This window comes from Seriola dumerili, unplaced genomic scaffold (genome assembly GCF_002260705.1).
Source record: "Seriola dumerili isolate Sdu_G_001 unplaced genomic scaffold, Sdu_1.0 BDQW01000331.1, whole genome shotgun sequence".
NCBI lineage: Eukaryota > Metazoa > Chordata > Actinopteri > Carangiformes > Carangidae > Seriola > Seriola dumerili.
Genome location: NW_019174586.1, coordinates 3,259,615 through 3,329,632, shown reverse-complemented (window position 1 = coordinate 3,329,632; position 70,018 = coordinate 3,259,615). Strand labels below are relative to the sequence as shown.

The 70,018-nt window shown below is 38.8% G+C and overlaps 6 protein-coding genes across 13 annotated transcripts in view; 4 read left to right on the top strand and 2 right to left on the bottom strand.

Annotated features, from left to right (window-relative positions):
- LOC111232670 (phosphatidylinositol 3,4,5-trisphosphate 5-phosphatase 2B-like) overlaps positions 1-8,094 on the bottom strand; it is a 16,177-nt gene extending 8,083 nt beyond the window's left edge. The window contains exons 1-13 of one of the 2 annotated variants that reach the window (XM_022760290.1): positions 7,309-8,094; positions 5,971-6,034; positions 5,174-5,185; positions 3,971-4,109; positions 3,714-3,834; positions 3,063-3,203; positions 2,817-2,904; positions 2,583-2,660; positions 2,204-2,341; positions 1,997-2,111; positions 1,819-1,919; positions 1,628-1,730; positions 1,324-1,520 (exon numbers count right to left, since the gene is read on the bottom strand). In XM_022760290.1, coding sequence (XP_022616011.1) covers positions 1,324-1,520; positions 1,628-1,730; positions 1,819-1,919; positions 1,997-2,111; positions 2,204-2,341; positions 2,583-2,660; positions 2,817-2,904; positions 3,063-3,203; positions 3,714-3,834; positions 3,971-4,109; positions 5,174-5,185; positions 5,971-6,034; positions 7,309-7,445 — 1,434 coding nt within the window. In that variant the 5' untranslated portion in view covers positions 7,446-8,094. The remainder of the gene's footprint in view (positions 1-1,323; positions 1,521-1,627; positions 1,731-1,818; positions 1,920-1,996; positions 2,112-2,203; positions 2,342-2,582; positions 2,661-2,816; positions 2,905-3,062; positions 3,204-3,713; positions 3,835-3,970; positions 4,110-5,173; positions 5,186-5,970; positions 6,035-7,308) is intronic. The other variant, XM_022760291.1, reaches the window with a different exon arrangement.
- A 6,031-nt stretch (positions 8,095-14,125) lies between these two features.
- Positions 14,126-19,782, top strand: arr3 (arrestin 3). Of its 2 annotated transcripts, XM_022759968.1 has the most exons (18): positions 14,126-14,194; positions 14,437-14,470; positions 15,722-15,752; positions 15,916-15,976; positions 16,072-16,116; positions 16,214-16,407; positions 16,565-16,624; positions 16,711-16,787; positions 16,927-17,062; positions 17,155-17,239; positions 17,419-17,491; positions 17,730-17,867; positions 18,035-18,112; positions 18,212-18,235; positions 18,347-18,396; positions 18,565-18,568; positions 18,680-18,709; positions 19,273-19,782. In XM_022759968.1, the coding sequence occupies exons 2-17, from the start codon at positions 14,463-14,465 to the stop codon at positions 18,690-18,692; spliced, it is 1,077 nt and encodes a 358-aa protein (XP_022615689.1). In that variant the 5' UTR covers positions 14,126-14,194; positions 14,437-14,462; the 3' UTR covers positions 18,693-18,709; positions 19,273-19,782. The 2 variants fall into 2 exon arrangements, with proteins under 2 accessions (XP_022615689.1, XP_022615688.1); XM_022759967.1 differs by lacking the exon at positions 18,680-18,709.
- A 772-nt stretch (positions 19,783-20,554) lies between these two features.
- On the top strand, positions 20,555-29,127 carry rab41 (RAB41, member RAS oncogene family). Of its 4 annotated transcripts, none has more exons than XM_022760078.1 (8): positions 20,555-20,724; positions 21,871-21,929; positions 23,490-23,543; positions 24,437-24,542; positions 24,846-24,957; positions 25,893-25,986; positions 26,853-26,919; positions 27,119-29,127. In XM_022760078.1, exons 1-8 carry the CDS (start codon positions 20,646-20,648, stop codon positions 27,181-27,183), a joined length of 636 nt encoding a protein of 211 aa, XP_022615799.1. In that variant the 5' UTR covers positions 20,555-20,645; the 3' UTR covers positions 27,184-29,127. The 4 variants fall into 4 exon arrangements, with proteins under 4 accessions (XP_022615799.1, XP_022615797.1, XP_022615798.1 ...); XM_022760076.1 differs by lacking the exon at positions 25,893-25,986 and adding an exon at positions 25,386-25,479; XM_022760077.1 differs by lacking the exon at positions 24,437-24,542 and adding an exon at positions 23,829-23,934.
- A 1,287-nt stretch (positions 29,128-30,414) lies between these two features.
- On the top strand, positions 30,415-35,070 carry LOC111232620 (START domain-containing protein 10-like). Its single transcript, XM_022760220.1, has 6 exons — positions 30,415-30,762; positions 30,883-31,030; positions 31,675-31,778; positions 31,940-32,057; positions 32,155-32,207; positions 33,707-35,070. The coding sequence occupies exons 1-6, from the start codon at positions 30,592-30,594 to the stop codon at positions 33,911-33,913; spliced, it is 801 nt and encodes a 266-aa protein (XP_022615941.1). The 5' UTR covers positions 30,415-30,591; the 3' UTR covers positions 33,914-35,070.
- A 326-nt stretch (positions 35,071-35,396) lies between these two features.
- pdzd11 (PDZ domain containing 11) lies at positions 35,397-40,514 on the bottom strand. Of its 2 annotated transcripts, none has more exons than XM_022760223.1 (6): positions 40,477-40,514; positions 39,814-39,921; positions 38,988-39,128; positions 38,752-38,850; positions 37,954-38,014; positions 35,397-36,824 (listed from the first exon to the last, which is right to left on the bottom strand). In XM_022760223.1, the coding sequence occupies exons 2-6, from the start codon at positions 39,904-39,906 to the stop codon at positions 36,790-36,792; spliced, it is 429 nt and encodes a 142-aa protein (XP_022615944.1). In that variant the 5' UTR covers positions 39,907-39,921; positions 40,477-40,514; the 3' UTR covers positions 35,397-36,789. The 2 variants fall into 2 exon arrangements, with proteins under 2 accessions (XP_022615944.1, XP_022615943.1); XM_022760222.1 differs by lacking the exon at positions 40,477-40,514 and adding an exon at positions 40,385-40,446.
- Positions 40,515-45,936: 5,422 nt separating this feature from the next.
- gdpd2 (glycerophosphodiester phosphodiesterase domain containing 2) lies at positions 45,937-57,482 on the top strand. 2 transcript variants are annotated; one of them, XM_022760434.1, is made up of 16 exons: positions 45,937-46,212; positions 48,530-48,762; positions 49,645-49,748; positions 49,911-50,004; positions 50,256-50,315; positions 50,416-50,514; positions 50,655-50,745; positions 51,560-51,705; positions 52,595-52,677; positions 53,075-53,234; positions 53,342-53,548; positions 53,637-53,785; positions 54,578-54,725; positions 54,922-55,004; positions 55,108-55,124; positions 56,339-57,482. In XM_022760434.1, exons 2-16 carry the CDS (start codon positions 48,676-48,678, stop codon positions 56,410-56,412), a joined length of 1,602 nt encoding a protein of 533 aa, XP_022616155.1. In that variant the 5' UTR covers positions 45,937-46,212; positions 48,530-48,675; the 3' UTR covers positions 56,413-57,482. The 2 variants fall into 2 exon arrangements, with proteins under 2 accessions (XP_022616155.1, XP_022616156.1); XM_022760435.1 differs by lacking the exon at positions 55,108-55,124 and having other exon boundaries at positions 45,938-46,212.
- The last annotated feature ends 12,536 nt before the right edge of the window (positions 57,483-70,018 follow it).

The following is a 70,018-nucleotide window of genomic DNA, read 5'->3' as shown; positions in this document are numbered from 1 at the left end:
GCACAGCCACTAAAAACACATGCTTAATGACATCAAAAACATAATGTACCACTGAGATTATATTTTCAGATACATTCCCGCAAGAACATGGATGACAAAATATGAGAAACTCTCACAATCCTTTCCTACAATCTACTGAGAGGCTGCTGAGACATTGCCCTTCCAAGTGAAACATGTGGGTTCTCTCACACTTATTACATACTGCCAAACATAATATATTAGTAATAGTTTAGTAATAGTTTTACATGAGGGTGGGTGCCTTTTGAAATTCTGAAGAAAGTGTTTTCATCATTTCACACGAACAATACTATAAAAAGAATGAAGCACTGCTTTACATGATGTTAAAATACCACCTTTGTAAGACTAAAATACCAGGAGTGACATCACCATTACACAGAAGACATTTGTACACTTTACGTTATACATTGTTCAAAAATGCCAGTGTGATGTCACTTTTTGTTTGAGGTGAAATCACAAAGAAATTACCTTGTGACTACATTTTTCATCAATCTTTTTATTTCTGTCAGACCTAGTAGTGTTTGTAGTTTTTTATTTTGTGTTAAATAATGATAATTAGATATTATTTTTAACAGTAAAATAATATTAGATAATGCAAAGGTTTTCTTTGTTTGCGAAAATTGCAAATCTGGGTGAATGTTTTGAGAGCATGAGCTTTCTGTGAGTTACATGTGGGAAAGCAAGGTGAGCTTTGAAATAATGTTATATTTAAACAAAAAATCATACAGAGTTAGACGCTGCATTAATAGTTTTTTCATGTGCATCTTAGTTTGGAGAAATGCGTCAAATCACTTCTCACTTCACTTTGAGATGTTATGTAGAAATATTTTAGTTCTTATATTCATTACACACTCACACACAAAAATATTAATAAAAATGTTAGCAAAGTGATTAATTAGCAAGCATTGTCCAAAACAAGTGTCGTTTAGTTCACTATTTCTGTTTTTGAAATGAAATTCCTTACATTGTGTAATGAATCCTTTCAGTAAACTCTATTTGCTCTGCTCCACTGATTTAGTATAACACTTCTATAACATTGTAGGATTCAGGATGGACAGTTAAAACCTGAAACAATTTATAAGATCACACAGCTCCATCTGCAGCTGTACGAGGCTTAGTACAACCTTTTTTCACATGTGCTGCAGCACTCCCCAAGTAGTTCCCCTTTAACTATTCTGGCCATGTAAATTTGTGAATCTTTCTTCAGTGACATATTATAGCTTTATGGATAAATAAGAATAAGAATCACATAAGACATAAGAATCAACAGTTGAAGCTGGAAAAAGTTAGAAAAAGGAGAATTACTTGTTTGAAGTCAATGTGAGTATAGCTGCGAAGAGTTCCTTTGATATGTTCCATCCACTCTCTCTCCCCCTGAGGGTTTTCCTGAGTCCCCAAGGCGTAGATGTCATGAGGGAGCAAGGCAGTCGACTCATCAGGGGTGTGTCCTAAACCGCAGCAGGTCACCCACGTCTGCAGGCTTCGGGGAGGAGGGGAACCACCTGTGCACGAAACACGAGACAATAAATCATCAAAATAATCCTCTGCTTCTACTTCAGCATACAAATGAGTCTTCTGTAAAAGATGCTGTCATCACATTTATGCTTACCCATATTCCAGGTGCCAACAAACACAGAGACCATGTCAGGTTCACTCAGCTGAGAGTGCCTGGCTTTCATCATTTGGAGTAGTTGGCAGAAGGAGTCACGTTTCTGACAGGAGATGACAGTCACTCAGTGAATCATGAGGGTTGGAAACAGTGGATTCCAGTGAATATTAAAACCGATTATCTTGTTTTACCCGTGCACTCTCAAACGTCATTTCCCGTGGTGTGTTGTGGTGACTGTCTACCACCATGCGTACTTTGGCTAGACTGCTCTGGAACTTGACAATCTGAAGGACTAATAGACAATTTATTAAGTATATTTGCAAGCAAGAGAAATGTTATAGGAACTAAAAAAGTAAAATATTTTCTTACTTCTGTCATGTGAGACCCTCTCTATACCAAATGAACCAGCCTTCCTGTCAAAAAGCAGCACTCCTGTGTCCACATCAACAGAGACCGTCTGTCTGCCATACCTCACCATCTTCACCTGGCCACACAGAGAAAAACAATTATATTATATCAAATACAATGTAAATTCTGTTGGTTGTAAGATGAAGTGCCTTTTTCACCCTGGTTTACCTGAAAGGAGTGGACTGGAATTTGTCTGTCATGGTTCTTTACAGGTGGTATGTTGCTGGGTGTTGGTTCAGGTGGAGGTGGATTGGGCTGCACTGCCAGATTGTGATTGGTCACTGCATCTTGTAGTGCTTTTAACACCTTTATAGGCAAAGAATTTTAAATGTTAGAATTGAATTATTTTTGTCTGTCACAATTATTTTTTTTTTATTGAAGTGGGACACATGATTTTAGCAGTTTTTCTGAAAATAATGTGGATGCATAAAAGCTGGAGAAAGTAAAACATGTCTGATGATAACAGTCTGTTCAGGAATAACAGCATATCCAGTTTGAAAAAAAACAAAAAAACACTGATCCTGAGTTTAACCCAACGAAAACATACCTTTTTCTCCAGCGAAGACAGGAGGCTGACCAACGCTGAAATCTTACACAACAAGGTGTCTATCTCCATCTCTGGACCCTTGTTCCAAAGAGACAAAGACAGGTCTAACTAGTTGATGTATATGAATGTTGTTTCAGATTATCACCTTTTATCTCCCACAGTTCTGGGTCACTATTTTAGTTTAGTTAGATTGGTTAGATCTGACAAAAGCATATTGGCTGGTTTGTGTTGTACCTGTGCCTTGGTGTGTGTTAAAGAGCAGCTAGGATGATCAAAGACCTTGGCCAGAGTTTCCAGACTTGAGAGAGTCAGGTCAATCTCACTGTAGAGCAGATCAATGCACAACTTTTGTTCCATAATCATATATGAATATATGTACATTTTCTAAAATTGTATAGTATGCAATATTAATTCCCAACATAACAGTCCATAAATGGCAGTCTTCACATTGGGTTCATCCTAAACATTAATGATGCTAACCTGTTTAGGCCTTGGCAGGCAGTGCCCAGAGTACGCTTGAGGTGGCATAGAGTTGTTGCTCCTTTATGCACATTCTCAATGTCGAGAGGAAGCTCGCTGAAGAGGTAGTCATTGAGCAGACCAATCACGTCACCCGCAGTACTGTAAACAGGATCAAACAGGCAGATGGTAAAGTGTGTAAGCCGTTTCTGCTCTCTGGACTTTGCTTTTGCTGTCATTTGATCTGGTAAGAAACCCCTACTTCAAACAGTCGAGAAATACAGTAGAGAAGACAAAGACCAATAGTTCAGTACACAGCAGATACTGTACTATATCTGCTCTGTACTCTACCATTAATAGGCCAAACAAAAAGTCAAAAGGATCAAACAGTATTTCACAAGTTGCTGCCGCAGTTTTCTTTTTGCTTGACTGCCATCATGTGCATATTTAAATATGAAGATGTTGACGTGCACATTACAGATGACGTTAATGTGACACTGCAAGTCCATAATCAGTCTTATAATGTTATTGTCACTAAAAATAAGCAGATATCAAGTAAAACACAGGTATGTTAAGAAAGGCTACACATGCAGCATAGATAGGCACTACACATCTTTGAAATAACGTTTTGGTAATTGATCACTGTTTTACATTTAAGCTGGATAATCATACCTGGATGTGTTCAGCTCTTGTAATTTATCCAGGAATGGGGCAGGAGGGCCTGGTTTAGCTGGTGGTCCTAATAAAAGCGCTGTGTTGACAGAGGCTGGAACTGGAGGCGGTCTCTCATCATCTATGCATACATGAAACATAAAATCAGACATTAATAGTCAGCAATGAATATTTTAGGATGTATGCATCATATAGTGTACTATATTTTTACATGTATTTAACATTTTTGGGGATTTTTCTGTAACTGGTGGACCCACCTGAGCTCTCGTCCCCTGTGTCTGTATCACGGGGAACAGGGTAGAGCAGCGGCGTGACGAGGCCTTTGTGAGGATGCTGGTACCCCAACACCAAGTCCTCCAGTGTCCGGAAACAGTTTACCTGCACCCCCTGTGTTGTCTGTGAGACATACATACAACAGATGTCACTGAGTATATGTACATGATGTATGTGTGTTAAGAGACTATTATCTCCTGCCTATCTCCTATCTACAATCTGCTTTTATTATATAATATTCTTCTTTCTAAAACTTTTTCTTTTTTTTCTCTTTCAAATACCCACTTTTTATAGACTTAATTTACTGTCTTTATATTATCCTATGTTTATTAAATTGGACATTAAATTAAATAACTAAAATAACCCAGTTTTGACATGAAAATGTCATGTGGTTGTTTCTGCACAGGAAGATCACCCATCCCCCCCAAAGATTACTCGGCAGAACAAAGCAGAACAAAGCAGAAGCATTTATTTGCATGACAGAAAAAGGCACATACAGATGATTTGCTGTGATAAAGGGAGTCCCAGGGGGATTTAGAAATCCGTGCCCTGCACCACACAGGACGGGTGACATCACTGACAGCTACTTCCTGACTACAACAGCGGTTGGCTGTCATGTTTCACTGTGGTCTAACTTTTTCAGTCAGACTAAAAAGCCCCCCATAAAAACATGGCATGGAAGTTTTTACATGCATACGTTCACACATTCAAGCCACACGCACAAACAAGACTACCCTCAAACTTTCCACAAAAACCTGCACCGCTATACATCAGTGGCACTCAAAGCATCGCAGGCAAAAATTACAACTAAGTAAACACACATGCTGTGCACAGGTGCTGGGAATATATATTAGCAGTCACATGCACAAAATCAACATGGTATGCATTAGACCACAATGCAGAGCAAACTATTTTCCTGTGTCCTTTTTTAAGTTTCTTTTTTTCTTTTTCATTTTGCTGTGAAGGACTCGTGCTACCTATCTGTTTGTTGCCAGGACCTCTTCAAATAGTACTTTTTATACCACAGTTATCTCTTGAAAAGCAATTAAAAAGAAATGAAAAGCAATAAGAGACAGTGAGAGACAAAATGGGGCCCAAAATATCTCCGTGGCCCTCTTGGAAAAACAAGAAGGCAAGCATGCGACTTGTGAGTTAGTGGAGCAAATCCAGTGAGGGAAAATACGTACTGGAGGTTTATACTGATGGCAGTGGAAAAACAACAGAAATAGCAACTGAGTTTAAGGTCTTCTTTTGAAAGCAGAGGATTTTTCCAAGTCGAAGGCTTGAAAACAGCTGCCAGACAATTGTTATTAAACTCATTATTAGACTTAAATGCACAGACATGTTTAAAAAAAAAAAGCCAAAGATGATATGTGCTTTAGATCTAGAAAATGTCTATTTCTGTCACTCTATTTCTTTCTCTCACACACTGTGTGCATGTGTTTGGTTGTGTGGTTGCAAACTTTGTGCTTGTGCGTTTCTACGGTCTAATAATTAGGTCATTTGCTGACTAAATGGCCCCTTTCTCAGAGTATCAAAAACAGACACATACCATCACTGGCTTAAACTCTTCCGCATCCAACAGACTCATTATGTCTAATACAAACACCCCCATACATACACATAACAAATAAGCACATCCATTGGTCAGTGACCTAGTGTGTGGGTTGAGTAGGAATCTCTGAGACATAAAAACAATTTCTCCTCTGTGCTGCTGAGCTCATGCTGCAAGCATGCAGCCACATGGCAGAGATGCCATTCAAACAACAAGGCTGCTGCAGTCGTAACAGAGCCTGTACAGAGATGAAACACAAACAGGTTCCTGTTCTCCTCCTAACAGGCAATAACAAACCATTGTTTGATCTCTCTAACTCCATCTGACCAGCTGTGTTTCTCACTGTGTGTACAGTTTGTGCCAAGGTTTCAGACATCTATTGTGTTTCTCATGGTCTTCCTTGTCAGGAAGAGGGTGCTGAGCACTCACCTGAACTGCTAGAAGGCCGTCTGCATCGGGAAGAATACGATAGGTGTGAACATGACGTTGGAACCTTTGGAAACCAAAAAAAAAAAACTCTGTTATTAATGGCGTTGCAACTTACTAAAACACGATTATCATCAAACATTCAAAAGGGAAAATATATTTAGATTTATTGTTTATATGAGGACGTCTAATTGTAGTTAAAAACACTAACTTCCTTAACAAGGTGTCAGTTGTTTTACAGATCGCTAATGACGTGGCTTATTTTACTTATACAAGGCGAGACTTAGATCATCTCCATCAGTCACTTCAGAGGAATTTGTTTCAGAAGCACGTAAAGATGAATGGCAGTTTTTAATCAGTCAGCTACTGCATATTGTATCAACAAAAGGGAACCATGACGGCATAATGACTGAATACAAATCAAAAGTGTGGAGAAATTTAACACACTAAAAGAGGGAATGAGATATTGAGAAAAGAACGAAGGGAAAGAGGGAGCACTGCGAGCGGCCAGGCTCAGCTTTCAGGAATGTATCTGGCTGGGGCTGATGAGCAGTCAGCGTAGTGCGGTCGCTGGAGCTCCCGCCCTCTTTCAGGGGCCCCAGGGAAGAAAGTGGGGTAAGAGGGGAAACAGGGAGTCCTGAGCCAGGGTTTGCCTGGCTGAGATGGACTGTGTTCGGACAGGACAGTCTGACTAGTCTGGAGAGGGTGTGTGTGTGAGGTTGGCCCAGTCTGTATGCAGTACTTTAGGCCGTAAGAGCTCCTTTGCTGCCTGCTGGCAGACGATGGTGAAAGTGATGGATATGACAGGGTGAGTGAAGCTGCTGAATCAATTTACGGATGGGGACATTCGGCAAAAATGTTGAGTTTGTAAATACTTTCCAATCCTATATGCCAAAACCTAAAGTTTCACAAGATAAGATAATAAAGTGTGGTTTCACATAAAGTAGGGCTGCTTTCTGTTTCTTCCCAAATAGAACAGCATTTACTAATCCAAGACATCGTGAATTAATCATTCAGTTAATACTTTCAAGTAGGTGGAACTCATAAAATTAGGCATACAAAGTAACATTGAATCACTTCTGTATAAGTCATTTCTGAGTGCAGAGTCACATTCCCTTGCATTTTCATTTTCTTCGTTTCTAAGTTAGTATTACGAACAAAAGACGTACGACGTACACTTACAAAAACATTCAAGTACCAGCTCAGGTGGGCTCATCTAAGACACCATAAAAGCTTAAAGTACCTTGTGAAGTCAGTTATGTTTGATTGTGATGGGTAAGAAAAATCAGCTGTAAGTGTATGTGTGTGTGTGTATGTGTGTGTGTGAGAGAGTGTACTCACAGCAGGCACAATGCATAGGCTCCTGGCACAGACTCACTGTCTCTCACTAGGTAGCTGCCATCCCTCCCTGCCCGTGCCAGCAAGTCCTCTGCATGCACACGGCTGATGTCACGATGATACCATGCTGCCGTAGCCATGGCAATCAATGTTGAGAGATATGTTCAGAAAAATCATCCACATGAGGTGATGAACTTGACATAACACAAGTCTAACACAAGTTTACTGTGTCAGAATTGCTCAGATGGCATGACGCTGACAGACTGTCACTCAAGTTGTTAGTGCCAGTGTGCTGAATGGTCTATTTAAGTTGTTTAGAACTTTTCCATGATCCTTTTCTTCATGACCAAAGTGTCAAATAGACAACCCAACACCTTGTTTTCATCAGCTAGCACTTCCTGGGTCCCTATTGGTTCCTTGGTCACCCTGGGTCACACATCCTGTTCCATTGTAGTAAGAAAGAAGAGGCATCCAGTTGATCGTGAAGTTAGTCCACTCTAACAACAGCCTGCTCCTCACCAGAAGCTCCAGTCCACCTTTCTGATAATACCCTCCTGTACCAAGACCCTGTTTCAGTTTTTGGTTGCAATTTGCTGCACCCAGGTGGGTGTGTTGCTCCAACAAACACAGATCATCACAGCGGTACGCGGGGGGGAGAGAGGAGGTAGAGGAAAAACAGCGAGAGGTGCTGCAGAGTCTCAATGAAGCTGCCAGCCCTGAGGCGATGACGGTGCCTCTAGCTTAACCACAAACACAAGCCCTCCTCTTGTCCCAAAACAAAAACCCCACATGCAAACAACAGGAAAAGAAGAACCAAGAAGGCAAAACAAACAAATCAAGCCGCACACACGGCACCCACACACGCACACAGCAGAGACAGAAACATACCAGATGGAACTCAGTCAGCACTAAAACCAGACAGGCATGCAACAGAAACCAGACTAATTCAAATGATTTCTCAGCTCTGTTGCCATATAAGGGAATAGGAACACCCTCCAAAAAGTTCAGCTGATGACTGCAGTTGTCTTTGCTTCTTCCAGGCCCGGATTCCATTTAGAGTGTGTCTGGTTGGATGTGGGCTAATCCGGGGGTCTCGCTTTCATGCTGGATGTTTGCGTGCTGGCGTGTGTGTGTCTTGTCAGAAGAGTCCCGTCTGCACTGGCGTGGTCTACGGTGGTTCTTCAGAGTGCTGTCAGAGCAGAGGGAGGGAGCAGAGAGGCAGAGGACAACCCCCGTTAGAGCACAGGGCAGACAGAGGAAGTGACTCGACATTCCAGATGGCGGACATAGCCAGGAGAATTCTTGCGAGGGGCTCAACCTCACCACCAGTGTGTGAAACAGCAGAGTGCTTCCTTTCTCTCTCTCTCTCTCTCTCTCTCTCTCAGAGTGCTGTCAGAGCAGAGGGAGGGAGCAGAGAGGCAGAGGACAACCCCCGTTAGAGCACAGGGCAGACAGAGGAAGTGACTCGACATTCCAGATGGCGGACATAGCCAGGAGAATTCTTGCGAGGGGCTCAACCTCACCACCAGTGTGTGAAACAGCAGAGTGCTTCCTTTCTCTCTCTCTCTCTCTCTCTCTCTCTCTCTCTCTCTCTCTCCGCCCGTCAACTTTCTTCTTCCTCCCTCAGCCCCTGCCCCGTCTCTTTCCTCAAATTCCAAACAGAAGAAACAGCTTCCCTCTCACAGGTGAGCTGCCTGGCTAGTCCTCAGTTTCTTTATTGTTTCTATTTTACCATCTCTATCTCCAGATGTTTCAACCTCTGCCAGGCATATTTACCTTCTTCCACCTTTTCTTTCTTCTGTCCCAAATTTTTTTCCTTTTTTGTCACCCTCCCTAAACTTCCCTTCCTCTCTTGCTCACTCCTTCCCTCTCAGCAAAACGTAGTCTCCATATGGTTATGATCATCCCTAACTTTCTTATTTTTGCCTTCCTAGAAACATCGCCCATTATTCAGCCCTCCTACTTCCCTCCTTCTTCGTGAGTTGGAACATATAACTCTGTGGGAAGCTGTTTGGTCCTATATTTGCTGTTCTGCCTCTCACTACTCCGCAGAAATGTGCCGACCACCAACCGCAGCCCCCATAAAACAAACAGACACAAGTCCATCCCCAACTGATGACATATCTTCTTATCCCTGTAATCTGTAATCACTTGCTATGTGCTCTCTACAGCATATAATTGAAATGAATGCAGTATCTTGAGGCGGAGCAGCGGTGCTTTGAGCTAAATGCTAACATCCACAAGCTAACATGCTCATAATGAAAATGAGAACATGCTGATGATTAGCAGTTAATGTTTAGCGGGGATGTTTACAACATCATCTGGTGCTATCTTTGCTAATTAGCACTAAATAAAAGTACAACTGAGGTTGATGGAATGTCATTAGTTTTGCAAGTATTTTTGACTTTTGACCTGATGATGACCTTGTGCTGGATGAAAATTTGAGGGATCACCAAAGTGAATACAACAGTTACCACAGTGGTGGACTGACCAGCCAACAGACATTGCCATCTCTAAAGCAATGCACACAATGCAAACACAAGATGTGGTGAAGATATCACTCTGATGGGGGGCTGATAACATTTACTAAAACCATAAAACCTCACCATCATTACTAAGTACCAAAATCACATTTGTCATTCTCAGAAAGAGCAATTTGTGTCTGATGCTGATTTGCTTTCTCTCTCATCTTTTGCTCTTTCCAGTTCTACCAAATGCTGCTTGTGCGAGCAATGGATTGGACAGAACACTGAGACATGCACTGGGAAAACAAGATGTACTCCATTTCTAAGAACCACCTGCTGACTTTCACTTTCCATGCAGGCTGTCAGAACAGTTTTTTGAATTTAAATATATAAATAAACATACTGTTTAATTTCAGAAAGATTCATCTATGTCGAAGATGGAGCTGGATGACCTGTTGAAGAACCGTTTTGAAGATATTGAGCAGTATTTCCATTGAAAGATGCATTTCTTTACTTGATATTATATAATCAAGGCCACATAGCAAGAAAGGCCATAATTATATAAGGGCTAAAATACAGTATAGCTTTAAGAAAAACAAGATAGCAATTAGTTAAATATGGAGATGATTTCTATTAAAATTGCAGTCCACCTCTACCAGAGGATAAACTGGCTACATGACTGGCTTTGTATAAAACTAAAGGATATTGTAAAACAGGGTTTAATCAGGTTAAAATCTCAGGAATTTTACAAACTTAACACTTACTGTAAAAATGAACACAAATGCCAGACATCTAAATATAGTTGAGGAATTGTGTTTTTAAAAAGAACAACACAAGTACGCCACATTGTGAAAGAGAAATGTGTGTTGAATAAGTGCCCTGGCTGTGGACAACCATGTGCTCATAACAACTATCTTTCCAACTGATGGCAGTAAAAGGCCTTCAAAGTTCCAACATCACTTGAGTTGAGTTAGTGAGTAGCAACTGCTAAAAATACACTGAAGAACATAACAGACAGAAAGCTGACAGGTAACATCTCTGTGCCTGCCCAGCATTTAGTCTGAATATATATATACTGATACTAATCACTAATAAGAATTACAGTACTACATATCGACAAATCTTTACTGACAGTCACACTGGAGGAAAACCTCACCTCACACAGTTAACCATCACTTGTATGGAACCACTGATTGGCTCAGCGCCTAATAGAGTTTGTCCCTCTTAACAACAAAAACTACATCACTGCCTCAGTTTAGCAACACACTGAAGACTGTGTTGTTAAGAAGTGCTAATACCATGGTGCTCTAATGCACTGAGACTAGTCAGCAGTGCTTTTAAAGGGACAATGTTGACTGTCCATATATAGTGCTTGCCTAAAATGGCACCAGATTAACTGTAAGTGGCTTATGTGACTGTATGTAATCTTGTGCAACCAAAACTGGAAAAAGAAAACTCAAGAGAGAAAGTTCATCATGAAGAGAGCAGAAAATAAGATTAACTATCCTGGACGGTATTATGTAAATACAACACTGTTTAAACAGTGTAGACAAAGAATACAGACCTGTTTACAGTAGTTGCACCATAACAAACAGTACATCACAATGATGTATCTGAACTGTCAGTGACTACATAAAACATCTGAACTGATTGACATCAAAAAAAATACAATGCACATTAAACTTGGCAATACATTCATGTCTGGATAACAGATCGGTTGCTGTGATTCCTGACCCATTGGCCCAGAGCTGAGCTGTGACTTGGTAAGTTCATTAGAGGAATGAGTATGAAGGTGAGGCAAGTTATGTGACCTTTTATTCATTCACTTCACACAGTTCATAAATGGCAAATAGTTACACTAACCTTAAAAAAATGTCTTCACCCAGAGAGGCCTGTGAATAAATGAATGAATACATGGTGAGTATTCTTTTAGCACTGACACTGTGTCAGATGATTTCAGTTGATTCATCAACAAGACATACCAACTGTGATAAAATGCCCATGAGGTGTAAAGCTTTTAGGTAGTGCTGTTTCCCTTTAGCTACTTCAACCCAGATGTTTGTTATATTTCTTTCTTGTCCAGTGAAGCGCATAAAGGCTGTATCAGAATGACTGTAAATGTTTATTAATAGAACACACAGAACACAGAATATAAGCACTTGGGTTAATAATGTTACATCAAATTGTTAGAAAAATGTGTATGAAAAGGCATCACATTTATTTACTCTGTGTTATATTGTTATGACCTACCATCTAAGTTTAGAGCCCAAATTGGACGGTGGATTTAATTCTATGTATCTCCATGGATAAAGTTTGAAAAAAAAAACATCTGTTTAAAGCTATTTGATGTAAAGAATAGAAGAAATTTAAATCTCAGGGACATTACAAACTCATAAACAAACACAATTAAAACATATGCTACACAACTAATAATAATGTGTGTTTTTGGCTTAAGGAATGTCTTGCTTCTTTTAAACTTTCTTTTCCAACGTGGGTTAACAGAGGTGTAGGACTTTATAGGAAAAGCCTGACCATTGTCAGTTTTCAGTTTAGGCAACAGTTTGTATGACCATTTTCTGCCCAAACTGTGGCTGTGTTTTTGTTTGTTACATAAAAGCCTCATATTTCTCATAAAGGAGCCTCTGCCCCCACATCTCACCACTCTTTCAAAAATAACTGTTTTGCTTGAATTTCTTATTATATTACAGCAGTATACAGCATGCTTTCCACACTTCCTCAGCTTCTCTGGATTTCACTGCACTGACATGCATATTTGAGTTGTACATATAAGTGTGAAGCCACGAGTTACATGCAGAGCACTAATGCAAAATGATTAGGAAAGCAGCTTTAATGAATTAAATGGCTTAGCTTTGTATATGCCTGTGAAGTCCTGGCTGATGATACAGCAGTGTAATGTACAGTAGTGTTGTCCTGTCTGGGCAGCTTTAAAGAGATCTCAAACCCTATCCCCATACGACAGTTGAATTGAGGCAAACGCATACATCCAGCAATCTAATTCATTATCTTTGACTGACAAGGTGTGATAATCCATCCGTAAACCCAATGATTCGGCTCTTCCATTAATCAATCAATTACACCTGGCTGAGGAAGTGAGAAAATCCTCCATCGATCCACCAGACAGATTTACCTCAAAAGCTGTGTGCCAGTTCAGAGGCTAGATCCTCTAAAGGTCACTGCCAATGAATGTGGAAGACATGAAGGTCAGGCTAAACCTGTGTCTGCTCCCCAGTTGAGGTGGTCTAGCCTCACTCAGATCAAAACCAAAGGATTGGGGTCAGTCCTGGCAAAATTAACTGCTATCATTATATACTTGATGCTATTAACTTGCTGAATAATCTTGGTCACAACCATAAACAATACAGATTTAAATGTATAGTGGTAATTGTAGTAATCAAGGTAATACTAGTGGCAAAGCCTTGTTGTATGCATGGCAGTGAGTCAGTTAGATTTCTGTAAACCTGCCAGGAGTACAGATTGTACAAGGCTTGGTAGAGGAGCCATCTGTCGTCCTGGCTACCATAACAACCAAAATCCAACTAATACCAATCTACTCCTCTCTAAGCTATAAGAAAGGAAGTCCTTGCACATTCACACTAAGTCTATTCATAAGATAATGTTTTAACCTCAGTGATGTTCTAATGGCAAAACTCACAGCTTGGAGCACAGAAGTTAAATAAGTACTATTGCATAGTGTTTTATTATTGAGCCACTGAAAATAAAAAAAGTTTTTACATATTTTTCATAAAGTAATTTTGAAAATGATAAAAAAAAAAACTGCTTGTGATTGAGTCATGATGCTTGGTCTAAACACAGGTTGAACTAGAGGGGCACTCAGAGAGCGCAGACCTCCACCAAGGCCAATGTCAAACAACATACACCAGACTTAAGAGAAAAAATTGAAATTCATAGTAAATTATCTGCATCATTATAATATCCTTGTTCCTGCACTAGCTATAGGGAAACACAGAGGACCATATGTGCAAAATGTGGACAACACAATATTGTTCACATGCTGCAGGAGATGTACTGTAGTGAAAATCAAGTGATTAAACCAAAAACCAACAAAGACCAAGTGACCAACATAGTTAAAGTCCAGGAATATGGTCTGTCACACCCCCCAACACTCACAATGCCCATACGTCTCTGAGCTTATTCTTTTGAAGTCACATACACAACATTATTTTTACACACACTGAGGACCAAAACAGTAGCGTTCTAATGAATTAATCAGATTTGCTCTAAAACAGCCTTCTTTGAGAAGCTGTATAAGCTGAAGGGAGGGCTCTAAGGTTGGGAGGTCATAGTATAAAAGCAAACAGGAGGCAGTGATTGGCACTCGCACACACTACAGTCGATCAACAGTGACGGATTACAGAAGACTCACTGACAGAAGTGAGGGCACGGTAAGCGAGTTGTTTCTCTTGCTGACCAATGGCACATTAGCAATAGATGGAGATAGTTGAGATAAAAACTCAAGATAATGGTATTACATTTATTGTACAGAGGGGCACCAGGATTTACTGAAAATATAACCTTTTTTAAAAGGTCTCCCCAAAAATGATATTTAAACAAAACATAACAAGTGTGTCATAGATTTATCAATTATCACGTTTTGATAACTCTGTTTAACTCTTTTTTTTTGCAGATTGGATCTATAACTTTTCCATCAACATGTCAAAGTGAGTATACAGGGTTTTCTCTTATCCACTATATTCAGCAACTATCCTGACATAGTAACTGCTTTAATTTAGAGGTTAAAAATCAGTCATTCCAGTTGTGTAAGGCATTAAAATGCTACAAAGGGTAATTGAATATACCTATTATGAATGCTATTTAACACCACTGTAACAGTGATACTTCATGCTGCCTCAAAATGAACAGTTCTTTAATTTGTCCCAAAATCAAAGGTTAAGGATTATTGAATAATCTTGCAGCAGTATGCACATTTGAGGTACTAATCTGACATTGTTTTTTATTAAACTATTACTTACCGATACTTCACTCACTGATGAAAACAAGCGCGTCTTACGATCCAAGCAGAGATCAAAAGGATAATTCCTTCACTAGAAACAAGCAGAGAAGCTTAGCTCTAACAATTTAACATCTTGGCAGAGGCACGCAGAGTCACTGTGACTCCTCTGACACTTGAATCTTCCAGGACATGGATAAATCCTGATTAAGATGGATTGTGTGGATTTGATCTTGGAAGAGAGGTTAACAAGACAAAGGAAAAGTTTTAACAAGATTACTTGGCACTCCCCTGAAAGAGGCAAATACCACCAAGGAGTACTTGTTTGGGATTGCATTCAAAAGGTTATGTAATATTTGAATAATTAAGAAAAACACTAAATTCTCTGAATTATTGGTTTAAAAAAATGACACATTTACCAGGACACATACAACATACAGTATGATGAATCTATTCACTGTAGCAACATACTGTTGGATGACTTGGAGAGTTTAGCAAGAATACTACTACTACTATTTGTCTTGTACTCAAGTTAGCACCATGCATTGAATTTATGAGCAATAGCTTCATATTGAGCAAAACAAGACAATTTTAATTGTATATAATGTTACTATTGTGTACAAATTTACCAAAACATAGTTTTGTCATATGTCCAAATTAGACACTTGTGACAGCAGGTGCTTTTCCATCCTACAAACTAATCCATCCTCACAGGAATGGAGTGGTGGGTGGAGTTGAATGGGGGCGGGTTGGGGTATCCTATAATCGGACATCCGTGGTAGGTTGTATGTGTATAAAATCATGGCATAAGACCAAACTAAACTAAACTAAATTATTGTAATGCAACAAGGCAGAAAGAATTACATTATTTATCAAATAGGTTTACAGAATGTAAAGATGTTGAAAATGTGTGAAAATTTTAGTCTGATTCATTGCATTTTCCTTTTTTTTTCCTTTTCAGGGTATTTAAGAAGACCAGCGGCAATGGACATGTAAGTGGCCTCTATGATATAGTCATTACAGGGCAACCCTCGGGCCTAAGGAGGAGTGCAGTTTGTGTGTAGCTCTTCCAACTCCCAGAAATAACTTCCAAACTCTTGTAACCTTGGCGGAGGAGTGACTGTTTTCCTCTCTGCTTTTCTCCATTTCTCTCAGATTGCCCTGTACTTGGGGAAGCGAGACTTTGTGGACAATGTGGATTCAGTGGAACTAGTTGGTGTGTGGCATAGAATCTGCTTTGCATCCTAATATATATACAAATATGTGCATCTCTGTGAAATCTAACACTGTTTATTGTTCACTCATTTGCAGAAGGGGTAATCAAAGTGGACCCTTCTGGTCTTAATGGCAGGAAAGGTACTTTTATCTCCTTTGCTGTCAGTGATGAAAGTTATAAGCCCTTAATTTACCCAACCCGGACCAATGTGCAACACTATATCATTTCCCATTGCAGTATTTGTCTACCTTGCTTGTGCCTTCCGCTATGGAAGCGAAGACTTGGATGTCATCGGGCTGTCCTTCAGGAGAGACATCTGGATACAGCGTGTTCAGGTGTATCCACCTACAGGTGGAAACGCAGCCAAATCACCTTTGCAGGAGTCCCTCATAAAGAAAGTTGGAGAGCAAGGATGTCCCTTTTCCTTTCAGGTGAAGAAGCATGAACTCACTCTTTACATAACATATCATATTCTTGTCCTTCAGTCCAATGTTACATTGATCAAACGCAGATCTTTACTTCACCTTTACTTTGAGATCATTATCTTAAATTGTATTCATCAGTGTGCCTCATCTCTGCTTGTTTCAGATGCCAACAAATCTCCCATGCTCAGTCGGCTTACAGCCTGGGCCAAACGATGCTGGCAAGGTACTAGTACAGTCCATCTATTTAATATTTCTCTTATTTTACTCTTATATAGTCAGCCATTTTATTTGGGGCTTTTTCTATTGTAGGCCTGTGGCGTGGACTTTGAGGTGAAAGGATACATTGCCAACTTACCTGACAGTGCAGATGAAGTCATTGACAAGAAGTATGTATGCCCACAGTCAAACCATACTGTCAGCCCAATCCTGGCAACTTTTTTTTTTTCATCCTTAAGCTGTAACAGAATAAATGACATACAGAGCACTATCACTGATCCTATTTGCTTGTCTTTTTTCTGGCCTTAGGGACACTTGCCGTCTGATGATTCGTAAAATACAATTTGCACCAGCTAACAACAAGCCCGGACCCAAGGCTGATATAGCCAAGCAGTTCATGATGACTGACAAACCAGTTAACTTGGAGGCCTCCCTTGAAAAAGAGGTACATTTAAGTATGGAAACAGCATTCTTGGTATTTCATAAACTATATAATGATTGCTAAACTATTCCAAATAAAATCATTCTTAATTTTAGATCTATTACCATGGAGATCCAATCACCGTCAAACTAAAAGTCAACAACGAAACCACTAAGGTTGTGAAGAAAATCAAAATCTCAGGTGAGTAACAAGGAAAAAATTAAAACTTGACTGAAGTTAAAGTTGAAATGAATTGTGTTTGTTCGGCTCAGAATAGAAGAAAGTGAGAAACAAATATTAGTGAGGGTTCAACTGTGTGTGTATGTATGTTCATGAGTCATACGTTTTAACTGATACAGAACTGTTCTTTTTCTCTTTAGTTGAGCAGCTAACGAGTGTGGTCCTCTACTCATCTGATACTTACACCAAGGCAGTCTGCACTGAGGAGTTTGGGTAAGGCTTTCTTTGTATTCAATTCGGCTTCACTTGAATTAATTTTGGAAAATTCTTTCCTATAAAAATATTCTCACATCCAAATATCTCTAAAGTGTATCCATTACGATTACTGAGAAAAAAAATTGTCATGGTTACATTTCATTTTAAATCTAAAATGTGTAAAAGTAGAGACACAAATAATGCCTGTTAAGTTAAGCATGTGTTATTTATTTATGGCTTTCACTGCTATACACAGGGAGACAATAAATGCCAACTCTACATTCGAGAAGTCCTTCCAAATAACCCCCCTGCTGTCCAACAACAAAGAGAAGCGGGGTCTTGCAGTGGATGGACGGCTAAAAGATGAGGACACGCATCTCGCATCCACTACCCTGTAAGCCACTCTAGCTCATTCATCAAAGGGCTTACAGTGAGCCCAGGACAGGTTTTCATCCTCTTATTGAGTGGTGGTAATACAACTCTACACTGTGTCATCCACTTATCGTGTCTTAGACCAAATCCTCCAGCTATGAAAAGTAAACTATTCCTGTCCCCTCACAGGAGTCAAGGAGAAAAGGAGATGCAGGGAATCATTGTCTCCTACAAAGTGAAGGTGAATCTAGTGGTGTCCGGTGGAGGGTAAGTTTTAACTGGATAGAAAATATTCATTATGCTTTTACATTTTGTGTCAAATTGTGGAGACTAAGGTTTTCTTTTATTGTCTCTCTCTCACCAAAGCCTGCTCGGTGGCCTAACAGGAAGGTAAATATTGATTTTACGTCATCTGTGGTCATGTGTTATCTATGTGAAGAATATACAAATTGCTATTCTATTTCTTTTTAATAACAAAACTTTTTTATTTTTTATTTTCAGCGATGTCATTGTGGAGCTTCCTCTGACTCTGATGTCCCCAAAACCCGCAGGTGAGTGCAGTGTTTTGCATGTAACTGCAATTTAAATGCTTCCAGAGACATTTCATTTACACAAAAGAGACACTATTTAGTTTACTGTAACTGACCTGATTCACATGTTTAATGTCATGTTCTCCCCTTTTATCCATCTATTGCGTGTCATTGCTGTCCAATGAGCAGAAGTGTGAGTATAACAAAGTCTCTATGAAAAGACATGTATTTGGCTTGTGGCTGTGATGTATGTGACATGCTACTGATATTCTTCTCCTGTGTGTTTGTGTGTTTTGAACCACAGCACATTGGACTAAAGGCCTCTTTAGTTCAGGTGAGGTGACTTCAGATTTGATACGTTTCATGGTGTTCACTTCTTCAAGGGCTACAACATATATAATTTCTATGAAATGAATACTTGATGTAAACACAGCAATGTTAGATGTAGTTCATGACAAATATGAACAATACAATCAAAGGACTTTTTCATTCGTAATATAAGTATTTGTATAATAAAAGTCATGGGGGTCTTCTGAAAGAAGCATAGATGCGATGGCCCTTGAACGTGCACACTGTTTCACACTACAACCCTGTTGAATTTGTGTGAAATATTAAATCTGAACCATTGTTGCTCCACCTCCCAGATGAATTTTTGTAAGCATCTCCACTAGCTACTAATAGACGCATGCATGCTGACTGGTAGCTATTACTATGTATGCATTAGACATATAGCCCACATTATTCATATGCAAAAAGGATTGTGTGCATTATATTAAAAAAATCATTTTCATGTTACCTGTTTTACCTTTGGCTGTATATAAAACTAGATAAAATGCATTACACAAGTTACCTTGGTGTAATGTTGAAGTCACAGAATGAGTTGTTTCATTCCTACAGGGCAGAAATCACAATTGAGTCCATGGAAGGATGAGACGACCAGCGAAGGAAAATCACCTCTCTGACAGAGAACACAGAACACAAAGGAACTCAGCACAGTGAAGAGAACACAGAACACAAAGGAACTCAACACCAATGAAGAGAACCACTACTCATCACTGAGTTACTATAATGTTCTTACTTCCCTTGCACGTATACATTTTTAGTAGGCATTGCTGCAAGAGTTCTATCATTGAAACAGAGTCTAAACTCTCTGTGACATTTCTCTGAATGCCATCATAACATTATATAGAAATAAAGATGTGTTGTATAATTTTCTTTGTCAGAGCAAATGTCCCTTAGCATAGATAGTTATGAATACCGACAATGCAGTGCTTAATTTATTGTTAATGTTTATTGCCATGTCATTAGAGCCATCACACATTATGAATGAATGTGCAGCTGTGGGGTGAATATCCCCAAAATACTACTGTCACTCTTTATAGACAAGAGAAGGAAATAAACATGTTGTTTCCCCAACTACTCTCTTATTTGTTAATTTTGCTCAGTATTTTCACATCGAGACTTTGGTACTTAACACTGAGCTGAAGGGCTTTTATCAAGAAAGTACTTTGTTACAAAAAATATAAACTGTTTAATAAGTTCATGAACAAAGGTGAATGCATAATTGAACAAAAACAGCATTTTACTGTCAAAGCTCTTATGAAGAATGTTTTTCTTTTCTACACAGGCCTCATTCATATACTTTTATTTTTATGCTAGCAATAATGTTGTTAGGGTGAGTCACATTTTACAGTTTGTACTGTGTGTTTTTCATTTGGGGCTAAAATTAATACTCAATGACACACAAGCATTGCTCTGAAAAGCTGCACCAATAGTGAATTTCTGAATCATACAGCTAACTATAATGTCAAATTGACTAACGGTTTAGAGAGACGCCTTCTTCGTTTGCTTCTTGGTTTTCTATTTGCCCTTACTTTTTTCTCTAAACAGGCACCTAACACACTATCTAACCAAATGTTATTAAAAAGGTCTAGCTAAATCTGAGTAACCTAATCGTGCTCGTAGGCCTACCATGTGTGAATGTTCACTCGTTCTGTCTGGCTAAAATCTATGAAAATCCCTTTGCTTGACACATAGATAAATAGCAACAGATTCTTCTCAGAATATGGCCATAGAGTGAGGTTTTCCGTTACCGTTGAAATTTGTTATGTCGTTCAGTTCCTCTTGGTTGCGCTATTTCACTCCTGTATGAATAAGGAAACAATAGCGCTGGCTTGTGCTGGATAAAGATACACTACTTGTCCCTCTCCGGTCTAGACACATCACATCAATAGCCAAGTTAGCTAACTAGCTGTTTATTTTTTAACAAAATGTCAACCACGACCGGCGGCGGTGAGTTTGGCAACCCTCTACGAAAATTCAAGCTCGTCTTTCTGGGCGAACAGAGTGGTAAGCTGGAGATGATGTACTTGGAAGTATGAATTTGGTTGGATGTGAGGGATATGTTTGAGAAGTGGCTAAGATCGGCTAACTAGCTTCTCCGGCTAGCTTGCTGCTGGCTAGGAGGGTAAAGTTACTCACCCAACATCAGCGGCCAGTGAAAATACAAAGCGAGATGTTAATATTTCAGTGTCAATAAGGTGTTTACCTGAGAGTAAGATGACAAAAGGGTGATGGACATGATATTCTTTCTCACTCGCGATGATGTCATTGCAAAGCTAGCAAACGGTAAATGGCTAAACTAGCCAAACATCTCGCTCTTCGTCTTAACGAGAAATTCTTAAAATTAGTCATGCTAACGTTCCAAACCACTGTCGCTTGTGATTTATCTACAGATTGGCTGTTGTCATATTAAAGTAAACGACCTAGTCCTTACTCTGGCCATTAGTTTGTGATGCATCAGCATCATCTCACTAGCGTAATTGTAGTGAAACGTAGCTGGCCAACTACTTTTAGCTAGCAGTGAGCTGTGCTAGATTGAAATACACCAACGTTTTCTTATATGAGCTATTAATCATTACTGAATTGAAACCTTAACGTGGTTGTCAAATTGCTCTTGCTTCCATACAGGATAACCCGTATAAGTCAATGGATTTGTATTAATTCGCTTTATCACTATAGCGTTGTTCAACTCACTAGCTGTTAGCTCCCTACGGCAGCACCTTGCAGAGCCACGTCGGCCAATGGGTTTAGACCAGTCGGCCTTTTCCCCGACCATTTAACGTCAGCTTATGGGGACTGACACCGACATTATCTATACGTGGTTGATTTTGGGAGCGATTGTTCAACATGGCAGTGACAGTTTTCTCTTCTCAAATGAGAGAAATGAATATATTCTTATTTTCCAAATTTTGTGGCTCCACCCATATTGCCAGCTCAGCGTGTGGGTTCAGCAGTCCACATTGCATCAGTAATAACAATTTACTCACTATGTCATATTATTGAGTCATATTGACATTTTTTTTCTTCCTATAATACAGAATTAGAATTGAGATATGTGGGTATTTTATATTATCAATGGAGTTTGATCCTTGATTACCAGGAACAAATTTTAAGGTTGCTATTGTTATATTATATGTTATTGTGTTTGTACAGTTGGGAAGACCTCACTCATCACCAGGTTTATGTATGACAGTTTCGACAACACTTATCAGGTAATAACATATGTTCATCACAATATGACATAGAATTAGTGTGCCAAGACTGAGTATGTTCTAATCAATATTAAATGTGTTTGAGATGTCCTTTTTCATAACAGACTTTAAGACTTCTTAAAAGCAAGTGTAATTAATAGGGTTGGATATCAGCACCCTTCTAAATTCAATTTTGATTCAAAGTCCAGAATCGATTGATTTAGATTCTGTTTTAGATTAGATTCTGTGTCATTAGATAAATGCCATCGTTACGTAAAGCAGAATTTATCCTGGGAAGTTAAATCTCTTTTTACCATCAACAAGTGAGCAACACCATTATTTCTTGAATATAAAACTGTTTGAAGTGTACATTATAGGCTAAATTATAAAAGCATTTCTCGGCTTTGAAGCTACAGATCAAGGATTTCTTTTTTCTTGGCAAATGCATAAGGACCAAAAGATGATAAATCTATATACATCTACATATATTTTTAGGCCTACATATGCAAAACAGCTGAACAAGGATAATACAAACCTATACCATTTACAAGGTTGTCATCACTATGCATAATACTATCCCATGGACCATCAGTAGCAGATGCTTCAACTAAGTACAGACATCCACTTTAATGATCAGATTGAGTGCAGACAGGGCAGACACTGAAAGTCTGCTCACTAATTCATCTGCACTGTTTGTTTAGACAACACATCAGCCTGATATCTGCACACAGCTGATTGGCTAGAGTTAGCTACCCAACAGGGACTGACTGAAAAAAGTAGAATCCACACACTGTTCAGTGGATTTCTACAGTTTCCTCATAGGCAGGGATAATATCTCTTTAGCAAACACAAGCAAAGCTCACATCAGTGGGCAGTCTTTTTTTTTTCAGTTTATCCCTCTCATAGATGCAATCTCTAGATTTGATACTCACCATCCTGAATCACGACAGTCCCATAAAGTGTGGTGGGTTCACACAGACTATAATTGTTCACATTACACATTTTACATGACTGTCTTGATTCAAGGTGGCTCATATATCATCTATATTACTTTTTAACTTAAATTTTTCTTTTATGTATACATTATCATAACTTGATTTCCACAAAATAGATATTTTACACAACATGCATCCCCATCTGAACCACTTGCAACAAGTAACCAGTGTATACACACAACAAAGCACAGACACACAGGTTTACTGAGAGAAGTGGCAAATATAAAGATTCATCTTGGGATTTTAAGAATTTATATATATATCAAATGATTTATTTTTTATCCAATCCGTAGTAATTAACGTAATTTAATTATGACTTTTGTATGATCTTTTGACTCCACATCCTTTAAGATGACTTACCGGCATGGTCTAAGTGAGCACCTAAATGGAACAGAGTCATTGTTAATGTTATTAGCTTCACTTAGTTCCTATGAGAAGTCAAATGTTGTGAAAAAGGTCTGTAGGTAATGTTTAATATAAAATATGGTCAAACTCATTTGTCTAATAATTCTTCCTAGATGAAGATGTGATACATTGCCAAGTATTGTACCTACAACAATATTTTAATGGAATGATTGTATTTCAGGCAACAATTGGCATTGACTTTTTGTCAAAAACCATGTACCTAGAAGATCGCACGGTAAGCCCTGTATATTTTATTGTAATTCTCATCATTCCCATTGCCCTAGTTTTAAAACTGCTGGAAAAGCTTAGGGCATGCATCTGCTTTTTATGCAGTAGCCACCATTTATTTCCCTTTCATCATTTCACATTTACATTATCCTAGATTTTACCATTCATTTTGTTAGACATGTTATCATGTTTTTAGTTCCCATTGTTAAGTTTTTGTTTTCCTTCCATCCCCTGGCTGGATCATGAAATGCCCCCCAACCTATTCCCACATTCATTTTGTGGCTGGCCACAGATTCGGCTGCAGCTCTGGGATACAGCCGGACAGGAACGCTTCCGCAGCCTCATCCCCAGTTACATCCGCGACTCAGCTGCTGCTGTGGTGGTTTATGACATAGCCAGTAGGTATCATGGCCTTGCCTCACCTCCTTGTCCTTTGTTTAATATGTGCAAGGGCATAATAGAGCATTTACTATCCTGGCAAACCCAACTGGACAGCATGATGAGGGTATATTCCGGGCTCTTTGCATCAGTTATGGTGATGCTAAGGCATTTCTCCAGCAGTGTCCAGGGGTGGTCTGTGCTTCCTAAATGCTGTCACATATGAGGCTGGTGGAAGGAATAATAGAAAATGTCATCAAATCTCACCTCATGAGCAGAAACAGCCTCTATAATGATTCAGCATGACTTCCTTTTACGCATCTTATTTGCATAACACTGGTCATCTCTGACCCTGCTGCATTTGAATGATTTACCCCATTCCTCCATAAAAGGCCATTTTCATCTCTGCTGCTTGGCTTGCACTTCTTTTATGTCTGCCCTGTTCTCTGTGTTCTTGGTCTGCCTTTCCTCTCTTCATCTCCACCTCCTTGTCCTTTTCTTCTCCTCCGTTCCAATCCTCAGGTCCGGCTCCAGCTTTGGGACACTGCTGGACAGGAGCGTTTTCGTAGCCTAATTCCCAGCTACATCCGTGACTCTACCATTGCTGTGGTTGTTTATGACATCACCAGTGAGTCAGGGCTGTACTCTAACTTTTCAGTAGGGGTCTTTAGCAATTGGAAGGAAACTATCTTGGCATAGTTGATACTTAATGTATTTCTGCTAATAACCTTTAACATCCTCTCAAGTATTTTTTCCTTTTTCAAGCTTCTCTTCTTAATACGTTTCCTTACTGACATATGGCTTTTCTCACATAAGATGTTCTACCTTTTTAACAAAGAGTAATACCTGCCAGTAATACCAAATGTTTTATGTGTTTTTGGGACTGCACATGGCTGATATGTACAGTAATCTTGTGTTTTTGCATCCACAGATCTTAACTCATTCCAACAAACCTCAAAGTGGATTGATGATGTTAGAACAGAGAGAGGAAGTGATGTCATTATCATGCTTGTTGGGAACAAAACAGACTTGGCGGATAAAAGGTACATGGTGGTGAGAGATGAGTGAATGATAATGATTTTCTTATTCTGTTTACAAAGATTGATAAATACATTGTAATTTTATACTTTTACTATGATTTAGAAAATGGGTAGCATCAAGTGTTACAGTATATAAACTCTGCCAAAGCCTGGAATCCCACTTTTCTTCCCTTCAGTGCATCTCATCCAATTTTGACTTTTATCATCCCTCAGTATTTTGCATACTCCAGCCTTTTTTATTAGTGATTTATCTATTTTTATTTCTTATGATTTGATCATATTTCTGTTCTGCCTTTTTTTTTTCCTTTCCTTTACTTTTTTTGTTCCCTTTCCTGGTCTGTTCTATCCATGTCATTTTGAATTTTTTTGTGTTTCCCTCAACACCACACTGAACACCACTCCCTCCCCCTCACTTCCCGGGACCATGGCAGGCAAGTTTCTGTTGAGGCGGCAGAGAGGAAAGCTCGTGAGCTCAATGTGATGTACATAGAGACCAGTGCCAAGGCTGGCTATAACGTCAAACAGGTTGGTGTCTAGCAACAGCAGGTGTAATACTGACAAATGATCTTGACGTTTCCAGCACAGGTCATAACGTCCTGTAGGTCAGGGAGGCCCACCTGCGACGACTCCTCCATTTATTCATTATATGGATCAGAGTGTGGCTGTTGAATGAATGAATGACCTCTGGAGTCGATTTCCTGCTGCCTCATCTTTACTCAGCACAGCAGCTTCTCTCCCTTTGTCTTCCTCTCTGTCTGTCTGTGTTATAACTAAACTAACCTCTCTCTCTCTTTTTCACCAAAACAAGATTCTGTGCTGAGCTCTCTTTGTTTCTCTCTCCATCTCCTCCCTCTCCTTTTGGCCTGTCCTCTTCGCGATGTTTCTTTCCATATCTGTCTGTTCGTCCATCTCCCCCCCTTCTGCTTTTACCTGAGCAGACAGATCACCACGGAGGAGGGCGAGCAGAGAGCTAAGGAACTGAATGTCATGTTCATTGAAACCAGCGCAAAGACTGGCTACAATGTCAAACAGGTAGAGATTCTGCTCTCTCAGGGTAGTTGAGCTCAATCTGCCCTCAGAGTGTACAGTTAACTCTTTCCGCCTCCTTTTCCCCTCTCGTGGCTCATCATGACACGTCTTAGCATTCTCAGTACATACTGCTGTATCAGTTGTGTTTTCCCCCCACAGGCTTATCAGTTCACTTGTTCTGCACAGCTTTACTGCTACTTTGTTCATTTTTGACCAAAATCTTCTTGTCTGGTTCACTAAAACCTCTGCCGCTTTGAAATTGTTTCTGTGAATATGATGGATTTGCTCAGTGGAGGAGGTTAGCACGGCAACCTTCACTTTCATGCTCTTATCTCAACCAGCAATTACAGTCACATTTTGTATCACTGCTTTAACTGCTTCTTGTGTTTGCCTGTTATTCAATGAAATATCCTATTTAGGAGTGACCACTTTCTGTCTGTGCTGTATATAGCTCATTTGACAGTAGGGCTGGGTGATATGATGATATAAACAAAAAAAACTAGTCAGTAGGCATAAATATTTCAATGCTTTTTACACCAAGTGCACCATCCCACCAAATATCTCTTGGTGTATGTGGCCATTGTGGGTATTGTTAAAAATTGGTACTTTAAATTTTTCAGACACTGAAGTAGACAAAAACAGACTTTGCTGGCGGGTTATTTTATGTATAAACAGTTTCTATGTTGCATTTTCAGAAGAATTACAATATCAGCATATTTCAGTGTCAAAAATAAAATGAAATTACATTTACCTTAATAGAAGATTTTATCCATATCATCCACCCCTATTTGAATGCATTTTACTTTAGATGGCAGTCTGGTACTGTGAGTCCTTTTTCAAATGTGTCTAATTCCCACTTTGTTTTATAGCTGTTCCGTCGTGTTGCTGCTGCATTGCCAGGGATGGATAGCACACCAGAGAAAAGCAAAGAGGACAGTATCCTTTTTAAAGTTGCTTTCAACAGATACTGTCACACTGTTAAGTATTGTTATTTTTGCTAAGGCTTTATTACTTTAATGGTAGGAAATGAAGAATGAACGTTGACTGTTAAGATTGCAGCCAGATTGCTCTGCAGAAAATACTGAAGTGAAATTTGCTAATTCATGTGTGATGTTGCTTAACCAAGCCCTCTCAGTGATCGACATTAAACTGGAGAAACAGCCAGAGATGACTGTCACCGAGAGCAGCTGCTCATGCTAGTACACCTCACCCTCACCCAGCCTGTCTCCTCCCCACCAACAGCTTGTCTCTCAGTGGCCACTCTCTCCACCCTTGGCGCACTGCCATTGGGATGGAGGACCTGTTGTTTGTTTTTTTTCCCTTTTCAACTCAGTGACTTTTCAGAGTAACCGTGTGGATGTGCATTACTGTATTGAAACAGATTATCTGGGGAAAAAATGGTTCAAAAGTAAACATTTAAAACAAGGAATAAGTTACATGATATGTTGAGATTTTCATCCAGTTGCATGGCATTATATAGGATTGCCGACTGACATAGCTAACCGCTCATGAGTTATTGCACAGTTCAGAATCTTAGTGCTGTTACTCTTGTCATTGTTGTAAAGTAAAACTGCTTGGGATTAATTCAAAGACTCTGCAAGGTTGAGTTACCAGCCCATTGTATTTTACTTTTTTTTTATTTCATTATCATCTGAGATAGTGTTGTATGTCTCAGATAACTGATTATTTTTGGACTTTGTCTTATTTTGAGGAAGACGAGACAGGATCTTACCAGTGAAATTATGTCATTGCTAACCATCATATTAACACATTAGGCTCAAATGAACCCTTTATATTGAAGAGGGTCAGTGGTCCACTCATTGGGTATCATTTATACCTAATACATCTGTAGGCTTAAACTGCCTCATACAACAGCATGTTAGTAGACCAAATTTATATCATTTGAGACCTTATTTAAAACATTGCTGCAAAAGGGATGTGTTACCAAGTCTATTTTCATTTTAAAGGGAAGCCATCCCGAGTTGATAAGAATGGCTACTAACTTGAAACTATGTCTGCATTAAAACTATAGCAACTGTCTTTCCAGTGTTAAATTAGCTGCACGCATACTAACACGTCTGAGGAGGAGATTTCAGTTATTAGATGCCCCTGTTGTATGAAATAAAAAGAGCCAGTGTTTAGTTTTTCCATGCTGATGGAAAGTTGTCACTTTGGTCGCTATGACGTACCCACTCATTGATAATTTGTGTTGTGTTGATTACACTATTGCAAGAACATGCAGCATGCTCACTCATGCAGGATTTATATGGATAAGAACACAGATGCCTTGCTTGTTTGTTCACCAACGTTGTGCACTGAATCAAGCCACAATATTGTAAAATATAAAAGAAGCCTGCTGACTGGTTCATGGCTTCTCTCGTTGTTTTGTAGAGCTGGTAGATAAAGAGTTCGTCTTCAGATACAGCTAACGCTTACTAACACCCTTGCTGTAAAAAGTGCAGAGAAGTTAGTTGCAGTATCCTTTTGCTGTATTGCTATTGCCTGTGTAGGACTGTTGGTTTTATGTGTTTATTTATTTTGTAACTTGGACATACAGATAACATTGTACGCTTGACCAAAAGTACAGATGCTGACACGCATGTTGAAAATTTATTTTATTTATTGTTTGCGTGTCTGCTGGGACTCCACCTAAAGGCGATGTTGATGCCTGGTAAAGTTTTGTCCTGTCACACTGCAAGAAATTACTTTTTGCAGTGTGTGTAGTCAGTAGTTTGGTTTACATTCGCAGGTAAAGGCTGCACCATCTTCAGACACACACACGCACACACACACACACACAGTGAAACACAAACCAACTAACTAGCCATAGCACAACAAAAGACACTGGTCATTTGCTGTAGCTTGTTTTGAAATGTCAGCGTTTTAAAAATGGATTTAAAAATTTAAGTATTTAATTACATCAAACAACCATTTTAACATGAGCAGCTCTTCTATTACTTGTCACTGACTAAATACGCAGCTTTGTGCTATTCTGAATTGTGTCTGTCCATTTGAAATATGCTGTCTACTCGTGTTTAGCAACGTTTGTGTGAATAATGTACTATTACTATCTGATGTATAAAAAGGAGAGTTAATGAAACACAAGTGTAGGCCTATCACGTGGAATAAAATAAAGATATTTCACCAAAATGTTGGCATCTCTGATCCCTGTCTTTATGAAGCACTGCTGTAGGAAAAAGTACGCTTACAGATTATTTGGTGTCAGTCGTATGGTAGGTTTTTAATTCTCTTATTTCACATGCTATGGGTCAACAAATTATCATATGTTCTGTTTGTCAGCACAGTTAATAAAATACAGTATCTGAGTTCAAGGTGAGAAACCCGTCATGTAGGTGTGTGTGTCACACTTGGCAAAGTAAGACAAACCACTCAGTCAATAACTTACAGGCATGAAGTGTTACAACAGGAAGGTGTGGCCAAGTATGAAAGTTAGGTTGCATTACACACAATTACACGGCTACTTTGCTGCGTCATCTTTGGCCAAAAGCTGTTGAAAGCATGTGTTGAAAAATTGAATGTATTAACTGGGGTTTCATAAATGTATTAGTTTTAATTGTCCTAGTGAGTACATTTTGTCCTCACTACATCAAAGGACTGTTTGAAGGTTAAAGTTAAACTTAGGGTGAGGCCTGGGAAGGGCATGTGCAATGTTATAGGTTAAGAGCTAGAGGATGCACTATAGTCAACGCGCGTCGATATACACACAAATATACGTGTGTCTGTATGTGTGAGAGTTTGCTACACATGGAAAGAAATGTAAAACTTATTAAGCATAGTAATACACACATGAATTTCCCCTAGTGGATAAATAAAGTATCTGTCTATCTATCTATCTAATAATATATACTCTAACATATAGTTGAGACTTGGAAAATTCCACAATTTCAGTAGAGTATTATTTTATTATTTTTGTTGTCTTTTTAAATTCATTTAAATTAAATTAATTCTTACATTTAAATTCAATTTAATTTTTTTTATTTTATTTTAATTAGGACATTTAATGAAGAGTTGTTAAAACTGACTATAGGACCAGTCTAAGAGGGTTCATTCAGGTCTACGAAAGGTCTAAATGTAGGCTACTTTTATTGTATCACATTTAAAGTCGTGATGATACTCTGGAGTCATGAGCAATTCGCACCTACCCACTCCCCGAGCATCCCACAGTGTTCAGCCCACTACAGTGAATGTACTTCTGTTTGTATCCCTCACACTTTCTGAAAACAAAACACCACCAGTGTTCGTTTTCTGAACTCGTCATCGCCTCTGGTATCAGTTTCGACGTATAGTAGCTGTAATGATGCGGTGTGAGTTTTGCTGTAGTACTCTTTGAGGGCGGGGCACACCTGCCCAGCACACCTGGTCTCAGGAAGTACTGTGAAGTATTTGAAGGCATGGCTCAGGAATGGAACACAAAAATCCCGCTCGACTCGCTAGGTGAGTGTGCTCGCATATATTCGTGTCGCCAGAGACAAACGACTGCACAAGTCAAACACACTCTGAACTGAGCGGGTTGCTTTGCGTGTGACACTTTTCTTTTTTGGATTTTTTTTATTAAAGCAAAGGAAGTGTTTTTTAAGATACTCAAATATGTCTGTTTTGAGTATTTTGCCTGATGAGGCGGTGTTTGCTGACTTCAGAAATCAGTGTTTATCAACGGACAACTGGATGAGCAAGTATGATAAAAGTGAGATGGAAGTGTGGGTCGAACACCCACCTGCGAATAGAGGAAATCACGAACCTAAAATCCACAAGATCAAGGTAAGGTCACTTTCACACTAACTTTCCACACATTGGGTTATCACACTTGACTCTGGGTGGTGTACTGTGAACTTGGCCTATTTTCCATTGTGTGTACATATATATGTGTTTGTGTTTCAGTGTAAAATGACGATTAAAGATGTATCGGCTGCGACCATGTACGACGTCATTCACGATGGACAGTACCGTAAGAAGTGGGACCCCGCCATGTTGGACAGTTTTGACATTGCCCGGCTCTCTGCTAACGCTGATGTGGGCTACTACTCATGTGAGGACTCCTGGTTATTGTATCTCATCACATTCTTCTGTGTTTTTCCCCCGTAGAAACACGTCAGTCCACAGTGTAGGCCTGACTCAGTTTCACCTGTTGTGCACTGGAAACACAAACACTGAAAAGATAAAGTGTAGTAGATTTTGATAACATTTTAGGATTTTGTACTTCTTTGGAAGAATAGTACCAATTTGTGATTGAAATAGTACTATTCGGTGACTTGACCTGATTTTTTGATACAATAACTACAATAGGCTACACCTCAATGATTTCTTTAAGCATTGTGTTCCTCATAAATAATAGAGTAAAATGGACCTTTGTTTTGAGTCATAGTGAAATACAAACAACACCACCACTATTTTCCCATCAGCAAGCACTTCAACTCATTATCCTCTTAAACGCACCCATGGTGCATTTGTGTCGTCGCTTTTAACCTCCATTTCTAATTTATTAGAAAAGTTTTTTTCTCCTTTTCTAAGCTACTGAAGCCCTCAGGGATGAAATGTGAGCGGCCTCTTGTTCCACCAGTGTATTTATTGTCATAACAAGGGTGCACTTGTAGAGTCTAATTGAAGAACTGAACGAATAAAGGAAATCTAACACAATATAATCTGATTTTTATCTGTTTTTTTCCTCTGCAGGGCTTTGTCCAAAGCCAATAAAGAACAGAGATGTGGTGACACTGCGTTCGTGGCAGGTGACGGATGACGAGTACATTATCATTAATTTCTCCGTCAAACACCCGGTAGGCCACCTCCTCCCACTCCCAGGCACATAGCAACCACTGTCTTTAAATGCACCATTTCTATAACTCTCTGACACCTATAGTGCTATCTAAATAGATAGTGTCACATTGCCTAACTTTTTTTCCTCATTTTTCTGCAAACTGTTTTGATTCATTTACAGAAATACCCGCCTCGCAGTGACATTGTGAGGGCCATTTCCATCCTCACTGGCTATTTTATCAAGCCCACAGGACCAAATAGCTGTACTTTCATTTACCTTTCACAGGCTGACCCCAAAGGTAAGACCATAACCAACAATTAAATTGTTCAGTTCAGATTGAAAATTCTTTCTTAATATTTTTAGAGCTGTTTTTAAAGTTTATCTCTCTGCTCTAGGTTCTCTTCCAAAGTGGGTGGTAAACAAAGCATCTCAAGTTCTTGCCCCCCGGGTATGTAACATTACACAAGTGTTGTCCCTAACTGTTTGCAGCAAAGGTTTTATTTACTTGTACTTAACATTGAAAGTGATAAAGTCAAGATACATGAACTGTGTATCAGGATGTTTCATTTTGTAGTCATGTGTGTCCACGAGGTGAGAAGTGTGCAAGAGGTGTGTGCGCATAAGGTAGTGAGGGTTTCATGTGTTTTAAAGGACAATGGTAACCATAGAAACCCAATTTTAAGGGCCTGGCCCGGTACAGTTGCTGACAAAGGAGTATCTCAGCTCGAGTTGTTGCTCTCTCTCCCGGCAGAACTCGTTCGCCAGGTTTCATATCCTTCGCAGATTGAAAGTATTTAGACCAAAGTGTATCTCTGTGTGTGCGTGTGTGTGAGAGAAAGTCTGCCGCTGACAGACTTGTGCCTTTTTAACTAGACAGAAACATTGACCTTCTTTACCTAGTAACAGTGATTTCTGTGAAAAAACATTATAAGGCAAGAATACGTAACTTTGGCTAAGAATGGAAAATAATTGAATCTTAATTGTAGAGCACTTTTAATTGCTTTCAGACTGTAAATAAAACAAGTATATAAAATAAACAGTAAGCTAATAGGTTATGAAATAAAATAAGAACCTGAACAGAGTAAAATATTAAAAGATGACAAAACAATTCACAGCAGTTGTTGGGAAAGTAGTTATGAAGACTTGCAGGATTTCACATGGTTTCTTCAGGAGAGGAGCGCTTACTTGTTTGTGACTGGTGTTGGACTGCAACTTGAAAAGATTTTTATTATCAATTTAATCAACTAATCTTTAAGCTATAAAATAAAAATGACTGTAATTCCCAGCAGCCAAGGTGACAGTTTTATCCAACCAACAGTCCAAAATCCAAAGATCTTCATTTTACTTTTACAAAAGGCTAAAAAGAAAAAGGTAATGTTTACATTTGAGTCAGAGACCAGTGAATTTATGGCATTTGTTGCAAAAAAAAAATTGATTTTAAATAATCATTGATTATCCAATTAATCATTTCAACACTAAACTGGTAACTATTGATGGCAGGTGAAAAATGATCTATAGATTAAGATACAATGTCCAAAGTGTGTTAAAATCAAGTTAACATACAGTATGAGCACCTCACACTGTAGATAGTTAAACAGTAAGGGCATCCATCCAAGTAAACTGACATTTGCAGGGAGGGAAAGGTCCTCATTTCTTTTTTCTTTTTTGGTTTTAACTTGTATATACTTCTTGCCTACTTCACAGTCGAAGCTGAAAAATAAGATAAACAAGATTACAAGTCTAAATACAATTCATATTATTACGTATTACATTTAGCTTATGAGAACACTGTCAGAGCTGTAAATAGTTTTTCACAATCACTACAACCCGTGTAACTACTGGCTTTATCTTCAGCTTTGTTGACTTAGAATAAAGGTGTGGTATTATCCTCACTGTCGGACTTCAGCCCTCTGATAATCGTATCCTCTCTTGGCCGACTCCTTCCAGGTGATGAAGTGTGTACACAAGGCGGGACAGAACTACCCAGAGTGGAAACAGCAGAACTCTCCCGACCAGAAGCCGTGGTTGTACCCAGAGCAGAACACCCTGGCCATGATGGACCCCGCCGAACTGTTGATACAGAGAGCAGACTCGCTAGAAAACGTGGACGAGTGTTCCAAGGTGGATGCTCAGGACAGCGAGGACAGTAGTTAAATCACATCGCAAGTGATGGGAGGAAGGGCTGGCACAAGCGGGAGAGACTGTATATACTCACAAACACGAAAAGACTTGAGAGCTCCAACTGTGTGATATCGCCCTAATCCTCCGGTTTTCCAAATCAGTGTGCCTTTTGGGATGAGCAAGAGTATGAAGTGTTTACAGCCGTCTTACCAGATGGAAATGAGCACAGATCAAGTTGCCATTCACCTCAGTCTATTTTGAACTAAGCTAATTCAGTGTCCAGTGTTCGCCATGGTGTAATTTCTTTACAGTGTACAGGGTTAGAGGTGTTGGGGTTGAATGTTACAGCACTACTATTTACAATGGCTCCTCTGTCAGGCCTCGTTTAGTTGCAGCTATGAAGAATACACACGAACAAATTTTTTAAATGAGAAGAAAGTCATTGTTCATTAGTGGCTCTTTATAAGGGACTGAAGATTAGGTATTGTCAGTGGTGAAAATGATGTGAAATTTCTGACGCCGCAATTGCTCGTTAAAACGTTATGGAAACCATTTTTGACTTAACCTTGTTTGTTGAATGTTAGATCTGAATAATTGGATCTTGAACTGAACACACTTAAATAGTCACTTTTATTTTGTTAAATCACATTAATATTAGTTACATTGTTTAAAATAGTATTTGCATTAACGTGAGACATATAGAAGGCAAAGGGTTCTTGGTTTGTGCAGCAGCTCTGGGCATCAACCTTGAATCTTAACACAAAATTTTAAGTTTAATCCAAGACACAAAGAAGAAAAAATTCTTCACTGTCATTTGTACATTTGCAACTGATTTTGTTTTTAAATGTGAATTTTATTGCTAAATGTCAGTTAATTTTATTTAGTCACGAGTTAGCATTTATCCTGTATGTCTACCCTCTATATGTAATACAGGAAGACTGTTGAAGGTTCATTGTATTTATGCAGATGTGCAATCAAAGTGTATCCATTGTAATTCTTACAGAAGTTATATACAAAGTGTAGACTTGCATTGACACTCAGGGAGAGGGTCAGCTGTTGATCTCTGATAATGAAAATCTAGTTGGATTGTATTAACATGTGAAATGTACATAGCAAGTCTGCATTTTGTCAGTTGATTATTACTTTACCTGAAGGATTGGAATGACCATAAAGGATACCTTTTTATTTTATTTTATTTATTTATTTGAAGTTACTGTGCCCTCAGATGAAGTCATGATGGAGAAATGATGCTGGAATGAAGCCCTGCAGGCTGAGAGCTTTAGGTTTTTCTGCTTGATATGAACTGTTACATGGTCTTGACTTTAAAAAAAACAGTAAACCTCACAAAGTTAACCTGCTTAGTCACTGTCATTGACTGCATTCCTCTTAAGGTGACCGTCAGTTTCAGTAGAAACCAACCTACAAACTGGAACAAGTCTGTCTACTTGCACCAGAGCAAACCAGTTCATTTCCAGCTCTTTTTCAGGTTCTTCAAGCACACAAAGGCAAAGGTTACTAGAGTTCAAAACTTTTTATTTCTTTTACTTGTCAATGTTAAGTTCTTTTATGAAAAATGATAGTTTCATAATGAGCTCTGGATCATTAAGAAAAACATTTGTCAAATTGGGAAACCAAACATTCCTTTATGAAAATTATTAGTGTACAAAAGAATAAGACAGTGTTAAGATGCAAAGGGCAGGTATTTACATAGGTCTTAACAAATTTATTAATACATGAACTTACTGTATTCTAGCATACTGTAGTAACATCCAGGGGTGTACAACTGCTTTCTATAAACGTTCGAATGTCTGCAGATTTACTTGATGGCCAAAGCTTGCATCTCTTGATTTTACTGATGATCATGTTTTACCAAAGAGGCGAAAATAATAAAAGTGCCAGGCAGATTCTTCTGGATCGCCATCACACACAGATAAACACACGGCACAATGTGCTGTTATCATGCATTTTAACAGCATGTTAGAGGTTATACCTGTCACAGTTTGGCACCTTAAGTAAGTAGTTTATACAATAAATACCTAATATATCATTCAGGCCAGGAGAAGTGTATGTAGACCTTTCCATGTATGAAACAAGAACATAACACTTGACATTATTAAAGTAATGCTGGGTCCTCAATAGCAGTCAATATTTATACAATGGCAGTTGTATGAATATAGTTATACAACTTAATATTTCCCACACAATTACAAATATTTGTTAAAAAAAAAATTTGATGTAGTGTATTCACAGTGATATTGAAAAATCCACTAAATGTTGTGCACTCAACATCATTTGGTCTGACAATATGTGAGGCCATGCTGTATTTGTACCAAACGTGTCAGTGTGTACTGAAATCCAAGTTATATGTACATTTTTTACATGTATATACACCCAATTACCAGTTTATTAGGTACAGTTACAGGTAGTAATATATTTCTCTACCTTATGTCAGTGTCATCAATGCAAATGTGTACAGTACAACTTGATTAAAGTATTATATTTCTAAGACTACAATTGAGACCATTAATTAGGGCTTGAAAAACTATAGAGACAAGGTTCACTCGTTAAATTATGCAGGGTTTTCTAAATGTTATGCTTGACCAGACAATATATATCACTTCTACAAAGCCTTTGTTTATACATCTCTGAATTCCAAGAAAATATGGTGTAGAAATCACTATATATCACAGTAGATAAGAGTGTTCTCGATTATCTGGGTGAGAGGGAGAAACTGAGAATTTAACAGTGTATGTTGTCCTTACATGGAGGACTTTGAATGAGTTTGTTAGTCATACATCAGTCATCCTGAAGCTGAGACAGAATGGAGGCCAGAGTCTGTGGGAGGAGGGTAATGATGTGCAGTGACGTGTCTATCCACTGTCGCTCTCTCTCTCTCTCTTTGCTGCCACCTAGTGTACAGTCCTCTCCTTCTGCCTTTGGTAGTCTTAAAGAAAACAGAGATAACATTACAATGCTGAAGGGGTGTCTTTATGTGATATCATACCAGTGTGGTATAATTCAGTGACTCCAAAGCCAGTTTTTTGTTGTTGAAGACAGGCACTATGATTAGACAGACAGTTATCATGGCTAAAATTATGTGGGTACTGAAACATGCTGGGTCTGCGTTCTGACAAGCTTCAAATTTTTCAGGTTTACCTCTTCAGACTGATATATTGATTATGGAAATATGAACGTTACACTGTAATTTTGATAAAGTATGTAACATATACTGCAGTATTAGTATACTATGCTAAAAGGAACAATCTGAGTTAAATTCAAAATACATTGGAATCTGCTATCATGCCCAAACTAAGCATAACAATTTCCTTTGAGGTGAATAAAGTCTTTTATCGTATTTTATCAAACTTTAGACAATAGCTTAACTATTGATGTTTTCTGATACTGTTTAAGCTTCGTTTGCAACAATAATGTTTGTAAACAAAAGCAAGAAAGCACACTTATGTTTTAAATTGTGATCACTGAAAAAACACACAAATGGCTAACTTTACAAATATAAGTCAAATATGTCAATTGTTGTACATTGATTTTTCAGTTTCTACAAACGACTGGTTGTGCATTTAAAGAAAAACTGCAGAGTGAATCAAAAATATTGACATGCTAAAAAAAATTTAAATAATGAATTCACATACATTGGACAGAAGAAGGGGAAACAGTGACTCCATTAGCACAACAAGTACAAATGCACTTATCATATTGACATGTATTTCTATATTTGAAACCAAATTACACTTATATTTTTTGCCATAATTAAACATTTCTTTCAACTTAATTCTTCTCCCCATATGTACTATGTTCCATGGTTTGAATTTTTTTCTCCAATACCAAACCAACCAACCAAATATAAATTATAAGCTTCAAGTCAGAAACACTTATATATTTTCTATACTATAGATCTACTGTATATATAGTAGAAATAGGATTCATGCCCAATTGTATCACTATATAAATGGTCATTTGCAGTTGCACTGTAAAGCGCAGCTATAGCAGATGTCAAATCTGGAGCACAAACTGTTATTTACATGACTTAGAGTTTTCAAGATTCAATGACTTACTGTAAGGAAAGAAGCGCACCCTCATCAGTATTTCTCGTGCAGTCTTCAGAATCTCAACAGCCTAAAGAGGAAGAAGAAATTCACTTAATGCAATACAAAAAAAGTTTATCACCAATAATAACCACAACTGTTGGGGCAAAATGTTGACAACGATGCCACACTGCATTCACCCTAATAGGGCATTATTTCTATGTGATATTTGCTCCTTCACAGGGAGATAAGGTCAAGAGCCCTGGCAGCTTATTTTAAATATTTAATTAATATTTTTGACATTAGCTTAAATTCTTAAACAGTAATATTTGTATCATGACCACTGCATATTTCAATATTTTAATTGCCACTGGAATATATAATTTGCTAAATGAAATACCAAAATCAAAATGTATGGTCCAATCTTATAGGGAATGGATTTTCGGTGGGTTTTACATTCAAGTCTAATTTCACAGCCAGCTTTGACCATCAAACTCAGAGTTGAAAACATGACAAGAATAGCTTTTATAGATATACATGACCTCTGTGCTGAAGAGTTGTGTTAACATTAACCCATAAACATCCTTCACATTCTTGAATTAAAAATGGTTGCGCCTATGTGTTAAAGCTGCACCTTGAATATGTGCAAACTACTGTGAAGATGACAGAGCACCCAAGTGTGAAGCTGTTCAATATTGTTATACATAGGCAGGGAAAATGTCAGCGACCAACCAAGTAATGTGATTGGAATCATATTATATACTGAAATAATAATGTGTTAATTAAAGTCTGTATGTATCAGAATTTGAAATTACTGCTCTGACTTACTCTTGAGTGCTCTATGTCTTGGAAATCAACCTCATTCACAGAAAGAACCTGGTCTCCCTCTTGTAGTCCTGCTCTGTGTGCATCGGAGTCTGGAACCACCTGGCAACCCATCACATAGGTATACAGAAATTAGTAATCACAATGTGGACATTTTTGAAAGCCAAACAATTAGTCAGCAACACAACAGGTATAAACGGCAGTAAAGGGCATACCATACACTAGGACTAAATACACACCTTGGATATAAAGATTCCTAACTGTGACGCCTTGCCCCCACGGATGTTAAAGCCCAGCTGTGCTCCCGGAGGTTTCTTCAGGACGATGGTGCGAGGTAGGAATTGGGTAAGCTCATTGTTGTAGTCAGGGTGATGAACACGCTACAAACATAGAAAAACCTTGACTTACTGAAAGCAATCTGATCAGAATCAACAACCTACAGGAAATGGTGTTGCAGGACATCACATACCAGAGGATTAAGAACAACCTCAGTGTCTCCTTTTTTGCTTCTTTGCAACTAGGTGGATCAGCAGAAAAGTTATATAACTGAGCATGAAAGCTAACAATCTTTAAATCAGATATTCTGGAAACACTAGATTGATGATTAAAAAAAAACAAAGAAAAACTCAATGTCCAGTTACTGGCTTTTTGCAGAGCTTTCAACTGTACTACAGTCTTCACCTTTGTTGTCGGACATGAGAGCCGTGACCAGTTTTGGTCTGACAGTCGATGTTGTATGTTCCCAGTGTTGATAAAGTCTCTTGTCCAGGAACAAGGATAAATGGGATACAGACTACATCATCTCTGTGAACACCAAAACAAAGTCATTGTCCAGGAGTCAGTGGACAACTAGAGGCATTAAACTCAAACACCAGAGGTTACCTTTAAAGAGTGACAGAGTTACAATCTCACCCTTACATGACATCATGTTATCATGTGACCATAGGTCCTGAGCTCTGCTACCTGTACCATCTCTTCTGTGCCATTCCCAACTGAGAAAACGCCATCCCCTGCTGAAGAGATACAGGTTTAAGCACAGCAGGTTGTTCTATTAAAGTGGCATACCTCTTGTGGAGGTATCCATGCTGGTGGGTTCTCATAAGATGGCAGGAATACCACTGGGAGCTGGTAGTCATCATAAGGAATTTTCTGATCCATTGTTTCTGAAAACACCTGAAGAAAGATAAGTGCACTGTTATGAAAACTTGTTCCCTAAGGTTTAGTGTATGGCTGCTATAGAAGAACACCTTACTGTAAACTAATGCTATATTTATAATAATGCTAGTTACAGCATTAAAACGATGAAAGTATAACTACCGTATAGTACCTCAGCTGCGTTCACATCACATATTTTCTCCACTAGTTACTAAGTTGTACGTAAAAAGGTTTCTGAAGAGTAAACCTGACATATCACAAAAGTGACATAATACAAATAATGATTTGACCGTGAATATATTGATGTACATCATACCATATGACGCAAATTAAAATGAATTGTGCTTTCGCCGAAAGTCGGTAATTTAACTTTGCAATACATAGACGAGATCCTAGCCAATTCTGCAGTTAGCTTAAAAGCTAACTTCGAAACGAACTTACTTTACTCAATTTACAGCTCATTTTAACTAATATTCACTACCATTGTCATCTGAACGCTAACGGTGAAGATACTACATAATTTTCCAAGAGAGAAATGCTGAGTGACTAACATAAAACAACAAATAATCTCACCACAGGCTTGTCTGAAACAGCTAGCAACAAGCACTTCTTCTGTACTAACAATGATTAGCATCTTAGCCATTACCGCCTCCTACTGTCGTGGAGTGGAAATTACTTCTGCCGTCATCAGGTGAGGACTACGGATGCATTGGGAAGATGTATAATAGCTATTATTACAACTTACTTAATAATACATCCATAGTGTGGACACAACTTCTTTGAGATTTGGACATTCTTGACATTACATTGGTGACGTATAAATCTTCTGCAGTTGTTCACATTGTACAATGAGCAAAATAAAGAAACTGTCTAACTAATTAACATAATTCATAAGTGTTCTAGGTTTTTTTCGCTAACCCACAACTGATCGGGAATAAATTTCACAGAATGAAATGAACACTGGAATTATTGCAGGGTCTCGGGATTCATGTATGCAGCTATTCATAAACTTATTAATATGATTAAGGTTACTTAATCTGTTACTTTAGGCATTTATTTATTTATCTTTTTTTATTTATTTATCTATTTTACTTAAATAATAAGGCATAATTTTGGAAGCAGGGTCACATGACTGCTGGGCTGAAGACAGCAGGGGAACATTGTGCTAACTGGGTAGGTGATACAGGTGCCTTGAGTGCTCTTTGTTCTGTGGCCTGAGCTCATTCTCTGTTTGCCCTTCAGTTCAGCTGATTCCCACTATCATTTCACCTCTCCCCCTGTGTGTGTTGTGTTAGTTTCTTTCATTATATTTCCTCAAGTCATGTTTATTTTGTCATTAAGTAGTACATCTAATCTCATCTAATCATCACATTGGTTAGAGTGAGAATTTATTCATGTACTGATTTTCGATTTAGAATTGTTTGTTGCTTTATTCAAGATATATATGATAAAACATTTGTAACTTTGTGTACGCTTTCTGTCATAACTACTCACATCTGACTGCAAGCAAAAGATTAAATACTTTCAAATAGAACCTGCTGTCTGCTTCTCCTGCTTTGCTCATATTCATAAAGAAAAAGGCCAGTATAATCCTACACATACATGTATAGAAAATTACATTGCTATAATGGAATTAGATTTTCATTTTCAAGTTCACATGATCATCTTAACAAAGTCCCCAATAGGCTTCTATAATGACTTTAATATATATAATTTTAGCCTGTTATTCTTCTGCACCAGATACTTTGAGGATGTAACACTATATTATAAGCATGGATTGTGCATTTAAAGAATCTAACCCAATTCAAATTTCTTGTTCCTGTGCGCCAGAACAGATTGGTGAATATTTCTGAACATGCAGCACTATCTTCTAAAGTTAGAGACCAAAGGGAGAACCTTAAAAAGCTTGCTGGCATAGTATACTATAACTATAATTATATATTATGCTTCTCACCAAAACAAAAATTATATACAGTAAATGAGTAAATAAAGGGGAAGAACACCTCCTGTCCTGGGAAGAAGAGTTTCCAGAGGTAAGATTCACTTCAAATATCATTGTTTCCTCTAATAAATATCAGGTTTATATTAGAACACACTGCTCTCTATGATTATTTTTCAGCTGTCTTCTTGGACTGAACTCGGGGCCCTGCAAACTGGCCCAGCGTCAGCCGCCTGGTTGAGGCCATTTGCAGCCAGCTCTGCCGTCTTCACCCAGTGGCCACGTGGTCCAGAGGAACCATGACAATTTGGTGGTCCCTCATCCTCAAGGACACCGATGCCATTAGAGACCAACATCCAGCTCTTTGAATTGAATCAGAGGACTCAGTGGTAAGAGTTTGTCATAAAGCTGTGTTCTTATGTTGTAATCTATACTGTGCTTTATATTTCAATGATAGCTGAAAATCCTAAAACAGCCTGTGCATTCCAGGTGCCTCCCAGACTCTCGCTCCAGCCCTCTCTCTTCATGTCAGATTTATCTAATAGTTAACAAGCAGGCTTTTTCAATGAAAACACAACAGCATTTCTCTTGCCTCAACTTGAAATGCACACACCAGCAAAGATCTTGTTGTCCCCAAGCACATTCTCACAGCCCGAGCCTTTATGTACAACTCTGCAGGCACAGATTTTGCTGCTGAGCCAGATGGAACACTTCCAAAATCTAGCCTTGGTCTGATTAGGACTGCATGTATCATATGTTTCATTGACACAACATAAAATCACACAGGGAACAGGGTTTTACACACTTTACACAGATACTGTTTCCATGTTAAACTTCAAGTCAAAATATACTTCCAAACCCTAAAATAAAACCTTTCATCTCTCTAAGTTATTTGCATATAATTTAAGATTATTACCTTCCTTGAGTCTCTTTCTTGTGTAGAACATAACTTTTACTTTCCCCACAAAAAAATGAAATCCAGAATTCTTCTCCCACATTTTAAATTGAATTGTATCCCATGCCCCACATTTATTTAACAATTCTGACCCCATTTTAATTCTGACCCCAATTCCTATTTGATCCTCCAGATGCAGCCACGCAGCCACTGTAACTCTTATCCAAGAAGTATGTTAGTCTGTCATTAACCATCCTTAGCATGAATGAACAGAGGTATGATGTCAAGGAAAGAGGTCTATAATTTTCCATTTTTCCCTGGTTTCCTTGTTGCTTTTTCCAGCTCACTGGGATTCTTATTTCTTCCCATACTTTCCCTGGTGCAGTCCTCTCTGTTTTAGCCAGGGGCATCTCTATTTATCTATGGACTAGGCTGGAATGGACTCAGACACTATCTTGTCTTATTTTTTTGGGGTCCCCCTACTCCTATTTCTTTCTTTTCTTCTTTTTCTCCTTATGCAATGAGAGTCTATGGCAGCCCCTAGAACTGTCTGTTAAAAAGTTTTGAAATTTGCCACACTGATTGGGAACACTCCCACAATGGTTTTTCAAGTTTCATGTCTGTGCAGGTCAGGTCAAAGTTGGATGTGCGTTCGAACATGTAACTTTTGCAACTGAATTTCTTGAATCAAGCCGAGGTCAGTGCACCCTATGACCTCACTTACCGCCATTTGGATTTTCTGGCATTTTGGATTTTTTTGTAAAAGTGTTTTTTCGTCACACTTCACTAAAATCGGCACAGATGATCTTCAGACCAAGCCTCACAAAAGTTATCACATGGGCTTTTGATTTCCAAAAGCAATCATTTGTCACGGCCAATCACAAATTGTGGTCATATCTCAGCAAAACTTTTCTATATGAAAACGAAACTGTGTACAGGGACTCACTCATCAGGACGTAGCTTAAGAAATCCAGTGCCCTTTGACCTCTAGGGGGCGCTGTAACAACAAAATTAGCATTTTGCCATATAACTGTTGATGTGTTTGCCTTAAAATCAAAATTTCTGTGTCAGGTCGTACTACAGAAGAACCCAAGGCCAAGACATGGCAACTTGTCATGTCAACCTAAATGATGAGGTCGCCACTTCGGATTTTATGTAGAAGTGTTTTTTCGCTATTCCTCAGACAAATTTAAGACCAAGCCTCACAAAAGTTATCACAAGGATTTTTGATTTTCAAAAGCTTTGTCCATCACAGCCAATCGAAAATGGTAATATCATTGAAGAACCTAAGGTTAAGACATGTCATTTTGGTTACACCTGGAACCTCAAACAGGAAGTGAAGTCATACCTTAGCAACAGCTACTCCAGACTAAACTTGGTGCATTGTCTTGGGAACCCATTTTGAGGTAGCCCAAAATTATTAGTGCCAAACCATTTTAGCTAGCGTTTTGCTGGGCTGCTTGGCCCCACATCACTGCTTGCAGCTATATTTATTAAAAGTTTATATGTCCATATTATAATCAGTCTGACTTAGGTAATGTATCTATGACATTTTTCCTGATATTTCTCCTCATAAACATGTATTCTTATCTTATCTCCGTCATTTAAGCACACTGAAATCTTTCATTAACCGTTATTATCATTAACTCCCCCAAAATGTGTTATGCATGATAAAATCCCTGTAGCATGCAACACAGATCTTTTTATGCAAGCTTAATTCTAGTCTCCTACATGGGTTGTAGTAATTCATGACCATTTGCTACTTTCCTACACTTTCGTTTCCTTTGCTTTACAGAAATGACACACCCTGTCCCAACACCATTTGTGCCATCTCTCCTAACTGCAACATACACAAAATCCAGGTTAGGCTTTAACCAGGACTCTTGAATACACACAATGTCTGGTTTTTGTCTTCCACTAATTATTAATTGTATAGTCCTGGCCATGAGCAATCGGGCGTCTCCACTGAAGAATTAAAATTATCAGTAGCATGCTGAATCTTGACTTGACTGCACGCTGAACTCGTCCAGTGTTTCTTCTCACTTCTTCTTCTTAATATTTTGGGTTGATTAACTTTTTCAACACTTATCATTTTCTTTCCTGTACTTCTCTAACACAGAAAGTGTGCCATTTCCTAAGTGCCTTTTCCTAACTAGAAATTTGATTTGTCAGCAAGGGCAACAACAAATAGTTTTCAAACATACAGCAAGCTTAAACCCACATTAGCGTGTGTGGAAAGTTGCAGGAAGATGCAGTACTTTCTCCTGTACTGTGACACATCTCATTACTGTGAAATAATCATATTCTCACAGTTAAGCCAATACCAAAATTAAGATTACACAATTGAAAATATCTGACTCTCATCTTAGTGTCATGTCGGCTACAACTCCCATTGAAAATAATTTGTGTAGCCAAACATACCCTACCCATTTGGTTATCACTCATTTGAATATGGAAATTTTACTGCAGAGACTTTTATGAGCTTGATCACATACATGCTTCATACAGTATGTCTGCATTTATTATTAAGTTAATTATCAAGTTACATTGTCATTTCATGTAATTCAGTTGTAAGAGAAGAATGACTGAAGAGTCAGGTCTACACTGCTTCACAACTCAACAGTTACCTTGTTTGACAAAAGTCAAATCAGGCATTATGTTTACTATGATATCATCCCTGATAGTATCACAATACAGGCAGGGAGGACCCTCACGCACACACACAGGCAGATACAATGAAATAACTGTAATGAAATGATGACTGATGAATGAATGAATGATGACTTACAGGAAAACAAAGAGGTGACGACAGAGAATAAATCAGAGAACAGGCAGGCGACAACGATCTTTTCCCAAACAAAAGCCTCTAGCCTCTCTGTCAATGAATCACGCTGACTCGAACCTGTTTGCGCACTGTTACTCAACAGTTAGGCTGCCCAACAGGTGAGAGCAAAAATCAACCGAATATTTTGATTAAACACATTTCAATCTTGGGAGTATTAAAAAAAAAACACACATATTAAGAGCTATTTATAATTAAGCTTATTGGACCAAAGTAAAATTTGATAAGCAAGTATATTAGTGGGTAAATTTAGCTTCCATCTGGATATCATTATTATGAGGTTTCTTAAACGTGACCTCGACAAGCGGAACTTTTTTCTGTCTTTATGTTTGTCACAGAGGTGCTGTCAACGTGGCCGGTCCACAGGTTCAATTCCCCACCGGCTCTAGGTCCTACATCTACCTGAGCTGGACTCGTTGGATCCTCCCTCTGTCTGCTTGAGCTACACCGCCCCTAATCCCGCACCCATTCACGTAGGTTTATTTTTCTCTTTCAGGTCACGGACGGCTCAGTAAGTGAAAAGGATGCAAGAGACGGAGAGTTGAGGCAGACAGTGCAAAGCGGTTCTCCCAAGAAGCGTGTGTCAGCGTGAGTACGCGTGAACTGCGGACGAAGGATTTAGGGACATTTATGGTGAGTCACTTTTGGTTGGAGATTGTTTTCACTAACGATAAGCCCCTTGGTCGTGCACCTCAGCTTCGAGGACACTGCTAAGTGATTAAGTACACAATGGGTTTTGTTCCTTAGATGCAAAGGATTAAACGATTAGTGAAGAAATAGTACTTGTGGACGTGGACATCACATTTTCTGTTTGGACATTATGGCTTGAAAGCTGACAGGTTGGAGTGACATGATCTTGTGTCAGTTTAATCACATGGAAATCACTAATGTTTTCAATTAGCCTACACATCTCTTCACATCATAATTTATTGTATTGATAGAGGGCATGGTAAACTATAAAGGAAAAAGCAAGAAAGTAAGAAAAAAAATAGGAGGCAAAGAAGAGAAAAGATGCAGCCTAAGCATCCAATCCTGTAAGTGAAACAGGAATGTATCATTTAATATTAAAATATTAGTTAATTAATATACTATTAAAACTGTATAGTACTTTTCCTGATCAAGACAGCTAAAAGAAAGTATAGCATATATATATATATATATAGCACATAACACACAAGACATTTGGGTATGAAGAGATGAAGCTTGCTGAGATGGTTTTAGATATTATGTGTATTGGCCTAATTACAAATTTCTATTAAAGTGTAGAAACAAGGATTTTCACATGGTTGTTGTTAAAAGCTGTTTGTTAGTTTTTGCTTCTTGGAAACAGATTAATAATCAAAAGGGGTTTTTGGGGAAGTTGAAAACAAAGCTTGATGGCAAAATAGTTTCTGTTATAAAGGGAGGTACCAGTGGAGCAACATCATTTTTGGTCCAAGAGGAAGCTCTGCTTGAACTTATTCAATGAGAGTGAGAAATGATAGTAATCTCTTTTCGCTCCTTCCTCCATTAGTTTATCACCTCATAGACATCAATCATTTCAGAAAATGTGATTGGATATTTTTATCTCTCATCAGTTTTTATTACAGTGGTGCACCCACTACATTTTTGTGCCTCATTAGAGTTTGCACCACCAACCAGATGAAAGTGGTATATAAATGAGCAAGGTGTGTCTGTGTGTATCTTTTAATCCTCTTTATAATGTAGGTGTTTGTGCAGGTATTTTATGTAGAATTACCCAGTGTGTGAAATTATATCCTTATACTCTGAGTATAGTGTGCTAAAGTATGAGGTGGAAATTGAGAGCAGCAATTAAAGTATCATTAAATAAACAGTGATGTCTTCCAGCCAGTTATATTAGACATAAAAAGGGCACTGTTGTAAGGCTCTCAACCATAAAGAAGTATTTAATTGTTCTTTGATTGTAATTGGGACATTCCTACTTCACAGTCTTTTGTCATCCTGTCCCCCTTAGATAGTGTGGTTGCTCATATTATGGTTATTACTTAACCTCCAGCTCAGACTTGCAGCTTCCTGGTCGATGCTCAGTTTGTGCACTGAAACAAGGTGTCTTATTTTTCATGCCCGTGATATTTAGACCTGTCAATCTGTCCCAACTCGCCCCTATTAGACAATTTCCTGATTCTTTTTATGAAACACGTTACTTAATGGTTGGATTTTATTTTATAATTTAGAGTGATAGTTTAATCTTAACCTTGCTTGATCAATTGAAAACTTATGACCTTTAACTTTGCCAATTACCCTGAAGGCTTTTAGTATAGAGAGAAACTGAACAAATCAGACGACAAAAAGCTGGCAAACCCCCAAGTCAAATCAAGTAAAACAAGAAACTGCTGCATGTGTTTAACGTATTTACAAGAGAAACCCTTATTGCTCAATGTGTCATGTTGATAGGTGGCAAACGTGTGAATTTCCCCGTATTGTTTCAGTTTCAGGGGACCGAAACCTGGCACAAATAAAAAATGTCCCAACATGTTCACTAAAATCCTGCTGTGACCCTTTCCCAGACTACTGCAATGAAAATGACATGGAAATTTCTAGCAAATCTAAATCCCTATAAGCTCTGGTCATTATCCGTGTCCATAGAGTGTCGCTCACTCTGTTAGTGTTTAAACTGTTTGTTCTTCACTTACGCTCAGTTTATTTCCTCCACCCCCTCTCTGTGCGTGGATGTGCCTGTCACTGAGGCTGTTTGTGATGCAAAGGCTTGAACAGCGTGACTTCACTCTCACGCCAGTCTGTGCACTACTCTCAATACCCCATGGTGTCGGCCATTGTAAGTGCTTCCAGTGGCTGTACCCCCTTTGCACACAGACTCTACTGAGTAGGCTTTTGAGCAGGGATTGCCTTAATACCCAAAGGAACTCTCGTCCCCCCCCCTATTTGCTTTCTGTCACAGTCGTCTTTCTTTCCCCTCGTGCTCTCATAGGTTAAGGGAGGTGAATGAAATCGGGCCTCTCCTCAGTATCCAGAGAAAGCTGGGCTCCCCCCATCGTTCTTCAGGCTGCGTGTATCAGGTGTCCAGATTGCACAGAACAGGATCTGCACTTTCTACACTGTGAATGAGGGGAAGTGATGTCTCAAGAAAATAACTGTTGCAGAGTTTGCAGCAGGGGCTTGTATAGCTGCCGCTGGAGGGGCTCCAGTAAAAGTGAGAGAAAAGTGAGTATTTTTATCCATAGCTTTTTGTATATTTAAGTGAATGTAATGTAGATATATTTTTTAATGACTGTTAAGGAGTTCAGATACATCTTAGATGTTCTAATTTACCTCAGCTGTGTTCTGCATTGAACTGTGATGTGTGTGTGTGTGTGTGTGTGTGTGTGTGGTGTTTATTAAACAGTCTGTTCAACATTCCTTCATCACTTTCAGTTTTCAGGTTCCCATGTACTTGCACTGATCACTGAACCTTTACAAATGACTGTAAGCAGGGATTAACATTCCACCGGACTGAATTTAGAAATATAGAATATTGCCAACGAGCAGTTCTGCCACACGAATCCTGTGCTTTAAATGCATTTTAAATTAAAGTGGATAACTTTGTGTAGAGAAGGCTATTCACATTCTTTTAGGAAATAAAACCCCAGTAAATGAACTGATGATTAAAATGCCGAATATGCATTTGTGTGCCAAGAAAAATAAGTCAACTCACAGGCCCTAACAGGCTTGTTATGGAGTGGAACAGGATTATAAAGCGGGGGGAGGATGGTGGCAGTCTATAATTTTGCACAAAAATGAGAAACTGGAAACGAGGTGTGCTGTTTGAGTTCAACTGTCAGGGTACCATGCAAGGTGCAAAATCAACTGTGAAAAAATGTTGGAATCGTTCCATTTGTCTTCACAGATCAAATTCTCTTTGGAGTTCACACACACACATACACACACACACACACACACACACAACACACACACACACACACACACACACACACAAACTTTCACTTAAACACACAAAACATACAAAAGATCATTATCATTGCGCTCATAACCTGAATTGTGAAGACGTCCATATGAATAATAGTCCACCTGTTCTTTTTCTTTTAGCAAACATGCTGCTGGTTCTCAGTCGTCACTCTGGTCTCCCTGCTTTCTCTCTGCTGGCTGTACATTTGTCTGGTTACTTTTAACGACCGAGAGGATGTGAACTGGTCAGTGTCCACAAACATTCACACACACATGCACACACACGTCCCACATTGAATCTGGCACAAAAGCCCAGAATCCTCTCTTTTCTTTCCATTTCTTTTCTTTCTTTATTGGTGACCTCTACTCTGCTAACCTTGTGCTGCCCTCTTTTGTTCTATTATCAGGCAGGGATTCACAAAACTGAAACGATGGGTGAACTGGTTCATGGTGGTGATCATCGTCTCTGCAGTGTTAACCAGCTACTGCATCCTGCTATTGGTGAGAATACAGTGCTGATACTGTCATGTTGAATTTGAGTGGTAAGGATGGAGTGACTGCAGGATGTTAAACCTCATCGTCATGGGAGTGGTTAATTACTGGCATGGGAATGGGTAATGTAGCTAAATGAAAAAACATAAAATAGCCATTATTTAGCTTAGCTTTGTACTGTGGAAACATCAGTCTTAAGCCACAGAATAAGAGGTCATTGCTGCAATTCCATGTTCTATAATTGACGCCATTCATTTCAGCTTTTTGCACTGCTCCAAGTTGCCTTAGGAGAACAACTCGACTTACACTGGCTGCACAAGGTATCGTAAACATTCATCTGACCAGCTTTTTTCCAAATATACATAACTTATTTAAGTTATTCAAATTGCTGATTGTCATATTTGCTTTTTCTCTGCACAGATCTTCCTGTTTTTCGGTGTGACGTTCATTGCTTTCGGGGTCACAGGAATTAGCCTCCAGTGGCCACAAGAATGGCCAACTGTTCCTCTTTCACTCCAGGTACAGTCAGGACCTCTTGTCGAGGACTGAGATCTGTGGGTGGGGATGGTAATGATGGTGTAAATGTATTTTTAAATGGCTCTAAGCTCAGCTGCGTCCATCATGTGTTTTTGATGCGCCCTGTGTCGGCCTCTTGGCAGGCCACAGCGCCTTTCCTGCAGTTTGGCATCGTTGGAGCCTTGACGCTGCTGAGTCCGTTTGTCTTCCAGGGCTTCCACACCGCCAAAAATGGTATGTGTCAGACATCATTTCAGAGTACACATAGCCATGACTCACAAGCCATTACATTATAAACCTTTTACCAGACATAAACATGATCACTGCTTTCCAATAACATTGCACTCGTTAATTGTGACAATGAGGTTCATTTGGCTTTGACCAGGAAACGGCTAGAAACCAAGATAGCACCGTAGGTGAAAGGATAGAGTGAATAAAGATATAATAAATTAAGAAAGATTGAAATGTTAATAAGATAAGAAAGTAAGACTTCACAGTTGGTATCACTTTTAATTCTGAGTTTTGTGTTATGCAGAATGTATTACGGTAATATGTTGTTGATTAGTAACATAACAGTATGAAGATGGACTACCGCTGGTTCTCAGTAATTGCCGTCATGTATCATGGCCTAAAGGCTTTTTTCTTTACCATTTAATAAGGAAGTGATTTATGACTGGGATGTGGAATATACACATGCAGCTAAACACATGTACGGAAAAGCAGCATAGTTGTGGTATAAGAGCCCCTATGCCCTTATCCAATGATCTTAATCACACATAACTTTTTATTTTCATGAAACTCAGCAAGCGAATCCCAAAGAGTAGTTTAAAGAATGACTAGGAACACAGATATTCACGTGTGACTGCCTGCAAGGGAAAGGCGTACAAACAGGACACAAGTATTTAAAAGGCGGGATATTTATGTGACCACCACTGTATAAATAATACTCATTATTTACTCACGCTACTGCACAGGTCCTTTGTTCAAACTCACAACATGCAAACAGCTACAGGGGATTGTTTCATCATTTGACTTTTGTTCTCCACAGTGTCTAAGGTCCTTATCGCTGTGGCCTTTGTAGCGGTTTCAGCAGCCATCTTCCTGTGTCCCCTGTTCATCCAGTCCCCTTGTCTGATAGAGTTGAATGAATTACCGGAAAAACCAAAGCTCTTTGGCCACAGAGGCGCACCGATGGTGAGCATCCTGTTTTACGTGACAACACCCTTAAGATACACATGGTCCATCTTTCCCAGGGTTGGTAGATGTTAGTAGACCTTTGGAAAGAGCCGTCATGGTGGAGTTATAGCACTTATGATTTAGGCTTGCAGTTTATTTTGTCGAAGGAGGGTGGATTAATGATAATTTGAAGGGATAATTAGACATTTTGAGAATTATGTTGTTCAAAGAAAATTGTCATGAAATTGTCTGATCTATAACCCACTATGGAAACACTATTTTTCATTGTTACAATTATGTTTTTGACATATTAATTCAAGCTTTAGAGAATTTTTCTATTGTAGATTCACACTAGTTGCTTTCCCCTGCTTTCAGTCTTTATGCTAAGATAAGCGTCTCCTGGCGGTAGATTATATTTTATGGAGATTTATCAATCTCATAAAATTCTTGGCAAGAAAGCCAGTAATTGTGTCTCTCTAAATGTCAAACTATCTCTGTAATTTGTAAACCACCCAGAGAGAAAAACCGACTGCTACAATCCATGCAAATAGCATTATCTCCTGTCATTCAGAGCAAGTCATACAATATATTGTATTATGTTCTGTTCACTGATGTGCAATGTTGACATTTTCATGTGTACACATCACAGCGAATGCTCTACCCCTGGCTCAGGTGTGAACAAATGTCCAGTCATGTGAGGGCCCCATATGCCGTGCTGCTCTGTCCTTGTTAGTTTGCTTTGCTCCTGGGTCACCAATAAGCTCAATTTAACACATTGTATGGGGTTGTGTGTGTGTGTGTGTGTGTGTGTGTGTGTGTGTGTGTGTGTGCGTTCACACAGCTTTAGGGTAGTTTGAGAGTTCAAGCACATGAGTGTGTCTCACCCATCTGTCCTCACTGTGTTCAGCTGGCTCCAGAGAACACCATGATGTCATTCAACAGGAGCATCGCGTGCGGCGTGAAAGCCTTTGAGACGGATGTACAGCTCAGGTACGGTGAAAATGGCTTCATCTTCATCAAATGCTTTTTAGCAGCTGAGGATAACAGCATTTTGAAGTAGTACACATGATTTCTATAGCCCCATAGCACCATCTGACCGTTTGCTAAGCCCCACCAGAATTACTTACTCTGGCTACACCTGTCAAGCTTTCCTTTCTTGCACAACACATATGCAAAGGTAACGATGGCAGAGAAACCATGTGTCTTCGATTTCAGACATAGGTAGATAAAAGCAGGCTTCTCTAATTCTAAATAGCGACTGCAGCTTTTTCTCTAAGAAATTAAATAAATCACAAAGGTCAATAAGTAAATAAATGACTGAATATAATTTTAAATTTGGATTGTTTTGTCTTCACAGATGCTAATTTTCACTGTTTCTCCAATCTAGTAAAGACAGAGTTCCCTTCTTGATGCACGACAATGTGTCTGAGTTTTTGTCGAGAACGACAAATGTTAAAGAAAAGTTTCCCGACAAACGCTTCACCTACAGCGCCAACCTCACCTGGGAGGAGTTACAGAGTCTGAATGCAGGTGAATGGTTCCTAAAGGTGAGGGCTGTGCTTTGATGCACGCTAGTCTACACACTTGCTCATAAAGATTTATGTAGTGTCATTAAACATGCTTCAGTTAAAGAAACTATTTTTGGACTTTGCAGACAGATCCTTTCCGTTCAGTGTCCCAGCTCTCAGAGGAGGAGAAGAAAACGGCTAGAAATCAGACTATACCCTCCTTACTTCAGCTCCTCAACCTCGCCAAGCAGCACAACATCTCAGTCATATTTGACCTATATAGTCCCGACCAGGAAAGTGACACAAACGACACAGTCAGCACCATCTTGCGTTCTGGCATTGACCCAAGTCTGGTGAGTCTAATGCTAATGGATTTAGTTGGATTGATACATTTCATGATATGGCACATTTTGTTAAAGTTTTGTATTTTCCGTTTTATAGATCCTCTGGCTTCCTCCAGCAGAAAGAGAAAGTGTAAACTTGACTGCTCCAGGTTTCATCCAGGTCTATAACAATGAGGAGGAAATGATTAAGAAAGGAGGAGACCACCTGAATGTGAAATACAACAAGATGAGTACAGAAAAAATCAGGTAAAAACATTAATATGAAAGAATTACACCATATTATCTATGTGGTGGTGCTAGGGGGCATGCACAGTGTTGTGTGTATAGCATGCTGAGACACAGTGCTGGCACTGAACATAGATACACAGGATCGGCCTCCAGGGAATGTGATTCAAATAATGTCCCAACCCCTTAGTGTTATTAAATGGATGAACAAACTAATCATAAAAAAAACGTACTAGCAGTGTAGCAACATGTTTGGAATAACTGCTAAATGAACTAACTGTACATGGACTGCTGTCTTTGCTTTATGATACCGTCTTTCTACATGTTTATCATTAGGAAGCACAAATTAACTCTGTTTACACATAAAGATATGTGTATGCATTTGTTCACATGGAAATGGTGTGCAGTATAAATACGATCAGGGTTCATGATGCTGTGCATTTGTATGTGTCTGTTCTTATCACTGTCTATTTATGTGTGCATGCAGACAAACTCTTTATTTTTTGTATGATTCATGTTATTGATTTTAGTATTTAAACAAATGCAAAAATGATCTAATAATAGATTAAAAATAAGAAAAGCCATAGCATAGAACATGCATTTACATGCACATATGCATACAAACTTACGGTACATGCACCCACTTACATACATATACACACAGGTAGATACATACCTGCACATATATTTACTGTCCTGCTCTTCCACAGATTTCAGTTTTCCAATTTTTATATACTACTTCTCTCCTCATTTACTTGCAGTATAACCTATACGAAGTTCTACATTCTCTTTCATTGTGTCTGTATCTGGCAGAAACCTACGCAGTAAGAATATTACAGTTAACCTGTGGGTGGTTAATGAGCGTTGGCTGTTTTCTCTGCTGTGGTGTGCAGGGGCCAGCTCTGTTACCACCAACTCCTGCCACCTGCTAAAAGACATGGACAGCCCTGACTGGATCATGGTGAGAAATACATGCAGCTGTACACACAGTGTCTCATGTTTTACTTCTACTGTCTGTTCACTTTATTATCATGAAAACACTCAATACCAGTCAATCAAGCATTTGTTTTGGAGCCAACAAGTTTGTGCAAGTGTTTTCCAGAGTATGTGACACACCTTGAACATGTCATGCCTATGGGCATGTTACTGTGTTTCAGGGACAAAATAAATACATATTAATATGGATTGCAGTGGACGTTTTATCTTTTCTTATAATGGCCGCGCTCTACATCTTTCAGAGGTAAGTTGAGCAAATGTTTGCTGTACATGTTTGTGTCTGCATAAAAATGTCCATGAAAGTGAATAGACTGACTCATCAACCTCACTGTTTCTTCCTCACACAGTTTGTGTCACAAAGGAGGTATAGTAAGTTTAGATTTTAAAATGTTAAGATTAGGGCTGCAACTAAACTACTTCTTTAGTCATTATTCTGCAGCTTATTTTCACAATGAATCGATTAATCATTAAGTCCTTAAAATGTTTATCAATATTTCCAAAAGCCTGAGGTGATAACCTCAGATTTGCAATCCAAAGCCCAAACATTATCCATTCACTATCATGTAAAATAAGATTTTAAAAAAAGCAACCTGGAAAAAGAGAATGTTTGGCCTTTTTGCTTGAGAAAGGACTTAATTGATTCTGAAAATAGCTGCAGATTAATTTTCTGTTGATCGACTAACCTATTAACAGAATAACTGCTTCAGTTCTACTGACTGTATTGGCAATAATGACACTAAAAAAGATTAGCTACCGGTATTACATGATTCAAATTTGGGTGTTGCACACAGCACTCCAGGTAACAGCTGATATTTTGATTAAAGTGGGTTCCTATCTATCTTCTTCTAATCTGAATATAGGTTGCTAATAATACTTTTCAAAATGGTGATATTAATCCAAGCTTATTTGGGGTTTAATGAATAACTGTATAACATAACTACAATGACAAAATTATTGCTGGAAATAGAAATACAAGCCTGTACACTTTATTGATAAAAAATAACTTTTTAGAGACTGTTATAATGCGAATGAACATCAAGTAACCTTTTGGTACCACTTTCCAATAAATCACTGTTTACAAGAGGTTTATAAATTGTAATTAATGTATTCAATTATTAAATAAATTCATAAATTATTTACTAAATTGATCAGTAAGGCCATCAATAAAAACAGATTTGGGGTTGCCACGTTGTAAAAAACGTTTGACCACTTACTTGGATTTAATTTTTAAAATCTTTTTAACATTTAAAACTTCAGACTTAATGAATTAAAAATCATTTATTAATAACTTATCTGCATGGTTCTGTAGGTGAAAAACATATAAAAAATGTATTGATGGATTAGCAACATTAAATTATCATCATTACAAAATAGAAAGGATAAGTACCAGCTAAAGATTTTTTCACAACCTGACAGCCCAGTCTATAATCATTAGGAAATAATTTATTTACTATAACAAAATACTTGATTACAGCTTATAAAACTATTATAAATGGTGCCTCATTAGAAAGTGGTACCATCTCTTTTACTGAAGTGGGTCCCTTCATTTGTTTTCTTAACTTTTTTGACTCCAAACAGGAACAGAGAGGCAAAGAAACAATACTTCAGCCTGGAACGAGAAAGAACTGTCTCCCTTCTTACCCACTGGGTAGGTTGACTGAGTCCAGCTGCAGATGTTTCAGCCCCAAAACGACATACATCCTTGTTTGCACTACAAGAATGCTTTGGACTTGAACCAGGAAGAAAGCAAGTCAATGTGAATTTCCATGCACTGTATTGCAAAGCCATGAAAGTTGTTTTTTTAACAGAAATTTGAAGATGTGAATCAAATTTTGGCAATATACCACTAAATGGCTGTTTTAGTGTTTTGTTTCCGTTTAAGTCTGCTAACTGGGTTTATCGTTCACAGGGTTTTGGTCTTTGTTCTGTTGCTACTGAAAATATGAAGCTTTTCTCTGATTGTATCATTGCAATCTGCAATGTAGATCTTTGTTGTCACTGTTTTTTTTCTGTTGTTGCTGTTTCGATTTGTTTCAGAACTCTTTTATGACGTCACTGCTGCAGGAAAGATGTGCCTTGTATATTTAACCCTCTACTGTATGAACTACCGGTACATTTTGTTTGTTTGTTTTGTTTGGGAAGATCGGAGACCCAGGCTTACTCCATATCATTCAGGTCTACGTAAGTTGATTATTGGCAATTATGTTAGGATGTATGTTATGTTATGAAATTTTAACTACTAAAATGCAATATCAACTATGTGGGACTCTCTTCCCTCAATCTTGGAACCCTGGTCTAGAGGAGGGATCCTGTGTTAAATTCTCCTTTTAGGACCTACATTGTTTGAGTGTTTACTGTGCTCCTTTGTTTTAAAGTTGTGTTTTATTAAAGTGCTTCCATTTTTCTATATTTCTACGTAATTACCACACAGAAAACTAGGACAGAAAGTACTGTAATTAGTCTTATTTTTATTATCAGTGGGTCTGACAATTATTTTCTTTAGTAATCGATTTGATTGTTTTATGCAGTGGTTCTCTAAGTGGGGTCTGGTGACCCCCAGATGTCCCCCCAGGGGGCTACTGGGGGTTCTCAACAAAAAGGAGAATCATTTATTTCACTATAGCCTATATTTCCATCCATATAACACAATGATGGAATGTATGAATTTGGTCATGGGTTTCAAGCACTTTCTGTAATAAAACATCTAAAAGCAAAAATCTTATCAGATGGGGGTCTATGATTTAATTTGTGTTAATTTAGGGGTCCTTAGTGTGAAAAGTGAGAGTCACTGGTTCAGTGTATAAAATGTCTGAAAATAGTGAAAATGCCCATCATTATTCTGTGAAACGAGAATTTGCTATTATAGAGAACGAGGGAAAGAAGAAAATATTTGAGAAGCTAGTACCAGTTAATTATTGGCAGTTTTGCTTGAGGGGAAAGAGTGTATTAACAGTTAACTTTCTCTACTAATGAAGAAATTATTTCAGCTAGAGTCAGATGAAATAATGCAGCCTGAGATAAAAAAAAATCCTCTTTTCTATCCACACATCTTTTTTCCTTGTCATACACTACCCACAATGCAACTGATTCGGCGACAGTTGGGGCAGCAGGTGTGTTATGCTAGTAGCGGCTAAATGTAGCCTCGAGCCTCGCTTGCCTAAGGCAGAGCTGGGAAGTGGATTACAGAGCTCTGGTAAGCCCTCTTCTTTTTAACTCCACACGCCAGATTAATTTTTTTCATTTCAAAACTTTTAGTCTTCAGCCCCAACTGACACTGACTCACCAGAGGTAGTTTATATATCAGACCTCGAACAGCTCCCTCTGGAGCCGCGAAAGACTTTCTACAACTTCCCCCCACATACACACTCAGCAACGTTAGCTATTTCCTCAAGAGCTGTAAACTGACTGGTGTGTAAAACCCTTTAAATTGTGATTTTCTAGCACCAACTCAACGCACCACTAGATGGCACACAATGCATAAAAAAGAAAAAAAAAGGCGACTACGAGCTGATCAGAAGAAAATTTGACCATGGACGACATACAGCATCGCTAAGCGCCTTATGACAACAGATGATGGCCTCCAACATAATACTGTAAGATAACTGCAGGTGGCATAGTTTAAATGTGTTGACGTTGGTATTACAGTCGCCTGATAAGGCTGCGCCAAGGGCTCGTTGAAGGCGAGGCATGTGTGCGTGTGTGTGAGGGGAAGAGGAGAGGGAGGAGGAGGAGGAGGAGGAGGAGGAGGAACATGTCACGCTTCGGGGTCGTTTCGCCCAAAACTTGTGGAAAGTTGACATGAAGTAAACAATCTCCTCTTGTCACAGCTGAACCTCAGTGTGTGGGTGTGGATCACTGCTGACTGCAGTAACAGTTCAGACAGACGGGGAGTGTCCACCGACTGGATTCAAAACTCCACATCCCACTTGTTTGTGAAGAAGGAGCTACAGTTGTGGTTGTGTAATTATCCGGGGCTAGTGCTGTAATTATTTTCTTCCAAAAAAAAGAAACTCCCCCAAAACGGTAATTTACATGACTTTTCGAGTTGGCCACAGCATGGTTCATAAATATGGTAAGTACCGTTAAATGTAACGTTATGTCTTCAGCTCCCTAACGTGTCAAAGTTTTAGAGTAAACCTCCGCTAAAGTTAAATTTTTAGGTTAATGCCAGCTCATTACTACATTAGATTACTTGCACAGCTTTTCACTGGCCCACTAACCTCAGTTATAATCCCCCGAGAACCACGTTTTTTTTTGTTTTGTTTTTTTTTTTTTTTGTCCTTAGGGGATGAAAAAAGATAAAATGTTGTGAGTGGAAATTGTGCAACTTCCGGGCAGCAGTGTACTGTTTTTGAGTTTTTCTTTTTCTCGACCAAAATGTTCAAGAACAGATAGGAAACTGAAGTAGTAGATTTACCTCCGTGATGTGCATCATCTCTCTGCTGTGTTCCTCACCACCCACCGGGTTCAACAACCAGCTGCACAGTCCTGTTGCAAGAAAAAAATACCTTTAATGTGCTGTACAGGAGAATGTAACAGCAGTGCTGCATTTGGCTACAAGACAAATACAAATCATTACTATTATATGATGTGTAGAGAGTCATGCATTTATACTAACCGTGTGTCCATAACACTAAAAATAAAGCTGAAACTTTTTTTACCTACTTAACATATACTTTTTTATTTTTATGTGAGCTGCATTTGATTATTTATTGCTATTCTCTCTAAATTTTAGGGATATATGATGTATCAATTAGTGTCTTGGTTCCAGCTCCTTAAATGTGATTTTCTTTTTTATCTTAGTATCTTATTGTAATAAATTAAGTATATCATTGGGTTTTAAAACAAGAAAAGATATTTAAAGGGCTCTGGGAACGAACTTTCTTGGTATTTTCTCCTGTTTGCTGACATTTTATAGACTACAGAAATGACTCATGTAGAAAATATTCTGTAGTTTAATCATTAAGAAAAGTAATCAATAGTTGAGGTCCTAACATATCAAAAGAGATGTTTTTATCATATTATCATATTTTGTTGCTGTTTTGGGTGCTTTTTAAGAGCAATATAAAAATATTATAATATAACAACATTTTATGAATAATATATGATTACATTCACTCATTTGTCAGACACCTTTATCAAAAGTGAATTAGTGAGGGACATCACTAAAGCTTCTATCAATATTAATAAGAGTCTGTTGCTGGTGTCCTGAGACATGTCTTTATTTTGTGAGGCAGACACAGAGCGGGCAGTGGGGCTGCTCAGACAGTACCAGGCCAATCTGACCAGTCCGGAGGAGCAGGCCTTGAAGACCAGCGTGGGTAAAGTGTCTGCCATCTTGGGAAGCCAGCTGTTCCAAGCCCTTCTTGGTAAGAAAAACACTGTAAAACTGCTTGTTTTGGAGTCTTTCAAAACTCGGCCCTCCAGCTTAAGTTGCATCAAAGTTTTCTCAGGGTGAACTTTCTAAATAACTTTTCCTGCTCACACCCCTTTCATTTTGAGTAAGGGAGATGTTTTTTGGTTCTGTTATTGTGTGATTGGCTGCAGGCAGACGCAGGATGTAGACAGAGTCAGGTTGTATTAATTTGTGTGGGAAGTTAACTGAGTCTAAATGTTTCCCAATTAGGTCTTATGAAAGAGGCCTTTCAGTTTGACTCACAAAGGTTTGCTGTATAACCCCCTCTGTAACATAGTCAGATTGTAATAAAATCCCAATAAAGCCACACACAACACAGTCTATCTATAGACTGAGTTTTTATAAGCTCAGACATGTCACACTGTGAAACTACAATTCTTCTCTTGCCTTTGACAAAATGGCCTCTTTTGTACATTATACCTCATGACAACACAACATTGCTCATATAAACTGAAACAGCTGATTCACCACTACCAGAAAGCAATAGTAATCTACTGAAGCTGCTGCTGACTAAACTGATATTACTAATCCTGCAGTGTGCATAGTTTCTACTGCAACTCATCTGAAGAGTCTCTGTTAGTCATTGTAACCTGCTCCACCCTCCACCCTTTGGTGTTTTGGAAAAGAGCTCAGGGAAGGCAGTGTGAACCTTAACCTCAGCTCCTTTTAAAGCAGATAAAGAACATTACTTCAGTTTAATCAATGGTTGAGTGGTCCTTCTAATTACCACAGCCATGTTATAATGATGCTTGCCCTTGGGTCTGCTGTTGCTACTGCTGACCTACTGCTGCTTCACAGCTGGGGATCTGAGGGGGGAAGGGCTGCTCTGGCAGCAGTTGAAGAAATACAGTATGGTTGTTTTTTTAGTAGTGATGTATGCTGAAAGGAGTTTTCTTCTTGTCAAAAGTCAACTATAGAACATCAGAATAAGAGGTGGTCGGGACCTATTTTAAGATCATATGTGTCTTAACAGGCCAACAAATCTGCCCCATTTTAAAAGCTCCTTCAAATGTAGCCGTCTTTTGCCTGATCATGAGGACATGACTAGTGCATCCTTTTGGGCCTTTTGTTGTAATCCACTGCTCTCCAGTTGGTTACTGGTGTGTTCAGGCAATTCTCATCTACATGTCAAGTCAATTATCTTTAATCAGGTTTCTGATTACCAATAATTGCCTGTAAACTCTGGTGTTACTGGACCAGTTTACCACTCGTACCACGTACTAACCTTTTAATAACCTCAAAGTGGTTAATGTTGGCACGTGCAGTCCTCCAAAGGCTACACACAAAGGCTGTGTCTATTATAGAAGGCTGGCCTCAGTTTGGCACATACTGTAGCTGCTGTGTTAATAAAGGACACTTCAGCAGGACAGATGGTTGTGATCACAGTCTTAAATCCAGGCCTTCAGGTTGAAGGATCTTCCTGCTCATTGTGCTCCCATGCTGCTATTCCAAATCAAGAACATTTGAGTGAAGTGTTATTGTTTTGTTGCTTAAATTGGTGATTGTTTCCCTCATAGTAAATGGCATCATTGATAAACCACATTTTTATCAACACTACACATACTATGACACACAGTGCAACACAAATCACTGTTCTGAAATTAGGTTTTCTGTAGACACAGATGTAGTTTTGAGTGTCCAAAGATGTTTTTAGCCATGCTAGCAGAGTTTGTGGCTCTAGGAATGACAAGTTCAGTCAATCCGCTACTTGGGTTCAGACTGAAATATCTCAACAACTCGCACAAAATTGTCTGAGTACATTCATGGTCCCTAGAGGATGAATGCTACAGACCTTGGTTATCCCCTCACTTTTCCTTTCACGGCATCTGCAGGTTGAATAACTTTGTTGATCCTCTGACGTTTGACGTAGTGTCATCATGAGGCCAAGCTTTATTTGTCCAATACTTTGGTTTTTGGCCATATACCTGCAAAATCAATTACATTCCCATCAACCTTAGCTGTGCTTTGTGTTTAGTGCCAAATAGTAATTGTTAGTGTGCTAGCATGCTAAACTCAGATGATGAGGACATGATAAACATTACACATGGACCTGTTTAACATCAGCACGCTAGCATTGTCATTGTGAGCGTGCTGATGTTAGTCTTTAACTCAGTACAACCTCACAGAGCTGCTAGCATGACTGTAGACTCTCAGTCTTTATAAACTGACCTGTTGACTCACTGTATTAGTCAGCTTAAAGCTACAGTTTAACAAAGAAGTATCTTTATATAACATCTTTATACCCACCATTTGTACGAGTTTAATCAGTATTTTCACCTTGACCAAGGTTTCATTCTAAGTGTAATTAAATATTAAACTTGCTAAAATGTCCTTGAGCAATGCACTGGTTTCCGTCTAGCTCTGAGGGGACTTACATTTTTGTCTTTCTCTGACAGGGGCAAAGCCATAAAAACACTCAAGCATCATCCATTTCTTACAGTATTGGAACTATTTTGGATTATGTTGAGACAACTTTTTATTAGACTTTTGCAATAAGTTAGTCATGTTCCTCTGCAGAGCACATGAATTGTTTATAAAGGTGTCTGTATATCTGTATAATAGCTCAATGCTGAACACATTTTTGATCTAGTAACTATTACTAAAGTAATATACATTGTTATTTGTTTAAGTGAGGGAGACTCAGAGAGGATTATCTTTCCAAATCGGGATTCCAAACATTCCTCACAAAGAATGTTCAATCAGGGTCGAGCCTGAAGCAGACAGGAAAATAAAGTGCTCTTGGCTGCCATTGCCAAGCCTATTCCTCAACTGTCCTGGCTTTCTGGATCATCTATGCAGTGTGTGAGGGTAGAAGAAGAGGAAAAAGAGGAAGAAAAAAGAGGCCTACGGTTGATGCTTGTCAGGTGCGGGGCTGACGAGGCTCCACCCTCCATTCAACATGTGGTTCTCATCAGAAAAAGCAGAGTGGAGGAGAAGCCGGTTCACAGCACTAATAGGAATACAGTGCAGTGTAAACATTACTCATCCTCTTATCCTCTCCTGTTTTGTTTGCCTTGCAAGCTTTGTGCCATATGAACTGGTTCTGTTTTGAACTATTTTGTCACTGTGGTGGTGGGCTGAGAAGTGGAGAGGTTTATGAGCAGGATTAGGGTTAGGGTTATTGGTGACTATGTTTTAAACAATTGGTCATCAGGTGAGAATTTACAAAAACTAGAAAGTTTTATGATTGAAAAACTGCTGTTCAAACAATTTGGAGACAGCAATCTTCCAACATTACAGTACAGTATTTGTCTTTGAGAGATCTCTGTAACTTTGATGCACTGTGGGAAGTAAAGAGTTGTTTGATGCAGTGTGGGAAGGTTTTGTACTGGCCACTTGATTGGATGTCTGCATGGTTGCACAGTCACGAACAAAGGTTGCCTTAACTGTGCATCCACCCTTTTGTTCCAGTGTACAAATATGCAGTGGGGGGCATGGGGGGGCTCACAGCGAGTGGGGTCACACATACAGACAAACACATGTTAAATTACAGAGGACCATAAATGCCTGGGGAATATTTTATTGAGGCAGTGACAAGGGGGTGAATTGTTTGCCCTGCCTTGAAATTGTGGTCTATTTTTCAGTGAATGCGTTATTCTAGTGAGCTGTGGGTTGCTCATCACCATGTAAAGAACCAGAGGGTCATTTGTTTTTCTATATGATTCACCCCGGCAGGCAATACAAAGATGACTCCAGTCCAATTGAATAGGTACATGACAAATAGAGGAAGCCTATAACACACACAAACAGACTGATCCTGCATGCAGAGTCTTTGTAGGACTGGGAGAAGGTGCAGGAAAGCCCCCTATGACTGTGACAAAAAGGCTCAGTGCTCCGACCAGGCGGTCCCAAAATAGTGCCAACATCAAAAAGAGATCTGGGAGTAAGTCCTGTGAAAGCGACTTCTGGCTTGGAATATGTATTTTGTTCCATGGCCAGGAATTTATGTGGTCTGCGAGGTTTGGAACAGTTCAGAGACTTTTTTTGGAAAGTCACAGATGTAAAAAAAAAACTAAAAAAACAACAACTCTGTACTTTGTGTTACTGTGAATCCTGATCTTAAAACACTTTAAGACCTGATTGAGCACTTTTCTCTGTCTTGTTACTTCTGCCAGGAATAGATGAACGATGTAATTAGAAGTGTTAGTTGTGTGAAAGCAAGCCAGGTGTCTGAGATGCAGCTGAAGAGCAGATCCTGCACGACTTAACAGACACAACAATTTCAAGATTTATTTGAAGCAGAACTGATCATTTTATATGAACAATGGGACAAATGAGTGAAAAGTGTACGTGAAAGTTGTCACCCGCTTCTTCTTTTCTCCCCAGTGCTACATGGCTTTTTAGCTTCTTTCAGCTCATTGTTTTGGTTTTACAGCCCACAACTTTCCTTTCTCATAAACCCCGTTTGCAGCTACAGTGGCTGGCGAGCTCTGATAAACCCGCTAAACACTTCCTGCCAAGCACCAAATGACAGACAGACAATTTAGTGACCAGCTGGTGAACTCTGTGAATTTAGCAGCTTGAGATATTTTCCCAAACCAGAGCTAAAAGAAAAGTGAATATTGGACAAACATTTGTCAAGTGGGCAGAAGCACAACTCCAAATTAATGCTAATGTTTCTCCTTGTTTGCTTGATGTGTAAATAGGCAAACTGCTTCCAAACACAACTTTATAAGATGTTAATTTAATGTCTTTGCAGCATGCTCTGCTAATGCTAAGTGCCAAAATAAAAGTTTAAATCAATACAGGTTTAAAAAAAAAAAAAAAAAAAGTGGCAACCAAACACTTAATACTATACCTTGGGCTTATGGAAAGGCAGCACACTCTTGGTTTTTGTGTTGAAATTACAAATTTTAAACTGCATCTAAACCCTGTTACATTTCATCTTAGGTGTGACAACAATAATTTTGAATTACAAACAAGCCAATAAACTTGTACCTAAACCTTTTCTTCTCAGAGAATTTTGACATTAATGGTAATTGGACTGAACTTATATAGCACTATTCCAGTCTTATTGACCACTGGAAGTGCTTTGCAATGGAAGCCACAGTCACCCATTCACACACACATTCATATACTCACACAACGATGATATATTGGGGGCAATTTTGGGGTTCAATGGGGAATCGAACCACCCATCCTGAGCCACAGCAAAATACGCTGTTTGTTCTAGCAAAGTACTCTGATGGATTTATGGTTTGAGAGATAATACACAGTGGTGATTTTATAAGCAGAATAGTTGATTATGTATCTGAAATAGCTACAAATATTAGCAATAAGGCTCACAAGTGTTGAGGGTATTTGTATGTAAATGTGTTCATTTAGGTCAGCCTACAGGATGTGTGTGTCTGCATGTATATAAGACTTTGTGTAAGTGAGGATGCTCTTTAGTCAGCTGGGCAACAAACTCCTCTGCCTACACATGGCTTCACTCCTCCATATTCAGACACAGTGATGAGTCACATGCTCCATTCTTACACTTTTGTTCTCCTGGTGCTTTGTTGGGACATACTGACTCTTATCTCTCTGTCTCACATACATACACATGGAGAGAACTTTCTTTGTGTCTCTGTTTCAACAAAAGATTCACATTGTTAATGGACCAAAAAACATGTTTTAAATTGTATCAGGTTTCCTTAGATGTCCTGCCTTGTGGCCTGTCTCGCCCTGACATTGAACTTTGGGAAGTTGATGAACTCTCTACCATCCTCTTTATGCCAGCAGTGCAGTAACCAGGCCCCGTGTGTGTGACATCAGCAAAATTGTCCCAGTGCATTCTCGTCAAATGGCTGCCACTCAATAGGTGACCACAGGACATGGGTGTGTAATGAGCCAAGAGGTGATGAGTGGAGACGAGTAGAGAAGGGAGGAGAGCAGCAGAGGAGTTCAATCTGAAAAGAAGAGGAAAACTTTAAAAGGAGGGAGGAGGAGTTGAGGAACATGCTGAGATGTCAATACTAATAATGTTACTCTCATGGTGTTTTGCGGTACACGTAGACAGCCGCCTTTTGAAAAACCTGGTTGTCTAGTCTTCAAGATAAGATATCGTTAAGTAATTTCATCAGTCAATGGGTCCCTTTGGTCATCAGTGAAACATTTTAACAATGAATGGATTGTTGTGAAATTTAGGACAGACATTGGGTTTCAACTTTGGTGAACTCTTAACTCTTCTAGCTAAGGGTTAATCTAGCACTATGATCGGTTCATAATTTTAATTTGTCCGGTACTTATATGTTTGAAGGTAATGCCAATTCCCATCAGTCTCAGTTTGTATTATAGTGCTTAAACCTATGTAAGCATGTTAACTCGCTGATGACCCTGTTAAACATTACACCTGCCAATTAAACATCAGCATTCTCGCTTTGTCTTTGTGAACATGCTAATGTTTAGCTAAAGTACATACCTATATGAAAAATATGTATATGGAGGTCACACTCCTTTCTACTGCTCAAACAATCACATTAAGTTTGACTCATCATCATACATGACTTTCAGGGGAAAGTTTAGGGAATAACTTTTATAAAAAAACAACGTTCATTTCTACAGTACTCAACTCAAACCCTGTAACAGGCTATGCATTTCTCACTATTCAACTAGGGGGCAGTGTGTACATTTATTCAAAATGGAGCTTCAATGCAAAGACACTGAAAGTGACCTACAGTGTAATTGATCTGTGATGTTGAACTAAAAGAATCAAAAAGTTGTTTTTTTTTGGGTGTGCAATGCATGTTGTTCAAGTAGTATGAAATATTATAATGTGGGCCTCTAAGACACAGACTTGATGATTTACTCAGCCTGTACCTGAGTCATATAGTTCAGCAACAAGATAAGAAGAGCACTTGCAAATGTGGAGGCATAGCTTCCATCTAAACAGACGACTCCCACCCCCATGTTTGCACCGGCTGTACCACTGAGGAAAACAGACATCTCCCAGTGTGCCCATGATTGATTGGCGGTTTCTAGAACACAACTAAAGCAGTGCACTTTAGAGGACAGAGAAGTTATGAACAAGAAATAATGATTACACAGTTAAAAAAAAAAAAGCTTACATCTGATGTTTGTAATCCAAGTAAAGGAAAAAAAAGCTGATTATTGTTTTGTTTTTTTCTCACAGATATTCAAGAGTGTTACGAGGTGACCTTGCAACAGAACACAGAACAAACTGTTGTGAAAGACGACAGCAGGCAGGATGCGTGGGAGGTAATTTTCCTGCTTCACGTTATAGATTAAAGAGAAAATATACTAAATGTTTACAATCTATCTGGTGTCACACGTGCTGTTGTGTGCCCCTGGCTGCTTCGCCTCCTGGCTGCACAAAAGCTTCCACAGCAGCCAACACACAGTGCCTCTACCTGTGTCCCTTACACTCCTACATGGATAAAATGTTATCATGAGTCATGGCGGCTATGACTTCAACCTGGTGAGTGAGTGTCAGGCAGAGAAAAAGTTGGGGGGGAGGGACACATGCGTAGAAGGAGAAGAGGAAATTAGACGGAGTCAAAAGAGCGCTGATTAGCATTTGCTCATCAGTGGGCTGCTCTCATGAAGTCAGCCAGTCTTTTCATTATAACAAGTGTTTGCTGTCACATGGTTATTTAGAATATTTTTAGAGTAGAACACAGAGAACAACTGAACTGAAGGGAGCTGCATTTTGTGTAGATCTAAACCTGATTCATATGTTTACTCAGGAGCATCATAGACCTCTGACTACATTTTACAGCAGGGTAAATATCAATAAATCCATACACTGTGGTGTTTTTTTGTAGGTCCATGTCACTCATCTCCTAAGGAAACCTTCACTTCATATCGCTTGTGCGATTTAAAGTTGTCTCAAAACTTTCCTTCAGCTCTGCCGAAATGTTAATGAAATTGATCTTTGGTTGACTTCTATAGCCCATTGACTTTGATGATCTTCGGCCCTTTTTTTAGCAGAGAAAAACACTATAGCTTGTACTTTGTGTGTGTGTGTGTGTGTGTGTGTGTGTGTGTGTGTGTGTGTGTGTGTGTCTGTCTGTCCTTGCATGCGTGCTTGCGTGCGTGTAGTTATTTGTCTGCACTCACAGTGATGCAACCTTAGTGGACTTGGACAGGACACAAATTCACAGTAATACCGCAAAAAAAAAAAAAACGTGATTTCAATCACTTAGCACAAAATAAAAAAATGTAATTTTTAGAATTGAATTAAAGGCACAATGGGCAGTTTTGATCACTTTGAAGCGTCAAACTGGATTCTTCCACTGAAATATCAGACTTATTTTATTGAATTATGTGGGCCTGAAAGATGCCTCAAAGACCGTTATTCCATTACAGAAAAAGCAACAGGACATTTTCCATAGCTTACTGTTCTCATTCATTATCCAGAAGAGAACAAGCGTAATGTGACTGTTTAATATACTCAATAAAACTGAGTGTATTGCTCCGCAAAAGTTTATTGCTATTATATTAGCAGTTCATTCCAAATATTATCTAGCAACACACAAATGGGAATGAGAATTTAAAGCGTTTCTCTGTCTTAATGTGTCAAAATAGCTCTCCAGAGACATTGGGCCTTACTGATCAAGTCTCTAAAAAACTGGGAAGAAGCAGATCCCTGCAGAAGAAACTACCTGTATAAAAGCGAATAAATAGATAAGGGGGCAAATCTCCTAATATCACAATTTGGGGTTGGGTTGAAGCAGAAATTATCCTTTTTGTTTTTATTTAAAGACCAATTTTTGGCATTAGGCATTTATTTTAAAATGTACAGTAGGAAACATGGAGAAGGAGAAAGATGTGACATGTAACAAAGGTCAGGGTTAGAGAGGGCACATACCCACTGGTTTAATCTTCCTCCTTTGCTTGTACACAGTATTCATCACAGTATTGTACACAGTATTGATCTGCTGAATTGTCTTACTTTAACATTGATTCCCTATTTTGTCTCTCTGCCCAATTGTCACCTGTTCTGAAAGGGGATACTTTCATGTGTGATCTTCGTTGTTTTCCAGCACAGACATTATGGTTTGATTGTTCATAACACATCCCCACACAAAGCTTTAGTTTTGAGAAGCTCACTATTCTGTTGCAGCTCTTTTATGTAAGGTTCACATTTTTCAAGTGTTAATATGTTAATACTCACATGCCAAGTTATTAGTTGGTTGTTGTGAGTTTCTATAACTGTTTTTCACCCTGTCTTTACTAGCCCCAAAGAGATCCTTCCATAAGGTGCTTTCAGTGTAAGAAATGGGGGATAAAATCAGAGATGCATAATAATACATCATCCAATGCAGTAACCCTTGTTTGACCATTGACCACTGGGAGGGCAGCTGACCCTCTGTGCCTCCTCAATAACCAGGTCCTGGATTGAAACTATGCTCCAGGGGCCACAGTGAGTGCAATGTCAAACATTGCGTTACTGTCAGCAGGGGCCTCATATTTCTGACAGTCGTCAGGAGACAGGGCTAAAATGTGGAGCAGGTGGCTGTGGATCTGACTGAGCCGCCCTGTATGTTTGGTTGATGGGATCTATACTTGATTTTATACATATCCCAATAAATTGATCATTGGATAAGTGTATTTGTGCATGCATATTCTGTATATGCACGTGTTTTTACATTTCTACAGTGCTATGTTCTAGAGGTTTTTTAGCCTTATAATATAAAGGTGATACTGAAATTACGCAATTCACTCCTCACACGAGATAAAAACTTTAATCCAACATTATTCCTTCATGCTTAACAGCTCCCCCCCTCCATTCAATCACTTAATGGCTATATGTTTTTGAAATTCATGTGCTAAGTCTGAACTGGATTACGTACGGTCAGCTGAACAGGGCAACTGTGATAAACTTGTTATTGACTGGA

Excerpts from the sequence above, each read along its gene's own strand:
- arr3 (XM_022759967.1), top strand. Across the intron at positions 16,117-16,213 it reads TGGTCTTAATGGCAGGAAAG|TATTTGTCTACCTTGCTTGT; the intron begins GTACTTTTATCT and ends TTCCCATTGCAG. Across the intron at positions 17,240-17,418 it reads GAAGAAAATCAAAATCTCAG|TTGAGCAGCTAACGAGTGTG; the intron begins GTGAGTAACAAG and ends TTTTCTCTTTAG.
- rab41 (XM_022760078.1), top strand. The coding sequence starts at position 20,646 with ATGTCAACCACGACCGGCGGCGGTGAGTTTGGCAACCCTCTACGAAAA. Across the intron at positions 20,725-21,870 it reads CTTTCTGGGCGAACAGAGTG|TTGGGAAGACCTCACTCATC; the intron begins GTAAGCTGGAGA and ends GTGTTTGTACAG. Across the intron at positions 24,543-24,845 it reads GGTTGTTTATGACATCACCA|ATCTTAACTCATTCCAACAA; the intron begins GTGAGTCAGGGC and ends TTGCATCCACAG.
- LOC111232620 (XM_022760220.1), top strand. The coding sequence starts at position 30,592 with ATGTCTGTTTTGAGTATTTTGCCTGATGAGGCGGTGTTTGCTGACTTC. Across the intron at positions 30,763-30,882 it reads CTAAAATCCACAAGATCAAG|TGTAAAATGACGATTAAAGA; the intron begins GTAAGGTCACTT and ends TTTGTGTTTCAG. Across the intron at positions 31,031-31,674 it reads TGATGTGGGCTACTACTCAT|GGCTTTGTCCAAAGCCAATA; the intron begins GTGAGGACTCCT and ends TTTCCTCTGCAG.
- pdzd11 (XM_022760222.1), bottom strand. Across the intron at positions 38,851-38,987 it reads TAGGAATCTTTATATCCAAG|GTGGTTCCAGACTCCGATGC; the intron begins GTGTGTATTTAG and ends ATGGGTTGCCAG. Across the intron at positions 38,015-38,751 it reads AAGACATAGAGCACTCAAGA|GCTGTTGAGATTCTGAAGAC; the intron begins GTAAGTCAGAGC and ends CTTCCTCTTTAG.
- gdpd2 (XM_022760434.1), top strand. The coding sequence starts at position 48,676 with ATGTCTCAAGAAAATAACTGTTGCAGAGTTTGCAGCAGGGGCTTGTAT. Across the intron at positions 48,763-49,644 it reads CCAGTAAAAGTGAGAGAAAA|CAAACATGCTGCTGGTTCTC; the intron begins GTGAGTATTTTT and ends TTTTTCTTTTAG. Across the intron at positions 50,005-50,255 it reads GCTACTGCATCCTGCTATTG|CTTTTTGCACTGCTCCAAGT; the intron begins GTGAGAATACAG and ends CATTCATTTCAG.